The sequence below is a fragment of the Amaranthus tricolor genome, chromosome 8 (genome assembly GCF_026212465.1).
Source record: "Amaranthus tricolor cultivar Red isolate AtriRed21 chromosome 8, ASM2621246v1, whole genome shotgun sequence".
Taxonomy (NCBI): Eukaryota; Viridiplantae; Streptophyta; class Magnoliopsida; order Caryophyllales; family Amaranthaceae; genus Amaranthus; species Amaranthus tricolor.
Window position 1 is genome coordinate 18,939,806 of NC_080054.1, and position 72,089 is coordinate 19,011,894.

General features: G+C 31.4%; 5 protein-coding genes and 1 long non-coding RNA gene across 6 annotated transcripts; 4 read left to right on the forward strand and 2 right to left on the reverse strand.

Moving 5' to 3' along the window:
- The first annotated feature begins 6,061 nt into the window (after positions 1–6,061).
- On the forward strand, positions 6,062–7,924 carry LOC130820383 (uncharacterized). Its single transcript, XR_009045183.1, has 2 exons — positions 6,062–6,736; positions 7,569–7,924. It is a non-coding gene; the product is annotated as an uncharacterized LOC130820383 (long non-coding RNA).
- Positions 7,925–8,171: 247 nt separating this feature from the next.
- LOC130820384 (uncharacterized) lies at positions 8,172–12,672 on the reverse strand. Its single transcript, XM_057685735.1, has 2 exons — positions 10,523–12,672; positions 8,172–8,466 (listed from the first exon to the last, which is right to left on the reverse strand). The coding sequence occupies exons 1-2, from the start codon at positions 10,812–10,814 to the stop codon at positions 8,384–8,386; spliced, it is 375 nt and encodes a 124-aa protein (XP_057541718.1). The 5' UTR covers positions 10,815–12,672; the 3' UTR covers positions 8,172–8,383.
- A 2,516-nt stretch (positions 12,673–15,188) lies between these two features.
- Positions 15,189–22,633, forward strand: LOC130820385 (CDPK-related kinase 5). The gene is made up of 11 exons (XM_057685736.1): positions 15,189–16,192; positions 18,193–18,323; positions 19,073–19,114; positions 19,248–19,356; positions 19,602–19,680; positions 19,798–20,094; positions 20,554–20,666; positions 20,872–20,979; positions 21,070–21,132; positions 21,221–21,388; positions 22,192–22,633. Exons 1-11 carry the CDS (start codon positions 15,632–15,634, stop codon positions 22,330–22,332), a joined length of 1,812 nt encoding a protein of 603 aa, XP_057541719.1. The 5' UTR covers positions 15,189–15,631; the 3' UTR covers positions 22,333–22,633.
- Positions 22,634–25,011: 2,378 nt separating this feature from the next.
- Positions 25,012–28,295, forward strand: LOC130820387 (zinc finger CCCH domain-containing protein 62-like). The gene is made up of 4 exons (XM_057685738.1): positions 25,012–25,239; positions 25,408–25,557; positions 26,925–27,042; positions 27,928–28,295. Exons 1-4 carry the CDS (start codon positions 25,194–25,196, stop codon positions 28,049–28,051), a joined length of 438 nt encoding a protein of 145 aa, XP_057541721.1. The 5' UTR covers positions 25,012–25,193; the 3' UTR covers positions 28,052–28,295.
- Positions 28,296–28,322: 27 nt separating this feature from the next.
- On the forward strand, positions 28,323–29,769 carry LOC130821618 (uncharacterized). The gene is made up of 4 exons (XM_057687406.1): positions 28,323–28,334; positions 28,385–28,483; positions 28,569–28,698; positions 28,771–29,769. The coding sequence occupies exons 1-4, from the start codon at positions 28,323–28,325 to the stop codon at positions 29,385–29,387; spliced, it is 858 nt and encodes a 285-aa protein (XP_057543389.1). The 3' UTR covers positions 29,388–29,769.
- Positions 29,770–32,309: 2,540 nt separating this feature from the next.
- LOC130820386 (uncharacterized) lies at positions 32,310–35,358 on the reverse strand. The gene is made up of 5 exons (XM_057685737.1): positions 34,948–35,358; positions 34,608–34,870; positions 34,424–34,517; positions 34,220–34,331; positions 32,310–32,928 (listed from the first exon to the last, which is right to left on the reverse strand). The coding sequence occupies exons 1-5, from the start codon at positions 35,090–35,092 to the stop codon at positions 32,742–32,744; spliced, it is 801 nt and encodes a 266-aa protein (XP_057541720.1). The 5' UTR covers positions 35,093–35,358; the 3' UTR covers positions 32,310–32,741.
- Between the last annotated feature and the right edge of the window lie 36,731 nt (positions 35,359–72,089).

Consider the following 72,089-nt stretch of genomic DNA (forward strand, 5'->3'; position numbering starts at 1 on the left):
GTTATAGATATAGTCATTCGATTAAACATCCTATTAATATTGAATGTTGTAACACACAACACAGAAATATGACAATTAAGTTAATTTTGTACACATGTAAAGATGAGTATTTCGTCAAATATATATTAACATTTTGGATTTGTCCTATGATATCAAATATATATGTAAAGAGCAACAAATGTCCTCATCGATAATTTAATTTAAATTTGAATTTTCAAGATATGAAATAGAACACTTGTAATTTACAAAGTTATGCTCGATTGTTGAATATATACAATATATATTCAACAAGCGAGTATAACTTTGTAAATTATAAGTGTCCTACTAATTTTGCATTAATTTCTATTTTGGTTAGTTCTACTTAATTTGCATTATTTTATTTTTGGACAATAACCCACTACATTCTTTTAATCTCATCCATACAATTCGTTTTTTCACTTCGTTTATTACTAATTTCTTAAAAACCCTACAATTTCTCTTTACTTCAAATTAATTGAGACAGATGAAATATTTTTCAGCAACTAAAAGTTTGTTATATTTTTTGTATAATTTTTTCTTTCAACCAGTCGCCATTTAGAATTTCGTGAACTTTATTCTTCTTACTTGATATGTAAAATTTAAAAGGGAATTTCATAAGGTAACTCTAAGTTTTTGGCTTATCTACGTAGTGGACAAACGTTTTTTTTTTCGTGTCATGTGCGACCCTAAGTTTTTAACCGTGCACTTTGTAGGTAAAAGGTTATCTAAATGTACGTTATTATCACCCATTATAACGACTTTTTCATAAATTCCGCGATCACCCTTATGGAGCATGTTTTTCAAAATTTTGGTAGAAATAAGTATTTAATTTAACAAAAACTTAACATTTTGACTACCACATGGAAAAGTTGAAAGCTCGAAGTCACAATGCTTTTAAAAAATTGTTTGTCTACCACGTGGAAAAATCACTACTGGAGGTTACCACGTGGAATTTCCCAATTTAAATTGACCAAATATTAAATGCTATTAATTATAAGGAAAAAATTATAAGAAACTACCTAATCTATAGGTCTATTTGCAAAAAAACTACCTTATCTATTTTTTTTTGCAAAAAACTACCTAATGTGATATATTTCTCTACAAATGACTACCAGTTAACGAAAAACATTAATTGACCGTTAAGTTTGAGGGTTTGAACAATTTGAAAGGTTAGATTGTCCATGTGGTATCATCTCATTGGTCATCTATTTTTAAATAATTAAAAATTAAAACACATAAATTAACAAAATAAAAATAAAAGATATTTGACGTCATTTTTATCCATCAAAACGATTTTTTTTCAAAAAACAGATGTCGTAATTATCCTTATGGGGTAACTCTTTTGAAAATCCCTGTCGAAACAAGTACTTATTCGCCTATTTTCCGATACGTAAACCGAAAAGATATTTAACGTCATTTTTACCCATCATAATAGTATTTTTTCAAAAAATGGACGTTGCGATTATCCATATAGAGTAGCTCTTTTGAAAATCTGGTCGAAATAAGTACTTATTCTCTATTTCTCGACACGTAAATAAACCGAAAAAGATTTTAATGTCATTTTTACCCATCAAAACGATAATTTTTCAAAAAAAACGGACGTCACAATTACGCTTATGGGATAACTCTTTCGAAAATTCGGTCGGAACAAGTACTTATTTTCAAAAGAGTTACCCCATAAGAATAACCGCAACGTCCGTTCTTTGAAAATTTTCATCATGATGGATAAAAATAACGTTAAATATTTTTTTCGATTTACGTATCGGAAACTAGGCGAATAAGTACTTGTTTCGATCGGATTTTCGAAAGAGTTACCCCACAAGGATAATGGCGACATCCGTTTTTGAAAAAAAATCATTATGATGAGTAAAAATGACGTCAAATATCTTTTATTTTTATTTTGTTAATTTATGTGTTTTAATTATTAATTATTTAAAAATACGAGGACTAATGAGATACTGTCACATAGACAACTTAACCTCTCAAATTGGTCAAACCCTCAAACTTAACGGTCAAAGAACATTTTCCATTAACTGGTAGTCATTTGCAGAGAAATATATCACATTAGATAATTTTATTGTAAAAAAAGTAATTTTTTGCAAATAGACCTATAAATTAAATAATTTCTTATAATTTCTCCTAATTATAATCTAAATAAGATAACCAATCAACTTGAAGGTTACATAGATGCGCAGAGCGCAGGATGACAAAGGGACATTTTTATCCTATCATCTTCATTATCAACATACCACTATAATATAATTTGTTGACATTTAATTTAAAATGTCCCAATTTCAAATTGCTAATAGTATATATAGAGGATTTAATGACGTTTATTAGACCCTTTAGCAGTATATTAAAAAATCACACTAAAGCTTTTTGTGACACAGGATCTAGGGACATTTCTCACAAATGCCACTATAGACTATAGTAACAATTACATATGCGACTAAAGACCAAATAAAGTGTCACTAAATCACTTTATGGTGAAACTTTGAATAAAAACCAATAATTATTACATCAAAAATATGAATTAGTGACATTTTTTAATGCCACTAAATCCAATGTCGCGAAAAACTAAATTTGTTGTAGTGTACCCAGTGTATCCCGCTCATAGAAAACTATGGTCAGGACTGGGGAGGGAAGAAAGATGACAGCTTATACGCATAGAGGAGAGTGAGGTCAAACAGTCCCTCGGCTCGAGAAAGGTCTTCAAAGAGAGAGAAACCTGCAACTTACACATAAAATAAAATAATACGTACAAATAATTAAAAATAAAGATAAAAGTAAAGGAGGTAAAGAGCGATAATAAAGACAATGAACAATAACAAACGATGGACAAAATGAACGGATTTAGTAATTTAAGACGTGGATAAGACAATGAACATTTTTATCCCATTTCATTATTTTAATGTATTTAATGACTCCTATGGTGAAGTTTGAGGAGCTTCATATACTTAACCTTATTCTTGTTATACCTTCGTTAACGATAATAACAAGGGTTATCTCTGATTGACTTTTGTTCATAAATTTATTGTAGCAACTCACACAAGTAAAAAATACACATGCTTTAATGAGTCATGTGATGTAAATTAAATATAAATTGAATGAAAATAATATGCAAAATGTACAACTTAACGATTGAAGCTATCATATATACTTTTATAAGGAAATTTAGCAATTAATTAATAAGTTACTCCCTTCAAAAACACTAAATACATAAAAAATTTTGTAAAATAATATCAGTTTTTATATGATACCTTTGACTACATTTAAAAAAAAAATATAGTCAAATACAAATTTAAAATATTTGTATAGGATAAACTGAATATTTTTTTGCATTATAGAATTTTTTTCACGAACACTCGAATCACGCTACAACAAATTAAACTTTTCACGACATTGTATTTAGTGACATTACAAAAATGTCACTGATTTATATTTTTAGTGTAATAATTTTTTGTTTTTATTTTAAGTTCCACTATAAAGTGATTCAGTGACACTTATATTGCCTTTAGTGACATATGTAATTGTTATTATAGTCTATAGTGACATTTATGAGAAATGTCTCTAGATCCTATGTCGCGAAAAAGCTTTAGTGTGATTTTTTATTATGCTGCTAAATGGTCTAATAAATGTCACTAAATCCACTATTTATAGTATTATTTAAAATAGTGTCATTTAAATTAAATATTGCTAAATATATGACACTAAAAGCAAATTATGTTATAGTGTGATGACGTAGACCGGTCCGAAACTTAATTCTCGTTAGAACAAAATTGCATATTTGCATACATAGGAACATGGTATGTGTTCATATTTATGGACTTCATGACATGTCTCTACTAATGTAAACAAACAGCACTCGAGAAGAAAGATGTTAATAACAATTGGTGACTGCATTAAGATATAATTAAAATAAAAATAATGAGTTTGAGCAAGTTATAAATACTTCTATAGTCCTCCATGTGCATACACTAAATTGGTATTGTTAGTAGAATGTACTCAACTTTCCAACTAGTTAGTTGACCTCGTAATAATGATGGTATGTTGAAAAACTAGCGTACAAAGTACATTAGTTGGACATGATGGAGAATACACATATGGGAGTTAATTAGGTTTAAAGTTTCATTTAATTTATTATATTTCTAAATTCATATTTAAGGGTATCCACTAGGATTAAAGTTTTTTGGCATAAAAAATTCGTAAAAATAGGAGGTCTCAAATGTAAAATGATACATATCATAATAAAGTATAATCAGATAGAGAAGTTAGTAGAAGGTTTTGTTATCAAATAATGAGCCTTATACATTAAAAGCGCATAGGATTTTAAAAATATTTACCAATTTTTTCTCTTTTTGAACTTGCATTGTCTTTTCTAATCTTATACTCATACATCTCTTTCCCATATTCCTTTTTATTATTATTATTTTTTTTACCGTCCACTATTATATACCAAAAAATTCACACATACTTCTTTGTATGTTGTAGCAATATACATAGGATCAATATGGTCTGCAATAGTAGCTTTAGGAAGCTAGCAATGAATTATGAGAAACTTCATATATTTTTCTTTTAAAACTCGAACAAGGGATAGTTTTCTGACGCTAAGAAGTCCAGGTAATATAGTTTTCGCCTTGAAACACACTCGTATATTCTGCTTTAGCACTTCATGGTATGTAAAACGATGTGTATCAACACAACCAATCAAGAATATAACCTTTAAGGCGTAGCGCGCGTGCGTGTGCACAAAACAATTAACAAACTTAGTCAGAAGGTATTCAAGAATCCTCCTCTGATGCCAAAGTCGGTATATATGGGGATGACAAAGTAGCTCCCTGTTGACCTCCTGCCATAAGTAAGTAGTATAATTTAATTAGCTCAGAGATTATCTAAACTAGAGACTTTAAGCTTTGTTCATGTGGACTAGAGAGAGAGTTGATTCTCAATCATCTTTTATATTTCTGTGAAGGAATCAATGTTGTGCTTTCCATTATTCCTTGTGAACAAAAAATGTATTTATAAGAATACCCTAGAGTTGAGAAATCTTAGAAGGTTAAACTAATTAACTAACTTTTAACGCATTCTTTGAAGGTCTAGAAGCTTTTTCAAGTCCAGTTGTATGATCAGAGAATAGGGTTTTGAATCAGTTGGAGCAAATACTACATTTTCAGGCAAATATCTTAGTCCTTTCTTTGCCTATGCCTACCTTGTAATTAAAAAAAGTCCAGTTGGATATAGTTGAGCCCTAAATGGATTTGCATTAGCTTCGAATTTAATTGATAATTCCTTTGGTTTTTAATAGTTGCTACACTTTTATTTTTTATGTTATTCAATGTACAATTTAATTTTTAATATTTTTAAATTTATATAGTAAAATTTCTAAAAAGTTAATATTGTAAAAATATGCATTAAGACGAATTAACAATATCTCACTTGACTATGTTTTACATTACATATAAAGAAGTATATGTAAATGAGATCAGTTGATAAACAGTAATTGTTGTAGTGACTCTAGCAAGTAGCAACTATTAGAGTTCGAAAGTAGTACGATTATAAATTACTAATTTAGAAGCCTGTGCAATGCACGGAGTTTTGTACGGAGATATATATAAATTAATTGTGTAAATATTTAATTGATATAATCATTAATTATTTTTTAACTTAAGAATTGCAATGTATACATTTTTAATCCAATCAAAAAATGACAAATGACACAACCATCATAAGTCTGCCACTTATTATTACACATCAAAATTGATAGATTTTATGTATGATATTTGTTTTCGTTTTTACTTTGAGATTCAGTATCATAAACAGATATGATTAAATTGTGTAAATATTTAATTGATATAATCATTAATTATTTTCTTAATTATAAAATTACAATATAGATATTTTTAATCTAATAAAGAAATGACAAATAACACAACTATTTTACGTCTGTCAGTTATTATTATACATCAAAATTAATAGATTGTATGATATCTTGCTTCGGTAAAAGCAGAAGCAACAAAACCCGCCCAATTGATAAGATAGGGAGTACTTCCTCCGTTCCTTAATACTTGCTACATATTCCATTTTGGGAAATTTCACAATACTTGCTACATTTCCATTTTTGGTAATAAATCAATCATTTAAAATTCTACCTACCCCTACTTTTATCATACTCTATACCTCTCTAACTTTTTTACCTACCATTATTTAATCTTTATTTATTTCCAATTAAAATTAATTTTCCCTCCATATTTATTATTCTCATTAAAAACTCTACTAATCTCCCATAACCAACCATCCCAATTAATTTTTTCCTCTATTTAAATACACTATCTTAATTAATTATTTTCCCATTTAAACCAACCTTTCCAACTACTTATATTAATGGTGGGATGAATCTTAGCCGTTGGATTTCGTTTGGCAAATCTGACCGTTGATATGCCTTTATATAAGGCACCCGTTTCCTTTCCCAACCCTAATCCCATCTTCCTTTGCCATTTCCGCTCTCCATCTCTCTCATTCTCTCTGCCGTTTTCTCTTCCTAACCCTAAACATCTTTGGGTTTCTTTCATTTCAAATGCGTTTCTGAGTTAATTTCTTTGGTTTTCTTGAGCTATTTCTCACGAAAGGATGGATTAGATCTGGGTTTTTTCTGATCTTTGGTTTTGTATTTGGTTAAAGCTTTACATCTGGGTTTTCCGAAATTTCTCTAGTTCTTCTGGTATATTCTTTATAAACTTTGCTTTAATCGTCATCTGGTATGCTTTGATCCTAAAATCATGATTCTCTTGCATGTTCTTCGTATGTTGATTTTCTTAAAACTTTGATCTGGTATGATTTGATCCGTAAATCATGATCTAGTTTTGGTACTTTATCAGATCTGGTTTGATTTAAGATGTTGTTGCATGTTTTTCTTATATCGTTTTATTTAATGTTGGATCTGATCTCTTTTTTTTTTGTTTTGTCATGTTTATTTTAATTTGATTATGATTCTGATTCTGTAATTTTTTTTTGATTATATCGTTTTATTTTTTTGTTTTATTTTAATTTGATTTATGATTCTGTAATTTGATCTGGGTTTTGTTTGTTTTGTCATGTTTTGTCATGGTTTTGGTTTGTTTTAAATTACGAAAACGATGAGATCTTGTTCTTATTATGTTGTTCTTATTTCGATTTATTTAGTGTTGAATCTTGTTCTAGTAGTTGATGATATCTGTTTTGATTAATGATTCTCTTGCATGTTCTTCGTATGTTGATTTTCTTAAAACTTTGATCTGGTATGATTTGATCCGTAAATCATGATCTAGTTTTGGTACTTTATCAGATCTGGTTTGATTTAAGATGTTGTTGCATGTTGTTCTTATATCGTTTTATTTAATGTTGGATCTGATCTCTTTTTTTTTTTGTTTTGTCATGTTTATTTTAATTTGATTATGATTCTGATTCTGTAATTTTTTTTTGTTTATATCGTTTTATTTTTTTGTTTTATTTTAATTTGATTTATGATTCTGTAATTTGATCTGGGTTTTGATTGCTTGTTGTTGGTTTTGTAGAGTTGATGAAAGAAATTGGTTTGGATCCAAATTCTTATGAACTTTTTAAGAGGAAAGGACAGCAGTTGGAGAAAATTGAAATGAAGAAGTGTTGAAAATTTATGAACAATTTGATCTATTTATAGAAGATGAAATGTGTATGCTGACTTTTGTGTAAAAAATTTTAGTTTTGCTGATAATTTGTAATATTGGAGGGAAAACAAAGAATTTGGGTGGGTAAAAATTTTTGGGGGGGAAATGAAACAATATCTCTCTTAATTATCTGAAATTAAGCTAATTATCAACTATTTTTCCTTTTTCTTTTAAAAATAACAACAATAAAAAATTATTACTTTTACTGATGAACAGTAACCTACAAGCTAGGTTTTCAGAATTCTTAATTCTTGTGCAAAGCCTAGTGTAGCAAGTAAAAAAGAACAGAGGAAGTATTATAATAATAGGAGTAACTTTATTTTCATTTTCTACTTCCTCCGTTCTGATTTAAATGCTACATTAGGTTTGGCACAAATATTAAGAATGCTGAACACCTACTTCATAGGCTACTGTTGAGTTTATAAGATTTGATGTTTTTGTTGTTGTTAATTTTAAAAGAAAAAGGAAAAATAGTTAAGATTAGGTAAATATTTTGCAGATTAATTTACATGTCAGTTTCATTTCCCCCCAAAAAATATTTTCCCACCCAAATAATTCCCTCCAATATTACAAATTATCAGCAAAAGTTAAAATTTTTACACAAAAGTCAGCATTAACACATTTCATCTTCTATAAATAGATCAAATTCTTCTATAGTCAGCATTAAAATTTTCAACACTTCTTCATTTCAATTTCTTCATCTGTTGTCCTCCCCTTTTAAAAAGTTCATAAGAATTTGGATCCAAACCTATTTCTTTCATCAACTCTACAAAACCAACAACAAGCAATCAAAACAACAAATGGCTGAGGTTCAAATTCAAGAAGAGGAATTCATTAATCCTGATATTGAGGTATTTATTTCTTTTTTTGAAAACCTTAATATAGATTGTGAATATGACATTTATAATGAGTACACAAGTGAGAATTATGGAAACATCGATGTCAGTTTGAGTTTGGAGGAACCCATAAGCCATGGTCAAACATTAACACATGAAGAAACAGAAACAGAAACATTAAGACAGCAACCAGTAGGTAGTAAGAGGGAACTACCAGTTGAGACCAGAAAGTTAATTGTACAACAGTTAACTAGTTTGTCCACAGAATCAGATAGACGTTTGCCACGGGGTACAATTAAAACAATTGCAATGCAACATAACACATCTAGGTGGACAATATCAAGGCTGTGGGAATCAGCCAAAACATCAATGCAAAATGGCATTTTAATTGATGTTAATAGTAGAAAAAGGGGAAGAGTTGGTAGGAAACCAAAAGTTTTTGACATGAATTTGCTGAATGCTGTTCCGATTGAAAAGAGAACCACAATTAGAGCAATGGCCTCTGCATTAGGCATTGGTCATTCACAAGTTTATAGAATGATGAAATCCGATATTATTAGAGCACATACGAATTCTATTAAACCAAAACTTTCTCATGACCACAAAATGAGAAGAGTCAACTTCATTTTATCCCAAGTAATACCACCCACTGTAGACAACATACCAAAATTCTCACTTATGTATAATGTTGTGCACATAGATGAAAAATGGTTCTACATGAGTAGGGCAACACAAAGGTATTACTTATTTCCTTGGGAAGAGGAGGAACCATATAGATGTGTGCAAAATAAAAATTTCATAGGCAAAGTGATGTTTATAGCAGCTATTGCAAGACCTCACATTAATGCTACAGGTGAAGTGTTGTGGGATGGGAAAATAGGAATTTTTCCGTTTACAGAAACTCATTATGCAGTGAGGAGGTCAGAAAACAGACCAGCGGGTACAGCAACATTACGAGCAATAACAAGAGTTACACGCGACATTCTACGAGACAAACTAATCACTGAAGTGCTACCAGCTATAAGATCAAAATGGCCAGCAAATGGGGTGAAAGATATATGGATTCAACAAGATAACGCCAAGCCACATATTTTAATAAATGATCATGCATTCAATGAAGAAGCAAAGAAAGACGGATTTAACATAAGACTTGTTTGTCAACCAGCCTCTAGTCCAGATATGAACATCTTGGACTTGGGATTGTTTAGTGCTTTGCAATCAATTCAATTCAAGTCATTCCCCAAAGACCTCAATGATCTGATAAAGGCAGTCAATGATGCATATGACACTTTTGAACCAAAGCTTTTAAACTACACTTGGATACAGTATCAACTGTGCATGATAGAGGTACTAAAAGCTAAAGGCGGTAATAACTATAAGAATCCACACATTGGAAAACAAAGACTGGACAGGCTGGGTATGCTGCCCAGGCAATTAGAAATTCCACAAGAACTAATTGATGCAGCACGACAATTTTTATCTCATGGTATAATTAATCTCAATGATCTTCCGCAAGATGATTGAAATTAATTATCAATATGTAGACATTTTGTAAAGAAAACAGTATGTATGACAACATTTTGTAAGTATACAATTATGCATACCTCTCCATTTAGTCATTGAGGTAGTTATGTCACAAAAAAAAACTAAGCAAGTTAAACATCATTCATCATTCCAATTTTCACTTGTGTACGTTTATTTAACTCTCAGATTTAACGATTAATCATCATTTGAAATTGTGCAAATGTAGGTATCTCAGCCTCATCTTAGTGCTTGAACCGGCAATAAGACAAAACACATTAACCATGTGTTAATATCTACTGCTCATGATTTAACTCTAAGGTGGCAATGAAACACACTACTATCTACACATTTCATCAAGCAAATAACAATCATCATTGAGACATTAACAAAAAAAACATTTTCAATAAATATAAACATCATGAATAATATCAAAAATAAGTTAGAATGCTCATGAGTTAAGACCACAAATTGTCGTCTTGCGTGGCCTCTTTTGCTTAGGTTGCACCTTATCGATTAATGCATAATCCTCCTCATCTGGTAAACCGTAGTACCAAGGTGGGGGTTCTTGATCAGGATCTTCAACACAATTTAATTCCCAACATTTCAAATAATAATGATCGTACCACGAACCAAAGATATTATCGTATTTTTTACATTCTCTTTGGGATTCTAATGAGTCGCACGCTTTTTCCTTTGTGTCCATCTTCTTAATAATCTTAAGTAGCAACAAAAACATAACAGAGGAAGTACACATAATAAAAATCTTATCATTAGTAATAGATCAAAGTTTAAATCAAAGTTTAAAAAAACAAGATCATACAACATCATATTTCAAACCAGATCTGGTGAAGGACTAAAACCAGATCTTGATTTTGGGATTAAAAACAGCTCAAAAACATAATCAAAAAAATAACAAAATCAATATCATAAACGTATTACAAATAAACATTAAATAAAAAAAATAAGAGCAGATCAAAGTTTAAAAATATCAAAAAATGAACATGCAAGAGAATCATTAATCAAAACAGATCTCATCGACTGCTACAACCACATCATCGTTTTCGTAATTTAAAACAAACCAAAACCATAATCAAAAAAAAAAAACAGAATCAAAATCATAATCAAATTAAAATAAACATGAGAAAACAAAAAAAGAGATCAGATCCAACATTAAATAAATCGAAATAAGAACAACATGCAACAATATCATAAATCAAACCAGATCTGATAAAGTACTAAAACTAGATCATGATTTTCGGATCAAATCATACCAGATGAAAGCAAAGAGTAAAAAGAACATGCAAGAGAATCATTAAAGAAACCAGATCTGATGAAGGACTAAAATAAGATCATGAATCTGGGATTAAATACAGCTTAAAGAAATAATCAAGAGAATAACAAAAACAAAATCATAAACGTATAAAAATAAACATGAAATAAAAAAAAACAGAGCAGATCTTAGTTTAAAAATATCAAAATAGACAGAACATGCAAGAGAATCATTAAAGAAACCAGATCTGATGAAGGACTAAAACAAGATCATGAATTTGGGATTAAATACAGCTGAAAGAAATAATCAAGAGAATAACAAAAACAAAATCATAAACGTATAAAAATAAACATGAAATAAAAAAAAACAGAGCAGATCTTAGTTTAAAAATATCAAAATAGACAGAACATGCAAGAGAATCATTAAAGAAACCAGATCTGATGAAGGACTAAAACAAGATCATGAATTTGGGATTAAATACAGCTGAAAGAAATAATCAAGAGAATAACAAAAACAAAATCATAAACGTATAAACATACACATGAAATTAAAAAAAAAAAAAAAGCAGATCAAAGTTTTAAAAAAATCAAAATACGAAGAATATGCAATAAGAATCAAGATTTTAGGATCAAAGCATACCAGATGACGATTAAAGCAAAGTGTATAAAGAATATACCAGAAGAAATAGAGAAATTTCGGAAAACCCAAATGTAAACCTTTAATCAAATACAAAACCAAAGATCAGAAATAAAACCAGATATAATCCATCCTTTCGTAGTCAATAGTGAAAGAAAACCCAAATAATGAAATCAGAGACGGCAAAGAAATGAAAGAAAACCAAAGATCTTTAGGGTTAGAACTTTCCAGAGAGAATGAGAGAGATGGAGAGGGGAAAATGGCAAAGGAAGAGAAATGGGATTAGGGTTAGGAAAGGAACCGGGTTACTTATATAAAGAGCAATCAACGGTCAGATCTGGGCAAACCAAATCCAACGGTTCACATTCATCCCACCATTAATATAAGTAGTTGGAAAGGTTTGTTTAAATGGGAGAAATAATTAATTGAGATAGTGTATTTAAATAGAGGAAATAATTAATTGGGATGGTGGGTTATGGGAGATTAGTTGAGTTTTTAATGAGAATAATAAATATGGAGGGAAAATTAATTTTAATTGGAAATAAATAAAGATTAAATAATTGTAGGTAAAAAAGTTAGAGAGGTATAGAGTAGGATAAAAGTAGGGGTAGGTAGAATTTTAAATGATTGTTTTATTACCAAAAATGGAAATGTAGCAAGTATTATGAAATTTCCAAAAATGGAATATGTAGCAAGTATTATGGAACGGAGGAAGTATTTAGCAATGTTACACATTAACATCATAATGCATTGACTTCATAAAATCTTTAATCATTGCACCCTTACCATTTTGTCAAAGCAGATAATTATTTTTTGGTGAAGAATCCAGCTACTGTTTCATTCAACAGAAGTCACCCATTTCTTTTTTTTATAAAAGTAATTAATTTAATTTAAGATTAATTAAATATTTTTATAAATAAAAAAACTTTGACTAATATGTTTCCATTTGAACGAAAAACAAGCAAGTAAACTACTTAATTCTTGATCTTGATCTTGATCATGATAGGAGTTGAATCTAAATTTCCTACTAGACTTGAAACTTGCTCATAACTGCATACACCATTAAATTTACATAACTTATTGTATTTGATTGAGTCAATATAACTTTAAATGTCCATAAGCAAATTATTTGGGTATTGCATCAAGGGAAAGTACTTGTATCCTCAATAGTAAGAGGTGATATAGAAGAAAACAGAAAAAACAGAATAGATAAGAATAATTGAAAAGATTGAAGTTTTGATGAACAAAGTACACATATAAAGATAAATAATATCTTGAACTATATTTTATTAACAAATTCAACCTTATACGTAGAAGAAATATCACTCACAAACTTAATCATTCACTATCAAGTTTTAAGCTCTTAACTTTAATTCAGTTCACTCATCTAATATAAATGAAACTCTTTATATAAAGTTTCTTAAATGTTTAAAATAATCCTAGTTGAAAAAACCAAATGTACCAAATGTGCCCACCATTACTATGAGGCCAAATAGAAACTTGTCATTTGCCCAGCATTGGCTGCTCAAATAAGCGCTTATGTTGCTCGAACAGAGTTGTCAAGCCCATTACTACCTTGTTGCGCCATGTTGCGCCATGTTGCCTCACTTCGGGGTTTCATTGCCTCAAAGAAGCTGGTTGTTCTTTGTGCACCTCATTGTATTGTGTTAAGGCACTTCTTGCCTTATTTAATACACTCTTTATGGACTCTCATCTTCTTATTCTTTGTTGCTCCATTGCCAAGGCATATCAAATACCCTTCTTCATCGCTTTCTTAAAACTCCCATTTCAATGCACTCAACCCCTTTACATCCACATCATTGCTCACGATAATATGTGACTTGACTTGAGTCATTGAGAGTAACACCCCAGCACTATTAAACCATCGGTGACTACCTATGGAGACTGTAGACTGGCCACGCAAATCAACACAAGTCCGTTCGGTGCAGTTTGACCTCACACGTGCATACCCGAGAAAACTTATCAGGACTCAAGAGGTCACCCATCCTAAAATTGCTCCCCACCTCCCAAAATATATTGTTACCACTGACCACTCGCTTTTTATTTTTAACTCAAGCATCTTTATTTTGTTAGGCCTTAAAAATTTAATAGATTCAATGAATGGAAATCAAATTGAATTAGAAATCCTATAATGAATTGAATTAGAGTTTTGTGACCTTTATTATCAATTTCATATGCATTTGGTTTAGTTTGATTTAGTTTTAAACTAATTTTAGATATTTTGGAGATTTTTAATGGTTAAATAAACTAGTTATTGCATTTGATAAATTTTTTTTTAAAACTTATTGACTCTAGGAATTATTCATGCCACACATTAAACTAGTATTAGCGGTTCTACTTAATCAATCGCGCGCAACACCAACGATACTGTAACCGTAGGTATTGTTTGTTGTTCTTTCGATTCTAACAAGTTTAAGGGACAAGGGAGAGAAAACCGCGTACAAGTATGGTTGTTTATATATAGAGAAATGAAGGAAACAAAAATTATGGTAAAAAACTCACATTTCACAAATTTGAGTAATATGATTAACAAATTGAAGAATTGCTTCATTTCTTTAAGATCATGCTCCTATTAAATTAGTTAATACATCACTTAAATCGTTTAAAATGCTATTATTTCACCTCATCTTTTCCTACCATTTGCGAACATTATTTAAATGATCAAACTATCAAACAATGCAACCTTTCTTATAGGTTCCTTTCTTAAAATCCAAACAACATAATGCTAAAAATCAACAAGCAATTTGGGAATTATACCATATAGAAAAAAAAAAAAGAAAATGGATTGAAGTTTTATTAGATTAAAGGTAATTTAGAAAAGGAAATTTATATCGTTCAAAAAAAAAAGATGGATTAGAGGTTGTTGGGTTAGGTCAAAGGTAATTTACGAAAGTAACAATAATTTTACGCTTAAGTAGATCATCTTCAATAGAATCTGACAACGTGACTATAATGCTTGTGTTTTTTGATTTATAGTAATTATAATACGGAAATAATAAATTTTACACCAATAATTTATAATGATCTAAATATTATGACTGTTTTTATTAAATAATTCTAGTAATAAATTATGCAATCAACTAAAATTAAATTCAATGAAATTCAAATTTTGGAGAATTAATTGAATTGATGTAATAAATAATTTACAACGTATCTATATTTTCTTACAAAGTTAGTAGATAAAATCCATATTCACATATCTTTTATCTAATTAATTATTATAAAGAAAAACTCGGATATTTGCCACGTAGACATAATTATAGTCAGATTGGACCATTTACCGGTCCACATTAAAACCCCAACAGTTAGAGTACTCCTTTATTCTCTATTCCTTCTTTCTTTTTCCGTTTTTCTCCTATTCTCTTTCCCTTTTATTTTTTCCCTTTCTATCCGCCATTACTAAAACCTTACTTTTTCTTCCCCATTTTGTCTCCCCAATATTATTTGATTTCCTCATTCAATCACCATTAGTGAGAGAAATCAAAGAATTCCAAATTCTAGAGAGAGAATTCACTTTTTTCTTTCATTTCTCTCCTGCTGATTCAAAAAATCTCCATTTTTGTGCAGTGTAAGACCCTTTAATGGCGTTTATACTTTGAAACATCAGTAAAAACCCATTTGAAACCTGAATTTTTCTTAAAAAAATGGGTATTTGTACTTCTAAACCACCATTAGAAACGAATATTTCGGATCCGAACCCATCGGAAAATCAAATCCCAAACCCACGAAACTCCGGCGAAAATCCGACGAAAAAATCACCATTTTTTGGGATCTACAGTCCAAGTCCAGCTCACTACTTATTTTCAAAGAAATCACCGTTATGGTCACCCGCAACGACAAATGCGGGTTCAAATTCAAATTCAAATTCAAATTCAAATACAAATACTCCGAAACGTTTCTTTAAGCGCCCGTTTCCTCCACCATCACCAGCTAAACATATAAGAGCAGTACTTGCTAGAAGACAAGGTACAGTAAAGCCTAATAACAATGGAATTGGAGGTTCAATTCCTGAAGGAAGTGAAAATGGTGGTTCCAGTAATGCGGGTCTGGATAAAAGATTCGGGTTTTCTAAACATTTTGGAGATAAATATGAAGTGGGTGAAGAAGTTGGTCGAGGACATTTTGGGTATACTAGGGTTGCTACGGCTAAGAAGGGTGATTTGAAAGGCCAACAAGTCGCTGTCAAGATCATCCCTAAAGCCAAGGTTAGTATTCATCTTTCCTTCTTTTATGATTCTTTTCTTTTAATTTGATTAAAGTTTGAATATTGATTTTTTTTCTAAAAATAAGTTTAAAAAAAAGTGATTTTAGTATGTTTGTGTTGAATGTTGTTCATTTATTTTTGTTTTCTTTCTTATAAATTGATTAAGGTTTGAATTTTGAATGTGGGGTTTTTTTTTTTTTTTTAAAAAAAAAGGTTATTATGATTTATGATTATGTGAAAATTTTGATGTTTGAGTTGAATGTTGTTGGGATTGAAGATATCAGATCTGCTGAAGTACTCACTTAAAAATTGGAGCAGTAATAAATTAAGAGAATATGTAGAATATATAATGTTTAATGAGTACAATCTCCGTTCCATAATACTTGCACTATTTCTACTTGGCATATAAATGATCGGTTGATAACAAAATACCATTACATAAGTGTAAGAGTAAAAAAAAGTGTATAAAGTATTATGGAACGGAGTAAAATATGTGGGTTTTATGATATCAAGATGAGCTAATTTGTGGAAATGGTGAATTTTAGTTTTAAGTGATTGAAATGCTGTACAGTACCTTTTTTTTGTCTTATTTGATGGAATTTGGAGTGTTTATATGGGAGCTTTGCCTCGTGAGTGAAGAAATTTTGTACTAATTCATTGTTTGCACCTTGTTGTCTTTGAGTTTCATTAGATGTGCAATTATAATTTGGTTGCAAACTCAAAGGGAAAGAAAATGGATGTATGTATGTATGTTATTTTATCATTTTATGTGATGGTTTATGCCTTTATGGTGACATATTAGCTTTTAATGATTGGTTATGCCGGTTTGAGATCGTTTGGATGTGTATGTTAATCAGTATAATCACCATTCACCAATCGATCTTGTCCCGTTGATCTTACAAGCGTGGAATGTGTCGGGATATACTTCCTCTGGATTTTATTAGTTGCTACAACTACTGCTTATCAACTAATCTTATTTGGTATATATTTCTCCATGTATAATGTAAAACATAGTCAAGTGAGATCTTGTTTGATTCGTCTTGATGCATATTTTCATAATATTAACTTTTGAGAATTTTTTATCATATGAAATTAACGATATTAAACATTAAAATCTTGCATTGAATAGCGTGAAAAACAAAATTAAATCAACTATTAAAAACCAGATGAAGTATTTATTCTATAGAACACGGTAGAATTATTAAATTGTAGAAAGTTAGAAACTAGACATAGACAAACTTTTGTCATATTTGAGGAGGATGGTTTATAAAAAGAGAATCTCCAGAAACTTGGAGTTCAAGATGTTTATTATAGTGAGATATTTTTAGGATTAGGAATGGAACCGCAGAAGCTGCCTTGATAATCGTATGAAGGATGTGATTTTTTCGGAGTTCTTTCTATTCTGTTACTGATGTACCCGAACTTGAGTAGTGCGTAACTAGGGAGTGACTAGAGATATTCTAAGCTTCCAGTTTGGAATCCTCTAATAGGTGTTTTATGTCAAAACAACACTAATTGCGGTAATTAGAGGCCTTAACGGATACATGTATATGGTTTTTAAATCGTAAATTTGCAATTTGATTAAGTTGTTTCATTCCTTTCTTACATGGTCAAAGAGACAAATACCCAGCTTCCGATGAGACTAAGTGAATATCGTAAATATGGGTATTTGTCGCATTTCTTTCTGGTAGAGCGCAATGTTCATATCTGAATTTGATCCTTTTCTCGTTGTAGAACTAGAATATTGGCGACAATTATGATTTATTGTTACTTTTGAGGATGTTGAATAGTGTAATGGGAATCGTGACAGAATATCTTATATTCTTATTAAGACCGGAGGAACTTGATTTGAGTGTTTAGATTTACCTTTTTAAGTTAATTGTGCTGTTTCAATTTTTAATTGGTGTTATAGAGTAATCAAATCAGTTCATATGGACATTCAGAGATTTCATTGTTGATACATTTGTCTTTTGCACTAACGCTTTCTCATTTTGTTTCTAGATGACCACAGCTATTGCCATTGAGGATGTTAGAAGGGAGGTGAAAATCTTAAAAGGTCTCGCTGGACATGAAAATCTCATTAAGATCTACGATGCATTTGAAGATAATGATAATGTTTACATAGTGATGGAGTAAGTAGCCTTTAGGTTTATTCTTCTGTGTATGTTTATTCTGATTATGCTGGTGAAGTTTTAACACTTTGTCTCTTATTTAAAGCTTTACGACGCCTAATAGTTGACTTGATTGTTTTTATAAGGCTCTACCAAGTAAAAGTCAAACTAAGAGTTGGAATAATAGGTGTTTTTATAAGCTTAAAGAGGGATCCAAATGGGAAAAATGGACATGCAATCTGAATTCAGATTTTAACCGACCACGTATTTAGTCTCATTCCTCTCTTATATGGTCAATGTTTCTGTATAACCGACCGAATGGGAAGCTGGCAAACAGATATTCACTTGGTAATGTTAACTTGCTCCGGGGAAAAAAGTATATTGGATTGACCTGGCTGGGGTCCATCAAGAATACACTGTGACGAGCTATGAACCCTACTCGCTAATGACCCGCAACTTTCTGTATAATAACCAGGTCTACCTTATTAGAATGTAGCTTTTGGTTTTGTTGGCTCGACATAATTAGGTGTTTGTCATTTGTGGATACTGGAAGCATACATTACTCGGTGTAATATTTCTGATGTGAAGAAGTATAAGACATTATTATTTACTTTTACTCCGGTGATGTTGCTTCTAAATTGATTGTGACTTATCGGTTCCGCTTCTTGTTAACCACGAGTGACTTTTTTTGGTGATTTGTTGAAGGAGCAAAGTACTTGAACTGTTTTAACTTCTATTTGCGGAACTAATAGCTTGCCATGCATGTGCAGGTTGTGTCGAGGAGGGGAGTTGTTGGATCGAATACTTTCAAGGTAAATTTGTAGTCTTGTGGGTTTTTGTTGCTCTTATCATCATGAATTTCAAAGCTGACTTTTTGGTTAGACCTGCCAGTTTAACGGTAGCTACGGCTTGGAAATTGAAAAGTTTCAATGTGCATTTTTGTAGGGGTGGTAAATACACAGAAGACGATGCCAAGACCGTTTTGCTACAAATTTTAAATGTTGTCTCGTTCTGCCACCTGCAAGGTGTGGTACATCGGGATCTTAAACCGGAGGTACTGAAGAAAAGTATTTTATTTGTATTATTTGTAGTTATGTTTTCTTGGATTATTTAACTTCATGAAAGTTTCTTGATTATATTTTAAAAACGTCATTAAATAAATTTGACATTAGACCAATTCTTGACCTGCATTTCGGTCTCTGGCTATTTTATACTACTGGGTACCGGCCCTTATGCATGTCATCGTGAATCAAATGTTTCTATCATAGTCATTCTAACTTCGTTTTGCTAATGTCCCAGAATTTCCTTTTTATGTCAAAGGATGAAGATTCGTTATTGAAGGCCATTGACTTTGGCTTGTCCGATTTTGTTAAACCAGGTTTGTCATTTGTTTTGTAATACTATACAGTATATTTTTACGAACGTATTGGTAACTAATATGTATATTGCCGAAGTGTAATCCATCACTGGTTCACTGTGGATATTTTACTTGTAGATGAGAAGTTAAATGATATAGTAGGCAGCGCATATTATGTTGCACCTGAAGTTTTGCATAGATCGTATACCACTGAAGCAGATGTCTGGAGTGTGGGCGTAATTGCTTATATTCTACTTTGCGGAAGCAGACCATTTTGGGCTCGTACTGAATCTGGTATCTTTAGATCTGTCCTAAAAGCTGATCCAAGCTTTACAGAACCACCATGGCCTTCTTTATCCTTGGAAGCAATAGACTTTGTCAAGCGAATGCTAAACAAAGATCCGAGGAAACGAATAACTGCTGCTCAAGCTCTTTGTAAGTATATTAGTCAAATTCCTGTAAAGCTTGTTGGAAAATAACCCACATGTATCCCACATCGAAGAATTAAAGAAAGATTGACTAACATATATATTTGACCAATTGGTTTTTTGATGGAACCTCATCGGGTTTATGTGTAATCAACTCTTCTCTTATGCGGATCTTTTGGTGTATAAGTATGCTGGGTAAAAGCTGACCCGATCTGCTAACTCGATCTGAACCTAATCAGAAATAAGTGGATTTGGGTTGGGATTTTTGACCCAATTAATTAAATGGGTCGACCCGACCTGATCTGTTTATTAAATGGGTTAGGTTTAGGTCAAAATTTTAAACCTGAAACAAACCTGTATAACCCATTTAATTAAATGTAAATCAATAAGTATAAGCCCGATAACAAATTTATTAAAGCTGACTTCCCTTTTTTTCTTTGCTTCTTCTAATCATCTTCATATACAGGTCATCCCTGGATTAGAAACCATGGAGAAGTCAAAATTCCTCTTGATATACTCATCTTCAAACAACTTAAGATTTATATGCGCTCATCTTCCCTTCGCAAAGCTGCTTTGAGGGTAGGTATTGTTAAATATGTTCAAGAAAACTCCATTAACTATAGAGTTTACTGAGAGAAACTAATGGGAGATTATTCTATTATTCTGTGATGTCATTATACACAATTTAGTGATTCCCTGTGATCCAATGTCATCTAAGAAAAGCCGTGTTTGTTTTATCCACCACCTTATTGGTATTCTTTTCTTACACTTGCTACTTCCACAGGCTTTGTCAAAAACTTTGACTATGGATGAACGTTTTTACTTTAAGGAGCAATTCGCCCTTCTGCAACCAAGCAAAAATGGAACTATAAGTTTGGAAAATATAAAAGAGGTACCTTTTTCTACTATTTTTAAAAAATTCTTATGGTTTCTCTTTTCTGATGTGAAAATGATGTACACAATCGTTTCCGTAATCTTTCAGGCCTTGATGAAGAATGCAACAGACGCCATGAAGGAGTCTCGCGCTCATGAAATTTTAACCTCTGTAAGTGCTTTTTGTATTTTGTGGAGGATATCATTTTGAGTTCGCCCATATTCTAATCTGTCCTCTCTTGTATTCCCTTCTATTACAGTTAACTGCACTTCAGTATAGAAGAATGGATTTCGAGGAATTCTGTTCTGCTGCCTTAAGCGTCTATCAACTTGAGGCTCTTGAAAAATGGGGCCAGCATTCTCGCTGTGCCTATGAACTTTTTGAGAAAGATGGTAACCGACCTATCATGATCGAAGAGCTGGCTTCAGTAAGTTATCCATATTTCTCTTCAGTTTAGTGGGTCCCTCTACTAAATAATTATTATCGCTATCTGAGTGATTGCTATATGATGCTAAATTGCTGCCTCACCTATAAATTTTTCATGGTTCTTGTTTACGTTGCCACGCCACAATGCTGTTTACTAAGTTCTTTGGATGATCATATTCTAATCATTGTTATATGCCAAGTTGGTCCATTGTTTCCCTTGATTTTTGTTAGATTTCCCGATATGCTATCATCACGGTTATTTGTATCTTAGTGATATAGGGAAAGGATAGTCTGTACTATGGTGTCGAACTTCTTAATATTATCTAATAGAAATGAATGTTCCGAAGGGGTTTGAAGTTCTTGTTAGAGTATTTAACATGACCTGGGGCCTCAACCACCTGCTTAAGCTTTTTTGGGTTAGTTCCTTGACATGGTATTAGAAACCAACGTCATAAGAGATCACAGGTTCAAATCTCCACCACCCCTCATTTAAAGTGGAATATTTAGCGTCAGCTATGAGGGCCTGTGTCGCATCCACAATTCTAGCCCAATAGGTTCTCGTGTTGGGGGTATGTTAGAATATGTAACATATTCTGGAGCCTCAATCATCAACTTAAGCTTTTGATTGAGTTGGTTCTTTGATAATTCCATTGGTAAGACGACGTCTAGTCCTTGATCTCGAGGGGTTGATAGAAAGTTGTGACCAAATGCTTTAATAATTACCATACTAAAGGGACATTTGTTATCCCAGGTTCATCTGCTATAAGTTTCACCATCCTAAAGACGCGTATGTGTATGTTTCAGGAACTTGGACTAGGACCCAACATACCAGTTCATGCTGTTCTTAATGACTGGATTCGGCATACAGATGGGAAGCTGAGCTTTCTTGGTTTTGTTAAACTGCTACATGGAGTGTCTTCCAGGACTCTCATCAAAGCTCAATAAAAGTGTGCTTAGTGATCATGGTTTTGTGCCTGTTGGAAGTCTCAAGCAAGTATTGTCATGACTCGTGGCTGGCGCTCTCGGTCTTCATACTTATTTCCAGATATCACCAGAAAACGAGTCTTCATCGTGTTGAATGAGAGAAAACTATGAGTGGTGGGAAAACTGTGTCGGTTTTATTGGTTAGTTCCTTACGTAAAATCAGGTTAAATTGTTTCTGACCACAAAGAAATGTATCCATCAGTCGTTTGAACTGAAGGGTAAAAATGTGATTCAATTTTTCTCAATATAGTGTGTAGTTCTTTAGTCTACGGGCGCTCGGGTTGATGCCCTATAACGTCTATAAATGACCCTTGCGAGTTGCCACCCCCCCCCCCCCAATAGTTGAATCAATTCAACTGATGTGGCTATTACCAATTTCGGTAACCACATCCGCCACCTCCAATCCAGTAAAAATTATGAATGGTGAAAGAACTTTCTTTTCATCTTCGTGTTATGATTCTACCTCTACAAATTTTATTTTAATTATAATTGTAAGCTTCTACCAACTTATAATTCTACCTACGATCGAATCAATCGGTTGTGTTTGAATCGTAAAATCGTAGATTAGAATCGTGATTTTAATAACAATGAGTACCACCATTCAAAACAAAATGATGATGAGCAACTAACAAAGCAATACATAAGAAAGAAAACCTAAACACAAACTAGAAAATTTGAAGAAAATAATTTTATTTGGGAAAAAATTTAAAATTAGCTTTGGAAAAACTTATTTCTCAAAATAAGCGCCTCTTAAATCTAATTTTATGATTTAGTTGTATTCTATATATATAGATAGTGAGAGAGAGGGGATCAAATAAGAAGGATTTTAGAATGAGAAGGATGAGAGAGATTTTTGTTTGATTTTGTTTTGTTACTATATATACAAAAAATGATATTATGTTATAAAATAAGAACATTCTAAAAATTATTTCATAGTTATTTTTTTGTATAACATAGTTACTTTTACAATTATGTGTAATTGGTTCAATCGTGACCATAGATTTTTTTTTAGTGAAATCAAGGGTGTAGAGTCCTTCTTACCTTTTTCATTTTCAACTCCTGCTCATTGGATCCCTCCCCTGAAATACAAATGTTTTTCAAAAGCCTTAAGAAAATTAAGTATAGAATTCCTATAACTCAACTTGAGGGGAAGTATAAGAAATAAAACCTTACATATATAAATAAAGAAACAAATAAACAACAGGATGATTAGGCTATAATATAGCAAATAACTATGGTAGTTCTTCAATTATATAATCAAGACATCAAGTACATATGGTTTATTCATTCCGAAAGTAAAAGAATAATACAACAACTAGTTTCTTGAGAGACTGTTTCTTTGAGAGACGTATTTTAAGCTTAATCCATTAAAGATTAATGACTACTTATTGTATTTTTAATGCCTAGTTATATAATTCTTAATGCTTACTTACTAAATATTTAATGTCTACTTATATTATTCTTAATGCCTACTTACAATATTTTTAAAAATATATAATGAGTCGGCCCAATTAAAGATAGTCTCTTAAAGAGACCGTCTCTCACAAAAATTTATAATAATACAAACGCTAATTCTCTACAAAACTCTATTTCAAATAGCTTTCAATTATATATTGAGTTATGTATTAATTTTGGTGGTGTTTCTTCAAATGATGATGGGTCGATAGAATGCTTCGAAAATGAATATATAACATACAATACCTTTAGAAAATGACGATGAATTGTATCTATAAAATGTTGGTAATAATCAGCTACTATTCTTTATTTATAAAATAATTATAAAACATCACAAGATAGAGACATAACATCTTGTTCTTAAACATAGATAAATCTAGATGTTTTAAAATCTACTTCTTTTTATGTGTTCACACAAGCTAATAAAGATTTATGGAGTAATTCGAAGCAAGTCTAAACATGTGATTGGATGAGCATTAAGAAGCACTATGACAAATTGATAAATTAGTGCTTAGTCTTGTGACTGTCGACTGGTAAGGGTAAAATTGACTATCGCTCAGGATCTTAAGTATTTTACTAAGTATTAATATGTGTTATTAATGTTTTTTTTTATAGAGTAGTTCAGAAATCAACAATTAAAAACAAATATAATACTATATTGTTCATTATGATTTTAGTTTTTAGGGGCTTCTCTTATCTTTCGCTCTAGGATTCATAAATAAATGCGATGACCCTGGTTAGTCTATTTCCCATTTTTCTCATTACTTTTTATTTTTTAAATTATAACAATAATATTTTTTTATAAAGAATTATAATGAAGTCCTATTAGCCAACAATAAAAGTGAACAAAATATGCTTAATTCTATCAATTTTTTTTGCCTTGTTTGCTGTTAATGTTACTAATAACAAATAATATCTAATCACAAAGTTACACAAAATACCCATGTTTTTGAAAATAGTTTATGGAAAATCTTATTTCAATTTTTTTATTAAATAGAGCTTAATTCATTTATCTTATTTCAATTTTTTTATTATATTCAACTTGATTCATTTAGCTAATCATATTTCTAAGTAGAGCCATCTTGAAAATTTTAAAAGTTCTGTGCAAAATTTTTATATTACATCTTATTTAAAATAAATATATTTATTTTATTAATAAACTTCAATATTTTTTATATACGGAACAGAAGAATTTGTAACTAAAATGTAACCTACAAAAGTCCGCCAAAACCCGGAAGAGTGAAAAAGTATTCAAGATCCTACATTTCACGATTGAGTTTCTTCTCTGTTCAAAACATCATCTTCAATGGCTTCCAACAAAGGAAAGGACATCCTGATTGACCTCACCTGATCCTCTCCTTCGGACAATGGCGATGAAGACGATAGCTGCGACGATTCATCTTCATTTTCAAGGTCTCTTCTATATTTCTATTTTTTGCATTAATTTCTGCGTGAAATGAATATCAATCATCAATTCGAAGAGTAATTGAAATATTTAGTTGAATTCTATTTAGACTGTTTTGGTATGAATTGTTCCGGAATTATTGAAGAATAACGTGTGAAATTGATTTAGTGGAGAAGAATGTGAGTCAATCCACGATGAAGAAGACGATGTTTATGAGTTGGATGATGACGTATCCGACGAGAATGATTTTTCCGATGATGGCTGCATTGGAGCTGATTATGACGACAATCAGTCTCTCTCTAATCGAGTCATTCACTTTCTTCAAGGTGTAATTTCCGTTATTTTTTGTTTGATTTCTTTCGTTCATAATCTCATCTCTATAATTTTTCTACTTTATTGTATGCCTTCCTTTTGAGGAAATAATTTTCATTTTGTTTTCTGCTTTTGATTTGATGTACTTTTCAGCTTGAAAGGATGATTTGGTTTCAAACAGATGTTTGTTCATTAGAAAACTGAAATGTGAAATGTTATAGTTGAAACGACAAATCAGTTCAACTATATATAGAGATGATTTTGATCGCTAGCCCCTAAGGTGCTAAAGTATAGAAATGAGATTGAGGTTGTTAGGATTATAGGTGGCTTGGTACACCAAAGTAATTTGTACTTAAATAAGGCAATTAATTGAGTGTTATAGTATGGTAAGATAAGAGCCATATGTTAGCTTGGCATTCGTTAGAGGAGGAAGAATCTTAGTACCAATGATGAGAAATCATATGTTGGCGCAGACACTGGAGAGCAAGGCAAGGAATTAGACTAGGACAAATGTAGGATGGCAAGAGGGAGTATAGGACACCATTGGACATATTGATCAAGTAAACTGACCAACCAAAAGCTACTAGGCAGCAAGTACTCGAACAAGTACCATTCTGCTCTAACGAGCACTTCTGTTACGTTGGCTTGTTTTGTGCAGCTTTTTGTATGCCTTTGCCCTATGCTTTCCTATAAATACCACATTCCTAGGTCATTGTTAGTAAGCCAAAAGTCTCATTAGAAACTCTCCTTTCTTGCTTAGTTTATTACTCCCTAACTTAGCCGCTCTTTCCTATTCTAATTTCCTTTGTAATTCCTTTGGGTTTATAGCTTTTGTTATTTAACACATTATAATATAATCCTTGCTAGGTATGGTGGATGTAGCCTTATTTGGTGCACCACCTTGAATTCTTGTGTTGTTTATTGCTTTGTTCATTTTGACATTCATCATACTCTTGAATTTTTGGTTCATGTCTTTGTGTATTACATAGACACTCATTTCAGAGGTCCATTAGATATGGAGTTTTGGTGAAATTGAGGGTCATTTTTTATGTTGCCTTGAACTGCAGAGTAAAGACATCCGAGAGTAGCTAATAATGTTGATCAAGATGTGTTTGCTATTATGTTTAGTTGATTTAATGATGAACTGTTTAAAAGGTCTTACATCTGAAGTATTATGCAAATGAATATGCTGCTAGTTGTAAACGAAACATTTATCATGAAGCTGAAGTCTTCTGCTAGTTGTGGTTACATATGTGTTCAGTGAACATTGCAAGATTCTCCCTGGCATTCATTTTTTTCTAATGCAGAGCATTCTTTAATTGGAAATTTCATTTTGTGGTTCTGTTTGTATTTTTACTGGGCAATCCATTTTTTCAATCAGGAAAACATGATTTGCAAGAGTTAAGCCTTATAGCTTGCAAATCCTATTTGAGAAGACATGACCTTAGAGTGTCGGGGAACAAGGATGAATGTATTCGTAGGGTACAGGAGCACTGGAGGTATGTTATCGTGCAATAATGTAATATCTGTCTGTCACAAGCTATGTTTGAGAGTTAATGTCATAGGCTGAGACTTCTGTAAGTTTTTTTTTTTTTTTTTTTTTAAAAAATTTTTTTTGAAGAATAAAAGATGGGAAAGCTGAAGTCCTCTATACCTGGGCATCTTTTGTCGTCAATTGCATAGGTGCCGTGATTTTTTATCAATGAATTTATTTATTATATGTGGTGGCTTGAAGTTCTAGTCATTTAGCAGGTGATGTTTGCAAAGGAGACATTGTTCTCTTCAAACAAAAGGTCTATGGAATTTATAACTTTGGCTTTTATTTTATTACTAGTCCTCGATCTTAAAAGTGTTTGTCTTTGTATCTGCCTCTTTGGTTGCAATGCTTTTCCTCTTTTCTTTAATTTTTATTATTTGGGGTTGAAGGACAATGAGGGCATATCTTGTTACAACATACAACATTCTATTACCCCAATGCCGTTATGGCTACCACTTAGGATGAGGTTAGGGAGGTTGGTTGTGTCGTATGTACCTTATCCTTGTTAGTAATAACATTAACAAAAAGGTTGTTTCCGATTGACCCTTGGTAGTAAACATCTTGTGCAACTTTACATAAGTAAGTACATATCTTGTTGAATGAACAATTTTTTCATTATGAAAAGGTTTTTTTTTTAAATTGTTTTTTTATTTCAAATATTGTAATTGGAACTTGGAAGAGTTGATGAAGGAAAATATTAAGTGTGACTGTTAGACTTTTGAATTTCTAAGGGCAATTTGCAAGCAATGATTTGAAAGAATCAGGGGATATACTTTTGATCATAAAGTTCTATATCTTCAGTTTGTACTGACATTTTCTTCTAAATTAAAATTGTCACTCAACGAAGTTTTGACAAAGTGACAAGGAAAGGTAAACTTCTTGGGAAAAGAACAATTGCTGGACGAGTCGTAAAAGAAAGCTATGGTGCAGCAAAGCAACAACATACATTCACAATAAGGGCGTATTATTGACATTACTAAGCCTATGTAAGCCTCTAATATTATGTTCATTATTGACTATTACACTAAGATCTTGTTCTCTCCTCCGCCTAGTCAAACAACTAAAAAGTTGGGAACAACAGAGCCTAAATCTTATTGCAAGTTCCTGGAACATGAATGATGCTTTTAGGAATAAATTTATATCATTCATCTCCACTCATCAAACCCTAGGGGAGTGGTAGACTAATCTGTATAAGGAATACTTCTTTGCTAGTGTCAGTACTTGTAGATTAATTTTGTGTAAATGATATATTTTGTATCAGTGTCTTATATAATATGGGAAACTTATTATGTTCCTATCTCTAGATTGAGGTACTCTGGAGCAAGGGGATAAAGAAATTGCTTCCTCTCTTTCCTTTGCTCGTCAAGGGACAAAATCTATATAGATTGAAAACCTACAAACAGGTGAATAATGTATCATTTTTTTACTTCTATATTTGTATAGCTCTAGCAAATTTGTCTAATTGCTGTAAATGTTTAAAATGTTAAGCTCTGGAAGAATGAGGGACAAAGAAGGAATGTTCTTGTTGAAAAGCATAGACGAGGGACATCTGCATGGATTAAAAGAGCAAAGAGGAAGAAAACTTGTTTTAGCAATGAAGGTTCAAAGGCTACGAGCCGTATGTTATTCTTCTAAATATTGTGTCAATTTCTTTTCCATTTGATGCCTTGCTTATATGAATTTTCATTAGGAGGAAAATCTTGGAATGTTTTTCATTGTGAAAGAGCGTCTCATACGAGTTATCCTGAACGAGGCAAACATTTTGGCGCAGAGAAAGGGGACTCATTATCAAGACATTCAACCACTAATTGCAATAATCAAAAGTTTAATTTGAAACATCGAGCTACGGTAAGAAAATCGAAAGATGTACATACTAAATCCTTTCAGAGACCTCAAAAGATAGTCTTCCAGAATGGAAATAACGAGATTCATTCAAATCATGGTTCTTTCCAAAAACGTTTCGAGCCTCCGGTAGGGCCTCATTATAGAAGTGCACCATTATGTTCACATTCTAGTGAATTCCTGGGTGAAATCTCTTATCATGGTCCATTGGTCATGCCTCCATCACAAAATACTGTTTTCAATCACAGATCCTTCCATAATCTGTATGACATGCGAGCACCACAGATGGCTCGTATGAACTCTCGGCAGTTCCTTCCTATAAGAACGGCGCATGGACAATGGACTAATGATCTTTTGAACTGCTCAGTTCATGGATGTAACGAACCTGGATCGAATGCATGTGCCATATTTGCATGTTGGAGATGTTGTCAAAGGGCGGGGGTGGTTTGCAATGTTCATCGATGATAACTACCTACTCTTGATGCTACAATACCAGAACTCCCTTGGTTGGTACCAATTTTTGATATCAAAAAGTTTTGTTATTGCTACTTTATTTTTTCCGCCTCAAGTGTCCTACTCCTTGAAGGTGCAAGCTAGTATATTAATTTTTGTTCTCTCTATCCTTTTGAATCAATCTTTGTCTTCATGTAGGAGCCATTTGACAATTTAGGGACAAACTAAAAGGAATGGTGGAGTAAATTTTGTAGCTTCCTCTATTGTGATGGACATGCACCCTCTATTTTATTAGTTACATTTCTTGTTTATATTTTATCCAATCACTATTTTGACCCTTAAGATCTTTACTTACTCTTAGCCAAAAATTACAAATAGTTGATCTTATACATAAAGAATAAAAAGTAAAACGATATTGATTGATGAATATTAGCAACTATGCAAATGTAGCAACTACTAAGAACAAGCAGTAGTAGGATTCATTCACTAAAGTACATTGTTCATTTTCTGAGCTACCGTTGCATGCATCGATGGTATAGAATTCATGCTGGAAGATCCTGTGATTGATCAGATTGTATAATTTGTCTTAATGTGAATACAAATGTTGGAGGAAAAGGGAAGGAAAAAATGATAGGGAAGGGAAGGATGGGGAGGGGTGGGGTAGGAGGAGTGTGCTTCGGGATACTCCATCAAGTTTTTCAAACTTTTGAACAATTGCCACATCAAAAGGGCTAGGATATGGTCTTTTCTCTTCTCTTAATCGATATCCAAATATAGGATATGAATCCGTCACATTCATCTTGGTTAAAAATTTAATCTCATCCTTGAGGCTTTATTATGCATGCCATTGGATGTGTTTACCCGCAATGTAGAGGTGTAAAACACCGTGATTTTAGGTCATTTCAAGTGATATTTATCGGTTTTGGCCAATATTTGGCGGTACGATAAATGCATCATCCTCGTTACTGTATTACCTTGTTTGTTACCGCAACCGCGACCGTTACTATGATGCATGCATCATATTGATGTTGAACATGAGAGAATTGCGATTGATCTTATGCTTGGGAGTTATAAAAAAGATATGTAAACATCAAATATGTAGAATTGATATCATTTTTTTTTGAGGCTTTAATTCAATAAATATATGTTTTCTGTAAAGGCACTTTTTCTCTTGATGCAATTATTCGCTTATTTCCTGGACTTTCATCCGGTGCAGGTGTGTTCTTATTGATGACCTTTATTATTGTGAAGCATGGGTGTTAGACGTTGCATTACTCCACAGAGCTTGTGTCTGAAGATTAAGTATATATAGCATGGGTGTTAGACGTTGCATTACTCCACAGAGCTTGTGTCTGAAGATTAAGTATATATACCGCGGAACTTTCAGCCAGTTTGCTAAATGCTTTTTATTGTGGATGTGGTATGTCTTTTCAGAGCATATGTTTCTTGCTGTAGCTAAACTTTTTACTATTACTGAAACTTTTGATTCAAACAACGCTAAAACATTAGTAGTCATAGGTTATGGTAGCTAGTGAGTCACCCAAAACATTGTGGAGAAACTAGATGCTCTCTAAAGGAATGACTGGAGCTGTTTGATGTGCTTGACCTTCACACTTCTTTTTTAATTCAATATAATTAAAGGATCCGTTAAATGAAAATCTTTTAAAATAATTTAGCTCTCGCTCGTAGTTTTAAAAACCGGGCCTTGGAGCTTCACCCTTGATGTTGTGTCTTGTAACTTTTTCTAGACGATTAGGGGACGAATTATGAGGAACAAACATGTTAAGAGTTCTGGATTTGGATTGTCTAGAGTTTGGCTTGTTTGCTTTTCTTTTACGCCTACAGTACTATGTGTGTCCTTGACTTTATGAGATCTTTTATATTGGATTTTTGATGTGGAGGTGAGAACATGAACATTGCAGTGTGCACATGATTAGGTGTAAGCCCACAGAAAAATGAATATCTGACACTGTTTTGGACTCCTCTTTTGACTAGACTACATGGTACCTTAACTCCCATCCATTCACTTTCCAATAACAGCAATTTGCCCTTCTGAAAAATACTGGGACTTCTCTTGACAGACAGAAAAGAGAAGATGGGGGAGGGGGGACTAATAATGCTAAATGAATTTGTGTATTCTATTATAACACGAAGTCTCCTTATCTTCCATGCAAACCTTGCCCCCTCATAGGTCGCTCCATTTTTCCTCTCTGGGCCACTATCTGAGCTGGATCCTTACTTCTTTGGGGCTACATCGACTTTTCTAGATTCCCAGTTTCCCACCATAATGATTGTTATAACTGTAACCTTATGACTCACAACACACTTATAGATGCAAATTAGATACTACCAATTATTTACCCCACTATCTAATACTCCTACTTGAGTTTGGCATAGAGATTAAGAATACTAGTTAGGGAAAGAAAATTTGAAAGAATTTATGGGATTTGTTTTGCTTGAAAATGGAAGTATCTAAAGTAATTGGAATGTTGTAAATGAAAAATGTGCAATTAAATATGAGAGGGAGGCATGGACTGACATCACTTCAATCCAAAATAAAATCAAGTAGTATATGTAAATATATCTTAGATAAGTTGGTTAGTGTATTGTATACCACATGAGTGACCAGGGTTGAAACGCATGAAGCAGGTTCTACGTAATTTTTTAGAATTATTGATATAACTTATTTTTTTATGGATCCGCCACTCGGGAAGGGAGTAAAATTTTGTTAACAAAAGGGTGATTGCACCGCAAAATATCGGCCGAAGGCATAGGTATTCCAAAAAAAGGGCCCTAACGTGGTGTTTAGCACCTTTCAACGCGGGAATTATCTTTTTGTTATGTTTGAAAAGATTTACATTTTACAGTGCGACAATGCAATATAATGCGATGCGGCCTTTTTTGCACTATGGTATACAGGCATTAGTTGATTAGTATGAAATTACTCTTTAATCAATAATCAATAATATAAAAGCGTGGAGAACTGTCTAAACTGCAATTATGTGCATGAAGTCGTGAACAGTTCACAAATTTCTCAGAAGAGAGCAACTCATATACACACAATTTGAAAATCAAAATCAATCGCTACAACATCACCCTTCCATTCTCGTCACCATGGTTTCAACTCAAGATTTGGTGTTGTGCAGATCTAAGATCAATACTATTTTTTTTTCTGCTTCCTCCAATCAACACAATGCCAAACTATGCTTTGAATTCCATGGTTACTGAATGGTAAAACCAAAACAAACAGTCATATTCTATTTTTGCTGCTTGATGAATCATCAACCTTTACTCACCAATAAGAATAAGGCTGTAGGATATAAAGAATAGACAATCACACACGCTAGTTGCGGAGTGGATTTGGAACTAGAAAAACCTAAAAGTGGTGGAGGGACGAAGGTCGATCTCTTGCGTCCAAGCTGAGCGATCTTGCAGATGCAAGTGCCAGTAAGTCTGTGCTAGTGAATCAGGGTCCATCAATCCGTCTGCTGCTCTTCCTCCTACTCCACTTGGCTGCTCCCCAGTAGTTGTTCTTTGCAATATACTTGGCATCCTGCAATATCCAGCTTCTATAATATCAGACCACAACTTTGATGTTAGCTCAGTCCCATCACTATGAAAGTCTTTATCCAGCTAGTATTTCTTTTCCCGAATTCTGTTCTCGACTCTCGAGTATCATGCTGTTTGTGCTCAATAGTATACTTAAGTTTCCTATTAATCGGTTTCTACTAATAAGCTATGTTTTCTTGTTCTAACTCCTCTATTTTTCTTCTCTAAGCCATCTTTCAAAAGAGAGTGGTGTAATTTGTTCTATCTCCCCCACATAGTCGATTCTTAGCCGTTCAACATGCATTATCGTTTTTGGAGTTTTGCTATTTGTTTTCGAGTAAGAGTATTGGAGTTGAGGGTTTGTTGATAGTTGTTTTACCTTGTCCTTTGAAGCTATATTGTAAAGCTGCTCGTCTGTCTCGGTTAGTTTGCTACAAATTCCATTATCTACTTAATTAAGGAAAGGAGGGTTAATGGAAGTAGACCAAAAACAAGCGAGTCAAAGAAATGTGTCGATAAGGTTAAGAGAAATTAAGTTTGAGGATGAAAGTAGGATATACTGCATCCAAATTAAAAATGTAGCAAAATGGCAAATGTATCAAATTAAGAGGGATGAAATGACTATTTTCCTAGGTTTTTTATTGAGCTGTGTTTTGTTTCAAGAAAATTATTTGGATTGAATATCATTATTCACGAAAGTATAAAGTAGCTTTTAAATTACTCCATTTTTTCAGGTTCATTGCTAGGAAGTTAATAGGAAAGGAAGAACGGAAGAAAATGGAAGAGGGACTAGATGGACAATGTGGAAATTTATGTCCTTAAACGTTATTTTTGACTCTAAAAATAAAATTTCATCCCTTTATAAATAAAATTAGGGAATTTAAATTTTTTTGGGAGAAATTCTTTCCTTTGGAGCAAATAACCCGAGTGATTAACATATATTTTTTTGATTAAACTTCATTAATATATATTTTCACATAAAATTTACTAATTATGGTGTGATTAGATAAACCTTTGATAATGATAATATATTCATAAACAAAAGAGACCCGATCGAGTGGAATTCTAATATGAGGATCCTATTGACATGGGTGGTTCTGGCCATGTGTAAAATGCCAACATCTTAAATATTAGTTGACCTTAGTTTACACTACATTAGACTCAATCTAATTACTTATTTATAGGCCTTAAAATTATGAAAAATATATAATAAATATGGCCTGGTGTATTTTTGCTTCCCTCTTGCCTATTGAAATAGATAATAAAGAGTGGGAAAGACAACAAAGACAACTTACCTGGGTGCTCCAACCAGACCATCAATAATAACATGAGCAACATGTATTCCCTGTGACTGAAACTCTCTTGCCAGACATTGTGATAGTCCTCTTAACGCAAACTTCCCACAACCTTTTTCAACACAAAGTAAGTATTTATGGATAATTTAACGCACTTCTTCCTACAAATTACGCCTTTAAATATTAATAAGGAATTACACATACACAATTCAGAGAAGCCAGACATGCCACCAAGTGAAGCTGAACAGCCTGTAAACAGTATTGTCCCTCTCCCTCTCTCTACCATACCTGGTAGAACCTAATTCCAGCCATACCGACAATCCATCATTAATTGTTTATTTTTTAACAATTTTATGTCTACATAAGCTTAATTGAGTAAATGTGTTACCTGCTGAGCACAGTGGAAGGCACCAACAGATGAAACAGCGAGTGATTTCTCGAAAGAATTGACCGGAATTTCTGTGAAATTGGTTGGATGCAAAGGAAGGGGTTGATACGCAGCATTATATACCAATACTTCCACAAACCCAAGTGACAGAACTCCTTCAAAAGCTTCTCTTATGCTTCGTGTATCCGAGCAGTCAATTCTTATTGCAAACACTTGAGCTTTTTCTTCCCTTGCTATCTCTTCTGCAATCTTCGATAAACTCCCTGCGTCAAACAGAACCAACACTAATGAATAACCATTAATATTTGTATTTATGTTCAAATATTTGTATCTATCTTGCCTAAATCTCGGGAGAGGATAGCAACTGTGTAGCCTTCATGAGCAAACTTGCGGGCTATGGATTTTCCCAGTTTAAGGCCTACCCCAACAATGGCTGCAATGCCTTTGGAGGGAGTGCTCGAGGAGATGCTACTAGACTTTGGCATCTCCCTTTTTGCTATCTATCCTGTCTCTTTTAAGAGCTGACTCAGGATAAAATTAGGAAAAGCCTTGGGGGAGGGTGAGGGAATTGGGAATGACTTTACTTATGACTTATTATTATGACTAGTACGATAAACTTGCATTAATACTACGTTTAAAAACATGCTTTTTCTTCCCTAATTTTGTTCATAAATGCTTTAAACGCCTGTCATTATGAAAATTCATTTTTTTTTCACACCTTCTTTTGAAAGACGACCTCTTTGAAAAATCATCTTTAATTTGATCAACATGTTATCATCTTTTAATTTAATTAAGTTTTAATGAATTGAGCCACAAGTTGTTTTTTTTTATTTTTTCAAAATCAATAAAAATATTCTATTTCTCCAGTATCATTATGTTGTTTTCAAAAATGTTATATTTTGAAGGTGGGATGATACAATGTCATGCATGTTGTAATATTATAATGCAAAATAAAAATATAACTATAAATTTTTAACTCCATTGAAATCAATAAAAAAGAGTTAATTTCTAAAAGCCGACATATATAAGAGTAAAATAAAAAAATTAAATGAAAAAGATAAAGAGAGTAACGTTTACGGATCAGATGGACAGCACATGTGGAAACCAACTGCTAGATCCCAACGGCCATTGATGTGCAGTCGCTGTTAGTTGTGCCTCCTGATAGACTAGGAAGTAGGAATCATTACATATTATTTTTCCTGTAATTTGGTGATGACGTGTGAACTTAATTTCCTCTCAGTTTAGTTTTATTACTCCTTTTCCTATCTTCCCTATATTTCCATTACCTTCCGTTGTACTGTACTGCTAGTAGTTTTAGTTTTGTTTTTTTATTTATGGGATAAATGTAGAGGTGTTTATTTTTGTATTATCGAGTTGATTTCGAGTCAGGTGTCTCGAATCGCTTTAAAAGGAGATTTTGTGTCCGTATTGATTTTTATGTTATTGTAAATCTATTTTTAAGCTGAGTTAAATTGGGTTCGTTTACAAGGTCGGGTGAGTGTCAAATCATCGGATTTTTTTTAAACACCTCTAGATGAATGTAATTTTAAAATTTGATAACAGTAACAAGCTTGCCCGGTTATTTTGGTTGTGTTTAGTGAATTGCCCATTACGGTAGTTCACTCTTTATCCCTTCTATTTTGCACTAGTTCTAAAATAAATAAAATTTAATTGAAAGAGAAATTGAATTGGAGAATAAGACAGAAAAATATATAACAGATAAAAATGAATGATTAAGATATAAAGAGAGAAAAACAAAAAAAAAAGATATGAAGAGAGTAGGACTGTAGGAGTATAACTTTGAATGAGATTAAAAAGGATAGTGAAACCATTAAAAAAATAAAATTAGCAAAACTTAAAATAAAGAATGATACAAAATAATAGAGACACCAAAAATAATTTTTTAAAATTTTGAAAATACTCCATATGTGATATGGAGTATATTCAAATTTTAAAAATTACTTTTAAGCTTTTACTTGAGGTCAAGAAAGGAAAATGGAAAATACAAATAAAAAGAACAAAACAAAATTCTATTGCTTCGTTTGGTATGGGTGTACATGATGAGTACACGAATATTATTGGTTTGTAGTTTTTACACGTCAGGATCCAAACAAAATATCTTTACGTGTCTAAATGAGACGAAAATTTATAAATTGGATCCATATGGGGCGGTAGAAAAAAATAAATGATGTCGATAATTTAAATAAAAAATAAATTTAGCAACACTTGATTAAGGTGATTTTTTATCTTGAGATTTCATATTTTGAAAGCAGTGAACCACAAATTTTAATAATAAACCAAAATGAAAAGATAAAACAGTAAACTTAGCAAGTTTAACAATTAAAAAAAACAAAAAATAAACTTAGCCGATATACCACATTATTTTTTTTTGAATTGTAGTATTACACTCTATAAAAATATCTAATTCATCATTTCGTAGAACCCAGCTCTAAAAACACAAATAATTATGCTAGATTGACAAAAAAAATGACAAAAAATAACACTATGAATTCAACATTCCACCAAGAAATTAAGTTCAATTATCAAAATTAAAAATGATAGAAGATCTATCAAAAAATGGATAGAAGATCTTTAAAAAAATGGATAAAAAATAACTTATTATCCTCATGAGGAGCAATATTCTTTGAATGATACATAGTTTTCATAGCTTAAAAAATAAAAAAGGGGCAAGGACTCGAAATTGGGTATTTCCTATGAATGTCCTCTACTTTTACCAACGCATGTACGAAATTCAAGTGATGTCAATTGACATCATTGAATACGTATTAGTTTCGCCACTTTACATTTTCAGTGCATTGAGTTAGGAAAATAGATCTTTTCAAGTTAAAAAAAGCAGAAGCGCTCTCATTCTCAGATGGAGCGAGCACTTTTTATGAAGTGCACGCTCCACCTAGTCGGTAACCTGTCGAAGGTTGCCGTTGAGCATTTATTGCTTTGTCATTATAATTCATGGGGTGTTTTAATATCATTACAACGTGTTGATACTCTTTGACTAATTTTAATGGAGCTAAATTAGAGCTATTGGAGTTTGTTTATATATTGAGCTTGTTTCCCCCTTGTTTATCGAGCTAATTCAGAATATCTTCTCTTTATACATTCCTATTCGTTTATGTTAGAATGGATATATTTTGTAGTCTTGACTCATATGGGGTTGGATGATATATTTATGGGACCATAAAATGTTTGGAACGATATTGATAGTATTCAATTGTTATACATATCTTTCTTAGTTGTCCTAATTATTTTTTATTTTTGCTATATTTTTATGTTTATTCTTTCTCTTTTAATCTTATAAGAAAACTCAATATATATTTATTTTGTCCATATATTTCTTTCATCTACATGTATTTGTTTTATACGATCCATCAAATTTTCTAAAAAATTAAACATATATTTCCCCCTTCGTCTTATTTAATTTACGCTCCTTGATAGAGATTTAAATATTAATTTATAATTGATGAACAAGATATTTAATAAGTAGAATGAATAATTATTTGAATGAGATTAGAAGATGAAATGAATTTATGGATGAAATAAAAAGAAAATTTTGATGATTTTTACAAAAAAAATCAGTACAAAGTAAGTGTAATAAATTCTTTAATAAGATTGTAATTAGGGATGAATATAGATCGGATCTGGATAGAGGCTAGCTCTCCAGATCCATATTGTACTTTTTTATTTGACCTAGACCCGAACCCAAATCTATAAGGTGTGAAAATTTTGGATCCAGACTATAACTATTTGTGTTTTATTGGTCCAAAACCATTTTTTGTGTTTTCTTTCTAAAAATATATATAAAAAAAATCTTGTGCAGTTTTTGTCCACTCGTGTAACATTATTTAAATACTTTTTATTAACAAGGATTTTCTAATACTTTACACTAATTGAGGGATCAATATACGAAGAAGTTTTACACCATTTATGTTCTTAAAGAGAAATATTCACCAAGTCTTTCGATTTTCAAGATACAAATAGAATTACCACATTTCAAATTACAAAAATTTACAAACTTTCAAATCATACAAACAAATACACATTTTGTCTCAAAAATATGGCTTCAGACCCAAAATTAGACCTAAAGATCATAAACCCATATCTGAGCCATACCCTAAGTGTTCAAAAATAGGTGAATTCAAACCCTTGAATTAGGGTCAAGTCGAGTCTAAACCCTTAGGATTTAAAACCCATGCCCATTCCTAATTGTAATTAGTTATCTTTTTCAAATGATTTAAATAAATGTATTAGACTCATGATATCAGTATTCAATTATTAAACTTTGAAATTGTTTTTTTTTTTTCTACATTCACATTGAGCATTGATAATTTTCAAATAATTGCTACATAAGTGATTACTAACCACTTTTTATTGATTATTTATAATTTTAAAGTAATCACTTAAAATGTTAAAGTGATACTTGCTCATAGTAATCACATACCTTTATATATAATGTAGAGGCGAAACCAAGATTTTAAATTGGAGGGGGCACAAATTGTTGATATACTAGCAGATTATCGCTATTTACCTTCTTCTTTACTTTGATTTTTTTTAGTTATTTGTACGTATTCTGTTTATTCTATTCGTAAGTTGCAAGTTTTTCTCTCTTTGAAGACCTTCTCGACCAGAGGGACTCTTTGATCGCACTCTCCTCTATAGGTATGAGCAGTCATTGTTCTTCCCTCTCCAAACCCTGATCATAGTTTTCTATGAGCGAAATACACTGGATATGATAATGATGATAAAAATTAATTAAACTATGAATATTTCAAAATCAAGTAGTCTGAAATGAAATTGAATCATAGTAAAATGGAGTTGAATTTTCCTTTTTGATAAAACATCAATTATTTTTAACTCTATATATATTTGTCTAGTAAATCTCCAAAAAAACACTATCAAAATTAAGATAGTAAAAATCTAAACACACACAAAACAGATATTACTATGATAGAGACTACTTCCTTCGTGTCTTTCAATTCTCATTTTTCTATTTTAATTTGTCATACAAATTTTGCCTTTTATAAAATTTTAAGACATGATCCCATCTTTTTACTCAATATTCTCTCTTTTATATTCTAATGGTCTAACAATTTTAATCCATACACACCTTCTGAATTTCTACTGTGTGCTATATTATTATTTTTTTTTTTCTCATTTTGCATAATTTTTTATTTTAATTTATTCAATAAATTTGCACTTTTTTTGGCAATGGTCATACTCTTATTTTTAAATCTCATTTACAAATTTATACTCTCTTTCCATCTTAACCACACATTTATATCTTCCACTTATTTATTTATCACATTCTTTACTTCAATTTCACTTTCTTATAAATTTCAACATTATAGGCTAGGGTTAAAAATAAGGGGTACAATAAGAGTATTTGTTAAGTTTCTCCATACACCTAACCCCTAGGTGCATAGGTGCTCCCATATCTAGCTGGCTTTTTATAAATAAATGATAAATAATTTTATTGGAGTGCTATTTTTGTTCTCAAAAACACTTGCAAAAAGTATTTTTATTGATACCGCACATTATCTGACTTTATTTTATATACTAGGATTAATTTGTAAAAAAATTTAATTTAGAGAGATCTTATTTAACTTGTCTAATTGCGTATTTGATATTTAATTATGTATAAATACTACAACAAATTCAACTTTTTATGACATTAGATTTAGTGGCATTAAAAAAATATCACTGACTTATATTTTTAGTGTAATAATTATTGGTTTTTATTTTAAGTTTCATTATAAAGTGATTTAGCGACACTTTATTCGGTTTTTAGTGGCATATGTAATTGTTACTATAGTCTATAGTGGCATTTGTGAGAAATGTCACTAGATCCTATGTCGCAAAAAGCTTTTGTATGATTTTTTATTATGCTGCTTAAGGGTCTAATAAATGTTACTAAATCCTATACTATTAGAAATTTAAAGTAACGACATTTAATTAAATGTCGCTTAATATATCTCACTAAAAGCAAATTATGTTGTAGTGAAATTAAGATATAAACAATTAAAATAACACATTAGATTGTGTAATAAAGTAAAATATAATAAGTATAGTAGACTTATGAAGAGCAGATTTCATGCTCAATATATTTTCTAAATGTGTATTGAACGTGAAAAATCAAATATACTAATTGTGGATAAGTGGAAGTTCAAAGGTAACTCGAATTTATTTAGGAAAAATTATTTGAAATAGTCCAGCTTTTTTATGATTTTTCTATCTATATATCATTTGAATTAAGGAAAATTTAATGTAAATAATACAAATTTTTGTTGATTTTCTTATGATAATACCAATTTTTGATTAATCATTAATAATACCAACTTTTGATTAATCATGAACAATACCAACTTAGTGTGTTTTTCTAGAATAATAGTAACTTTTGTTTAACCATTAATTTACAAATGTTTTTTTGTCAAATAGCCTACTATAAATAAAAGTTGCTATTATTTTAGGAAAACATCCCCTAAGTTAATATTATTCATAGTTAATCAAAGTCGATATTATTGTAGGGAAATCAGTAAAAATTTGTATTATTCATGATAACTTTACCATGAATTTGTAAGACAAAACTTATTGCAGTAGAAGTTTGAAAACGAAAAATTACATAAGCTGTAATTAGGAGTGATAATATGTCGGAATAGGATCGGATTATGCATTTCTAACTTTGCTTTGAATAAAAGTTAAATTTTTTTTAACCTCCACCTTTGATTCGAACTCGAATTTCATGTACTCCTACTTTTCTCAGAATCAGTGTGACAGACTCGAAATTCTTAATCTTGATCTTCCAATTAATTATTCCGAATTTTCAATTCATATATCTAATCCTTTGGTTATCCATTTCAAACCATCTTTAATTCCTAAACCTTTTCCAATTTTGTAATTTCTTTCGAATGTTAAACTTAAAAAAATATTATTTTGTTTAAAATCTTTTTATAAGCACTAAAATATTATTTTATTATTTTATAGTACGAAAAGTAAAATTTTATTATTGTATTCATGGTTTTGTAAAACGTTACGTTTTAACTTCTTCCTTAAACTAACATTACTACTTATTATTTTAGCCTTATAACTTTAATTTAATTATTTTATACATAAAAATGAGTCGTATTTTTTTATTAATTTTAAGTATAGTTTAAGCAAAATTTTCTAAGTAAACTACATATTTTCATGATTAAATTTACCCATTATTTTAAAGTATATTCACTTGTACATACTTGAACAAAATTTTGATTAACCAAAATCCTTTCTATATTAATCCATGATGTTCATCACTTACACAAGTTATCATCATTTTCTTACACAAGCTAACCTTCTTCTACACTCCAAACTCTTACACATTCGCTTATACACTCCAACTCTTACACATTCACTTACACACTCTAAATCACTTACACAAGTTAACCTTCTTCTATACTCCTAACATTCTTTTTCATACAATCTAATGAACTACAAAGTTGTCCAAACCCATTATAAATACCCCTTAGCCATGAGATTACTTATACCACCATCATTAAATATTTCTAATATTGCTTCTTGTATTTTCACTTCATTAAAATCTTACGAACTTAATACCTTTATTATTAGTTGAAGAAATTCAAGAAGACGGAGGTTAGAACGCTCTTTATTTAGCTTAAATCATTATCATTATGAAGCATTATTGGGTTATTACTTTGGGCAGTTAATGTATTATTATTTTTGGAGTTTGGATTTAATGATTTTGGGAGCTTAGAAGATCATCATTATTTTGGGAGTTTGAATTAATTAACTTTGGATCATTATTATCTATCTTGGAGGGCCTTATTTCTTATTATTTTCCTAATTAGTACTTAGGACTAATCCTTGGTGTTAGTATGGTATAACTTCTTACCATACTCTTTTTGTGGAATTTAACATTATATTTACTTTATAATTTGCAAAGTATGAAATATGTTGATATGTTTTAGTAGGAAGTTAGTTTAATGAAATTATGATCAAGATTATGTTAAGTATGTTTATGCTAAAAGTATTTTTAGTATGTTAATTTAATAATCTTTGAATAAGTTTAGGAAGTTGGGTGCAAAATTATATTCTAGTGATATTAAGTATGATTTATGTTATAAACTAGTGCTAGTATGTTTATGAGTTATGTGTTACATTAGGAATGTTATTATTTTTTTATGTTAGAATTTTTATTAATATGTTTATGTTAGCCTTCAAACTAGTTTATAAGGTAGTAAGTTATTTTATGAATGTATTTTACTAAGTATGATTATATTAAGAATATTGTTATTATACTTTATTCTGAGATTTAAGTTTATACTTAAAGTTATAGTAAATTTCTAAGTTATTGCGTAAAGTTTTTATTTTTTTTAAGTGGTTATATTAATTATTTAAATCTAGGATTTAGTATGATATATTAAATTAAGTCGTTCTTTTTATGTGAAAGAGGCTCCAACCACTCATAGGCCATTCGACCACTATCATATAAAAAAAAGAGTTTGATTTACTATTTTAAATTATTACAACTATTTTTGTGATAATAATAAAATAACAAATTAAAAAGATTTTTTTGAGAAATTTTTATAAGTTATTAAATATTGAAGTGTTTTTCTTGAATATATGAGATTTCATAATAAAAGTAACTTTTAATCACTATTTAGTATAAAATATTTTATTTGCTATCGATTTGACCAAAATTTATGTAAAATGGTGTAAAATTATTTTTAGTACACTTGCCGCTCAAACTATGTGTGAAATATTGATTTTGTGGGATTACAAGTTTTACTTGTTTTATAATTAGAAATATTGACTTTTGTGAAAATTCTAAATTTGACTTGTTTTAAAACTAGAAATATTGATTTTTGTGAGATTATAAGTTTTATTTGTTTTAAAACTAGAATGTTGTTTTTTGCAAATCGAATAAGTTTACTTTTTTTTTCTAAACTTGAAACATTGATTTTTGGTGAACTTGTTGAATTTTGAAAACTTATCCAAATGATGCATTTTAACTTGAATTTAATTAGAATATTTGATTTTTTTTAAGAGAATAAAGTTTTATTTATTGTAAAGTTGGAAATGTTGATTTTGGGAACTTATTTAAAGAGATATAGATTTTAATAGCTACTTGTGAAAAATATTAATTAGGAGATTATTAATAGAATACTAAGTTATTAGTGTGAATTAAGAGAATTATTAAAAATAAAGTTATAAATAAAATTTAATGTGTAAAAATTTAATAATGAATGTATAAAGACATAAAGGTTAAATTTATGGTCTGATTAAGAATTTTATTAAATAAAAGAGGTTATCACTACACTTAAGTTCATCAAAGTCAAAGTCAAAGTCAAGTTTTAGTAATAAAAATGTGATGTACTCGTGTGAATGAATATTGATTGAATGTGTAATACCCTAGATTTAGCTTGAAAAAAAAGGATTGATAGACTACTCATATCAACAAGGTGCATCTTCTTTTCTAGGGAGCCCATTTGCTAAGAACTCCATAGTTAAGCGTGCTTGGTAGGGAGCAATCTTAGGATGGGTGACCTCCTAGGAAGTGTTCTCGGGTGCGCACGAGTGTGACCTAAGTGTGCTGGAAAGACTTGTGTTGGTTTGTGGGGCCAGTCTACAGTCTCCATGAGTAGTCACCAGCGATCCGAGGGGCCGGGGTGTTACAAATGGTATCAGAGCAACCCTGCGACCGTGGCTGATAGTGTTCAGTGCACCTAGCGGGGGAAAGATCCTGAAGTTACGGTCCAACGAGAACGTTTTATTCTTAAGTGGGGGTGAGTGTAATACCCCAGATTTAGCTTGAAAAAGGGTTGATAGACTACTCATATCAACAAGGTGCATCTTCTTTTCATAGGAGCTCATTTGCTAAGAACTCCACAGTTAAGCGTGCTTAGTGTGGAGCAATCTTAGGATGGGTGACCTCTTGGAAAGTGTTCCCGGGTGCGCACGAGTGAGGCCAAAGTGCGCTAGAAAGACTTGTGTTGGTTTGTGGGGCCAGTCTACAGTTTCCATGAGTAGTCACCAGCGGTCCGAGGGGGCGGGGTGTTACAGAATGACCTTAATAGTAAGGTGATGTCAAACAATGGACCAACATATAAAATCCCGGCGCTTGAGTTGGCCGGCACGTAAAATGCGATGTAGTGTTGGTTTGTGGGGCCAGTCTACAGTCTTTATGAGTAGTCACTAGCGGTCCGAGGGGCCGGGGTGTTACAAATGGTATCAGAGCAACGCTGCGACCGTGGCTGATAGTGTTCAGTGCACCTAGCGGGGGAAAAAATCCTGAAGTTACAGTCCAACGAGGACGTTGTATTCTTAAGTGGGGGTGAGTGTAATACCCCAGATTTAGCTTGAAAAAAGATTGATAGATTACTCATATCAACAAGGTGCATCTTTTTTTCATGAGAGCTCATTTGCTAAGAACTCCACAGTTAAGCGTGCTTGGTGTGGAGCAATTTTTTAGGATGGGTGACCTCCTGAGAAGTGTTCCCGGGTGCGCACGAGTGAGGTCAAAGTGCGCTGAAAAGACTTGTGTTGGTTTGTGGGGCCAGTCTACAGTCTCCATGAGTAGTCACCAGCGGTCCGAGGGGCCGGGGTGATACAGAATGACCTTAATAGTAAGGTAATGTCGAACAATGGACCAGCATATAAAATCTCGGCGCTTGTGTTGGCCGGCACATAAAATGCGATGTAAGACAGGGGGTTAGCTATCTATCTTGTAGAGCTCGAGCATAATTTGTATTGGAGGGGTGACAACTCCCACCACAGTTAGGCTTTAGGACAATGGTTCTCACCTAACCAGACCCTTACATATATCAGGTGTCATATTGATGTGCTTGTTGATTAGTGATAAACTTGATTAGCGTTGGTGCTATGATGCATGGTACGTTTATGAGTATTAACCAAATGAACTTACTTAAGTGTTAAGATTACCGAATTTTATAAGTGACAATAACATACTTCTGTCAGGATCCAGAATGGTATCTTAATGACTTAAAAGTATGGAACAGAAAAAGAATATGGTAAGAGTATACGGTGGTGTCAATTAATTATAAGTTCGTACTTAAATTATTATTTTGTAAATGTAGCGTATAATTTCCGTATTTTGAGCTGGATAGGAAGTTATGCTCAAATGACCGATTCAATCGGCTGTCATTTGTATCATAGATGACAGCATTTTTCAGGATTTAGTTTAGGTTTCGATCCAGGCCGCAGCAATTACTATTTATCGAGAACTTGACTGCTTTTTGTATCTTTATTGATGACTTGATGATGATGTATTTTTTTCATTTTGAGTTATCATATGTAATATTTTACTTTTATTTTAAACAGTTTCAGTTTTTACGATTTAAAGTTTTTAACAGTTCAGCATTTTGAGACTTCCGCAATATTTTTGTATTAAACATTATTATTAAATGTTAATTATGTATCGAGATTGCCGCTCCTGTTACACTCAGATTCTCGAATCTTCGACAAAGTTAGACCTGTTTTATGTTGAGATTAAAAACTAAAGAAATTGTTAAAATTTAGACTTCGACGCTTTTTCGAATTTTTCCCATATTATGGCTAAAAAAAAAAGAATTCCCACTTTGCATTATGTGGGAAAGTATTTCCCACAATACCGTCCACATGAAAATTTGTTTTTTTTTTCAGACAAAACCGCCACTTGAGATGGCGGTTTGCCTTAAGCACCAAACCGCCACATGAAGTGGCGGTTTGGTCAAGGCAAACTGCCATCTCAAGTGGCGGTTTGGTCCCTGGTAAACCGCCACTTCATGTGGCAGTTTGCTTGTGGCCTGAATTTTTTTTTCTTTCATTTTAAAATAGTGAACGCATGCATTAAACTAGTTCAATACCATCTATTCCATAATAATCAATTACGAAGCGGCTTGATTTGAAAAAATTAATTATGAAAATAATGCAAAGATACATTACAATTATGGAAAGTCATACAAGAAGTTCAAGTCATATAAGAATATACAAAGTTTGTTAAACTACAAGCCCCGACCCCTTTTGTTTTGCGCACCGGTGGATGATGATGGTGTGAACTCGTCAACCTCCGCAATGACATTAAGAGCAGAAGCTCGTCGTTGACTAGCACGCTGATATGTGATGATCCTTTGCGGAGGCGATGGATGTGGAGGAGGAGTGGTGATGGAAGTTGGAGGAACGAATGGCGACATAGTACCGGATGACGATGGCGATCTGGAAGACCGACCTCGAGTAGATGAACGCTGGCGACCTCGTGTGGACCGAGAACTGGATCCTCCAGAAGAGCTACCTCTATGGGCTGAACTCCTTCGAGAAGGAGTGTGGAATGTGTCATCTACCTCGCCAATGACGGGTGGAGTCGGTATGAGGTACTCATACCCCGCCTGACTCAATGCATCGGTCAATGACGCGTTGATGGAGCCTAGGGTCTGAGAACATAGCCGATACCCCACATCAACTGGCGATGTAGCGGCCCCTTGAATCGTGTCATTGCACTTTTTGAGCACCGATCGGATGCGCTCAGCCTGTATGTTATCATTATGTTGTTAAAAGACTGACATTAAAGTATTACTATATGTTATGAGTGTTGAAAGAAGACGTACCAGTAACGTAGATGTCGGATGGTAATGTGATCCTGGTTGCGCAAATGCGGTGTTCGTTAGGCGTAATATGGAGATACGCCTGTACCAACTCATGTACATGCCAGTGCTATGACTTGTGAAGTTATCTCCTCGAACCAAACGAGATGCTCGATCATTCCACGTATCTACGTGCGATCTATGTCGTAGGACGTAGTTCTTGTCCCCAGTCCTTCGATCGATCGCATGTAGTTAAGGTTGGGTGTCACAGGCATGCGGAATAACCTGCTCCAAACCGAATTGACGCATGACACGATCTGGAAGATGTAGCTCGACAATGTCAAAGCAAATAAGTGGACAACGCGATCTCCAAATCTCGTGGCCCGATGTACATATGTGAGGTAGAGCGTCCATCCTAGCCGCTGTGTAAGGCTTCCATGTCATCTGTAATGGAAATCAATATGCTCAGTAATATATACAATTTATTAATAACTAATACAAATAGTAAATGTTAATAACCTGCTCGTCCCGTTGTCAATCAAGTGCGTCTCTGTAGTAGACGAGAGTATGTGGGGAGTGGGATCTCGAAAGATATACGCGAAGCTAGCTGCAAACAAATGAACATTGTTTAACATTTTGATGTATCATAAAAAAGTGCAATTATGAATTTGATTAGTGAGTTGAGTGTTGCTACCTTACTGCTAAAGGATCCATCCCGCGCCGATGCTGTGACCCTAACACCGGTTCAAAATCATCCGCGTCGTCTTCCTGATCATGTTGCCCATCGGGTCGAATCGTCCGAATAATGGGCCTCCCTATATGAATGTGCTCCCATGACCATATCTGTAACAACATCAAGCAGCCACCAATGTCCTTGGCACCCTTACGAGATGCTCGACATAAGTTACGATACAGATACGCTAGGGTAGCACTTCCCCAAATGTACTTATCTATGCGCTTCAAGTTTCCCAGTAGAGGGAAATAGATTAACTGTACCGAGTCGCCGCTCTTGTCTGGAAACAAGATGCATCCAAACAGGTACAAGATGTAAGCTCGCGCATGTCTATCTACCGTCACATCATCCGCGTCATCCTCCAGCGCGCTAAAATGCTCTCGGAGCCAAGTTAGCTTCAATGACGATCCAACGATGATCTTCGGCTGTGTGGGGTCTTGGGGGTTTTCAGGCTAAACCCCTAGTAGCTCATGAACTAATGCTGGCTAATTTCCCTCTCCATGACCTATCACTGTTTGACCTTCGATGGGCAGTCCCATTATAACTGCCACATCTTGCAACGTGATCGTTGCCTCGCCAACTGTGAGGTAGAAGGTATGAGTCTCCGGCCTCCACCTCTCCACTAATGCAGTGATAAGAGCTCGATCGAGCTCTAAGCCCCCGCCCAACAACCTATGAATGTATCTGAAACCAGCTAGTTCGACTACTTCTAATACCATGTCATCCACCTCCCGCTGTAATGAACTCGCCTGGTAGTGCTGACGAGTAACCAATTGGGCAGTGGAGCCATCCCACGCAACTACGCTCCTGTGTGTCGCCTGAAGCGTAAGCACTGATGGATCAACTGGGCCCGGCATTGCCATGATCGCTGTTACATACATAAGTGTTATAAAAATCATATAAATATCATGACTTCCCTCGCATTATCCAAATTTGCAACCAATTCAACATATTTTTCAACGGAATAATGATCTTTCATGTGATTTCCCCACCAATTTGCTACCAATTTGCAACCAATATCATGACTTCCTCACCCCAATACACTATAACGGGAAGTGTAAATTTGAATACAAGAATTTGTGATACTAAGGTATTAGAACACTTATTATAAGGTTCATTTCAAATATAAAAGCTAAAAATACCATGAATATATACTAAAACCCATTAAACTAACCCTACAAAGCAATAAACTTTCATTGAAGCATTTCATCGAACACTTTATATGCATACAAACCAAATCCTAAAATTTAACTACAAATGTGTAAAATGTAAGCTTAGATCATGAAAACAAGAGAATGTAACAAACAATCAACGCATTTATGACTTCAATTAAAAACAATAATAAAAAAAAACAATTTGCATTTTGAAAAAAAATTAGGGTTTTACTCATACCTTAAATGAGGATGAAAATGAACTAGTACACAAGGAGAAGATGGGAATGTAGTTGATTAGTTTAGTTGAATGAAAGGAATTGTAAATGTGAAGTAAATGAGAGTGAAGAAATTTTTTTTTAAGCTAAAACACCGGCACCAAGAAGCAAGAAGCAAAGAGGATAATGGAATGAAGAACCAGGCTCGACATTCTGTTTTGTACTGCTACAAAACCGCCACTTTAAGTGGCAATTTACTCAACATAATTTTTTAAAAAAAAAAATTAAAAATTAACAAACCGCCATTTCATCTGGCGATTTACTTCAGTTCCCTAAACAAAACCGCTATCTCATGTAGCGGTTATATTAAAAAAAATTCCTCAAAGCTATCCTACGTGGACGGTAATGTGGGAATTAGTTTTTAATTTCAAGCAAAATGGAAATTACTTTATAAAATTGCATTATTCTGGGAAATGATTTCACTTTTTCAATTGGAATAATTTATTTATAATATTCTTCTGTTCCAACAAATTTGTCCTATATACTTTTGACATGAAGACTAAGGTGTTTAGTATAATGGGTTGAAGTAGTGAAATATTTGGAATTAAGAGAGATAACATAAATAAGAAATGATATAATTTATGGGGATAGACTAAAATGAAAAATAAAATAAATAAGAGTATTTTTAACGTGCAAGGGTAACCAGATCACTAATACGGTAAAACGTAATTTATGAAGTGGAGTTATAATAAACTAGTAAAAGTCTTACATAGATTTTGTCACACTATTTTAATTTGCACAAATCTAACTATTTTAATTTGCACAAATCTAATAATAACCAGTATTTTCTAATAAGTGTATTTCTTGTTAAATACATATAATTAATATTTTAACATATATAGAGTATTGTTGTTAACTAGAAAGATTAATAACAGTATTTGGGTGAGTGTATTATTAATACTTCCTCTGTTCCATAATTGTTGCTACATTTGTATGGGCACGGAAATTAAGAAAAGTGATTGACCTACACTGTAGCTGATTGTTTACTTTATAGAGTATAGTATTTTATTATTGTTAATTGAAAAAGAATAAGGAAAAATAGGTTGTTAGGTTACTTTATAGAGTATAGTATATATTTTATTATAGGGTATAGAGTATAGAGTAGGATAAAAATAGGGGTAGATAGAACTTTAAATGATTGTTTTATTACTAAAAACAGAAATGTAGCAAGTAATATGAAATTGCCAAAAATAGAATATGTAGCAAGTATTATGGAACGGAGGAAGTAGTACACTATAGTTGGTAGGAAACACTAAACAGATTCACTGTTCATACCATTAAATGTTGAATTATTATGGGACTTGAATATGCTTTGCATTGCATTGGATTGACCAATGAGAACTACTCATTTTCAGTCGTCTTCCTGTCAAGAAAAGAGGATCATCTTTAGATTTTTGCCTTGCCTTTTTCTTTTTTTTTTGGTCCCATATTTCTCCCCAATCATTAGTAATTGAAGAAGTGAAACATTATCATCTATCAGCCAGCTAAAGATCATATCCCTTCACTCGCACAAAAATGTCCCATCGGAATGTTTGGCAAACTACTAATAGTCGATTACATTAACTAATTTGACCAGCTGATTTTATTAATTGATTTGACTAAATTTTGAACCTGCTGTTATGAGTAGCTTATTTAAAAACAACTTATTCATAACAATTAGCTGTTTCAACTAACTAATTTACTAAACATTATTATTTTATGATTTGACTATCCAACCTTCTATTTGTATCAAAATAAGCTAAAATTTTCTAACAAACTATTTTGTCAAACATTCCATTAGGATTTAATGCAAATTTACTACTCCATCTTCATCTCTTCCTCTCATTTTGCATAAGTTACAAAATAGGCGAAACTTTAAGTTGGAAAATGAGACTAAAAATAAGTTGGTGATAGAAATAAGTGGTTAAGACGAAGTGATAATAATACAAACTTATAGATAAGATTAAAAGAAGAGTAAGACAATTAAAAAAAAAAGGGTAAAATCAGTAGAATAAATTAAAATTAAAATTAAATAAATTTAGAACGACAAAACGTAATTTAATTGGATTTTATCAGAATTAAAAGTGATTTTTTATTTGTGGCAAACCCAGCGGGATTGAGAAAATTTGGCAAAATATAGTTCTAATTTTCTGTATTGTTAGATATAATTTCCATAAATACAGTCCAGCTATGTCCTGCATATGATTTGTGTTGTAATAATGCTTAGTCTAAATTCATTTATAATCTCTAACTTTGAATCCCAGTCGGATCTTAGAAAAAAATTTACAATTCGACTCAACTCTTGTTCTAATAATATCTGATATTCAATTTTAACTCGTTCAAGTATTTGTTTTTCTAATTTATTATATTTAATTTGTTAGTCCTCTCAGCAGAAGAAAATGCTCGGAGACTATTTTTGGCTGGGATAGATGAGTTATAATCATACAATCTATTAATTTTAATGTAAAATAGTACGTTGCAGACTTAGAATGGTAGTGCCATTTATCATTTTTTGATTAGATTAAAAATATTTATATTGAATTTTGAAATCAAAAGAATAATAAATGATTATATCAATAAAATATTTACACAATTTTATTATATTTGTTTATATTACTAAACCTTAAAGTAAAAATAAAAACAAATAAACTGATATTTAAAATTAATCAATCACAAAGTGTCAACTACTATAAGTATGACAGTTCCTTTCACATATACCAATACTAAATCTATTTTGCAATTACAACTCTGCATTTAAGGAAAAAATTAATAATTATTATCATTAATTTGCATATAAGGAAAAAATTGTGTATTATTACAGTTAATTAATTAAATATGAATCTTGAAGAGTACTAAGAAAGGAATTATTTTAAAAAATATATTAATTTAGATTATTAAATGATATTTAAATTAGGTAAAGTCAAAACCAAATAAATTAATTTAAATCGACTGAAAATAAGCTTAATTCATTCATGAATAATTAGTTTATTTTATTTGTTGGAAGAGATCATCAATAATTAATTTGAGTGTAATTTTAGAGTTAAATTAGATTAAGTATTTAAGCAAGTTGTATTATTATCATGAGTAATTATTTATTTAAATATATAGTATTTATATACTTTTCTTGAACAAAAGACTATATTTTCTTTGCATTATTCTTTGAAAATTTTATTTATATGTCTCGATAATAAACTTTGTGCATTACATGGACTTTTAAACTAGTATGTTATATTTTGCAATACAACACATTATATGAAGGAATTGGATTGTATTACTTTAGGTAAAGTCTAGTAATAGTACTTCACACTAACCTTAGAATAGCAGGTATTTCAATGGTCGTATTTAATTGTAATTCTAAAGTGAATAAAATTATCATAATTACATTTTTTAATATTAGTCCATACTGTTTTATTGTAATTAATCCATATAAAATTTATTCTTTATTCTATAACGAAATTTAAATAAAATAATATTCCATCACTAATTTTTCATAGATATTTCTAGAGAGCCTTTAACCACCTCATTTTTAATCACCAATGCTAACTCGTCAACTGTCCCATATTCTAATGCAACCAATCATGTTAGAGCCCGTAAGAATTTGTTCAAGTGTTACGACCTTTCTTTTCTGTTGTAAAAAGTCAGTTTTGGGGAATAAAGCAACAAAGGTTTCTCCATTTTAACCGACTAAGCTGAGGGTCATTCGGGTGATCCGTCGTTTTCAAGTTAACTATTTTGAATCGATTTTAAAATTAAATTTTTTGTGTATGTTGTTTTTAGATAATTATAAATTTATTTTTAAAGTTGGATTAAATTAAATTTGACTATAATATCAGATAATAAATATCGGATCGTTTAGTTTATCTTAAACACCTTTGCAAGTAGAATAATCCTTAGTACTTTATCCATTCCATTATACTTACTATATTTGATTTTTTGCAAAATTCAATGTGTTACTTGATAATTTATATTTTATACTACCTTTGTTCTAAATTACTTACAAGTTGCGACACTAGAGGTTTTACACTATTCATTCATCACTTTTAATATGTAATTATTTTTTAATCTACAAGTTAAAATATAGTCAAGTGAGATTTTGTTTGATTCGTCTGATTATTAATATCAATTTTTTAATAATTTTTATTATATAATTTGATATATTAACGATTGAATTACTGCATTAGACTTCGTGAAGACGTTGCAAATAATTTGAAACGAAGGAAGTATATTGAGTTATGCACATCTAAAAATTATGAAAAATTAATTTTATAAAAGTCTGCAATTATACAATTCAAATAAGATCTCCCATGACTATAATTTTTCGTACACATTATTTGCAATTTATAAAATAAGCTTGAATTATGAATAGTGCTAATAATCATAATGTAGCAAGTATCTCGGAACAGAAGAAATACTTCCTCCGTTCCAAAATACTTACAACATTTGTTTTTTCACGCAGTCCAATGCACTAATTCAATTCTTAATATCTATAATTATGTGTAATGTAAAATTATAGATACTAATAATCTTTGCATTGAGATGAATCAAACAAGATTCAACTTGACTATGTTTTAACTTATATTACAAATTAATTACAAATTAAGAGAGATAAGTGAATAGTGTATATATTTTCAATGTTACGACTATATTGAAACAGAGGAAGTACTATTTAAAAGATTGTTGTCCATAGAGGTGTTCATTCGGGCGATCGTGTCAGTTTCGGACGGGTGTCATTCGGTTCAGTTTTATTTCGGATCGGTTATCTTTCGGATGCGTGTTACGACGGGTCACACTCGGGTCAGGTCGGTTAGTCACGGTTTGGTTGACGATCGGTTATTTGAACTATTGGGTTAGCATCGGTTCGGTGTTGGTTGAAGTTCGTGTCAAGTAGTCAATCGGTCTCGGACTGTTATCGGTAATAATTGGTTCGGTTTTATCGGGTACAAATCGGGTTCGAGTATTATTTTTCAGTAGAATTCGACTACGTATTACTAATTACTATGGATCGAGTCAATATCAGATTAAGTTGTTAGACATTTTTTGATTGATGATAAGATTCCTCTTAATTAAGGTAAAATAGTTAAAATGCAAATCAGTTAGTGATTGTTACTTTGTTACTTTTACTTGTTTGACTGTAAATTAAAATTAAAGTTTTATCATTTTTCATCAAATTTGATTTAAAATAGTTAAATAAACATTGACCATTGATTATTAACTCTAAATATATGAAACCATTTATGTATAAAATTTAATTTATTAAAATTTCTATTACTTTATTAGATTAACTAATAAAATGATTAAATATAAGTCGATCATACCTCTATATTAAAATTGGTTCAGGTTTACAGCATTTCGATTAAAAATTTGTTCGGGTTAAGTCGGTTTTAGCCGGATTAAGTTCGGTTTTGAGCATGATGCGGGTCGGGTATAACTCGGTGTCGATCACTATTAAGTCCGGGTAATCTCGGTTAACTGTTATATGTCGATTATAAAAATCGGTTGCAGTTCGGGTTCGATTTTAAGAATTTCGTTCATAAATTGGATCGGGCGCAACTTCGGTTCGGATAATGTCATTCGATAAACCTAAAAAAGAAACATATTTTCGGGTCGGTTAACTTTCGATCTCGGTTTGAATTTTTGGGTCAGGTCATATTTGAACTAATTGTCCACAACTTGCGTATTTGCCGACGTACTTGATGACTTAAGACTATATATAGAAATAAAATTGTGAGCTATTTATAGCAATTTTACAGCTAGAGTACTACTGTTGAATATTGATGGTATCATCACAATCTGTCATACACTCATACAAGTTGCTCACTAGCTTGTGGTACGAGCTAATGACAAGAAATCTTTTATGTGCCATAACTTTTTTTGTCTTCTCATTTGAACTTTTTAATCAACTTGTTATCCTGCTCAATCTCATGTGGTCCGTTCTTTAATTCACTTGCTACATCTACTTGAGTAATGAGCAATCACTAATAAGCAATGAGTAATGGTTGATGTTGGTATTCTTGGCCATAATGATGCTTCTTGTTTTGTGTGTTCTTTGTTTTTTTATCTATTTTTGTCACCTACAAGTCTAGAACTTGTTTATTTGAGTCATTAAATCGATTTCGGTTTAGATGTTTCAAATTGGTTTGAAATGGGGTCTTGTATTCATACTAATATTCATATAATTGTTATTTTTTTTTTTGAGTCGGGTCAGATTGGGGTCTATTACAAGCTCGAATAAATATCAAATCATCGGTTAGTTTTTAAACATCTATACCTACTGCTATATGTGTGATAATATGTGCTTGGCGTTTTTATTTAGTTTTGGATGTTTAGTTTTCATGTTTAATGGTGGAAGAATAAGATAAAAGAAATGCATGGACGATGAAGAGAAGGATGGAGATTTTGGATTATATTGCAAGAAAAACTATAATTTATACTATAAATAAAAATAGTAGCAAATTAAGTGAGAAGAACAGAAGAGATTTCTATAATTAATTCATCCTTTTAAAAAAGGCATTATTCTTTTCTTCTATTTTTAAAGTTGCAGATATGTTTAAAATTAGAATTGATTTAATAGTTAAATGCATTTCTTTTAATTTTTGTGACATTGAATTTTATTCTCAGCACAAACAAAATATTATTCCCCCTCCCCCACAAGCCTAAAGGGAATTGTTAAGAAAAGAATTGTAGAAGTAGCATTCATGTAATCATTTGCTTTAAGGATGTGTTGTTTAGAATTACTCACATATGAATTGAACTTCGCCACATATTTCCTTGATTCCTTTTTTACTGCCTACTTCTAGATTTTATATTCTACTTGCAAAAACCATAAATAATCTCCCTTGTCACCCAAATGTGAAAAATGGAAAATGTATTGCGTATTATTCTTGCTTTAAACAAAATAAAAGGAAAGATAAAGTTCTATTTCTTTTTGTTAATTCTATTTAAATATATTTCTTTGGTCCCTATGAAATTTAACTACTCTTTTTTAGAGTTGTTCTATAAATTTATAGTTAGAGAATAACGGGGCGAATCTAGAAAAAAAAAAGTGATTTCACTTGAAAGAATAAAAATAGGTGAATGACAAATGGGTTAACTACTGTTTCTTCGATTTTCGTAGAGTAAAAGAAGTGTGAATAAAGGTAGGGAGAAAGAAAAAATAAAGGTAGTGGAGATGATGACTAAAAGATAACTACTCAACCAACTCAATCCTATACACTTTAATACTTCTACTATTTTTATTTCAAATATAAGTGATATCACTTAACTACCGTGACACCACACCCCCTTCTCTTTGCCGTTGCAGAATAAAATATAGAAAATGAGTTGAGATGATGATTGAAGGAAGATAATATGTTTATGAATGAATTTAAAAGAAATACATTGAAACCATTATAAAAAAAGCTACAATTTAGGACAAACTTAAATACTTCTATATCCCTAAAGACATTGCCTTTTGTTGTATTTTTATTGGAAAGGGAAAGTTGGTTGGTTAATAAGAGAGAATATAAATTGATGGTAGACTCATATTTTATCTAGTTAAGATGGAGAGAGAAATGATAAGTTAGTCAATTGTGAATGATATTACAAGAAATGACCTATGAGTCTTAATTAGATTATTACTAAAAATGAAAATAGAAAAAATTAAATATGACGAATTAAAATAAAAAATAATGATAATTTATTTGAACAAAGAGAGTAAGTGAAAATAGAAGTACATCAGGATGGGAAGTGTATGGATTAGGGTATACAAACTTTTCATAAAGTTTATTGAATTAAACACATTTCTTTTGAATTGAAAATGTTGAATTAATTAGCAATATTTTCGGGTGAGTTGAGTTGGATTGGTAGGGATGGGGAGAGGATCGACCCGACCATTGATCAATCATGTCTCCTTTGATATAGATTTCTTGATTAGGGCATTACACACAATATTTTATTTTTTTGTGTTGTCGCCAATCTAAACGCTTGGAATTTGTTCCATTTTTGTGGTGTTTGATTATTAAGAAGTAGTGTTTTTGGTGTGTCTATTTTTGTTTGCCATTTATTTCCTTTTGTAGTATGAGTATCTCATCGTGGAATGAGGTAATTGATGATGTCAATCAGGATTGGTTTTGGGCATGTGTAAGATATTCGTTTATATAGGATTGGTAAGATCGTATGATCCTACTTATCTCCAGAATTTACGAGGTAGGATCATAGTACAATTTTACAATCATATGGTTCAACGTCTGATCCTACAAGCGGTAGATGAAGACAAATAAATTGTGTAAATTTAGGCAAGGTTATTTGAATTCCAATCAGATATATGATTTCACGATCTTACGATCCAAAAATAGGCAACTGATTCGGATTGTAGGTAAATCTTAATGCGGTAGATGTTGTACATGTGACTTAAAAGTATTAATCAAGCATATAAAATAAAGTTACATAAACTTAGTAGGTTACAAAACATATGACAAGTTCAAACCTTTGCTTTACATACACCAAATGTGAATTTCATCATCGGGAACACCATATATCGAACATAGTAACTAAAGATTTTGTATGTGAACTTGATATTAATTCTAGGCGAGATGCTCTTTTTTAAAACATCATTTCCTCCCTACTACGGTGCTTAGGAATATAATTCGGAAATATGTTCTGAGATACAAAGAATTACACTAAATTTCTAGCACAAGGAAATTAAAACGACATGAGAAAAACTTAAATGGAAGGAAAAGTAGAAATTTACAATCGAGGATTGCAAGTTCTCTATGTAAAGCTCTGGAGAGGATAAGAAATTTAGAAATCACATGTATGTTCCATGTATATCTCATGTAAGAAATAACTTACACATGCCTTCTATATATGTAGAAAAGAATACAACCATTTATGAAGTAATATGTCACTTCACGAACCGCAACATCGATTCACGAATCAATGTCGATCATAAATCAATACATCCCAATACATTCAGTTAATATAACGATATTAACCGTAGGTAGTTATAGCATAACTAACAAAAATAAAACGAACATTGCAAAAACCAGCGCGAAAGTCATGAGCCACGACCAGGCCAACTCACAAGCCTCGAGTAATTTCGCGAGCCGCGACCTGTGCTTATACCAAAACAGAGACTTTTTGCAATCTTGGGATATTTCCAATTAATTATTAATTTAATTAATTTATTTGAATAATTAATTTATTATTTTCGATAACCATTATACACTCTAAATGACAACAATCCTCCTCCATTTAGAGTGTATAATCCTTTTCCTCTTTCGCGATCCATAATCTCCAACCCATTTCATGCATCAATGCCAATTATCTTACGAATTGAATTGATTGCTAGTACCACGCATCTTTACAATCGATCATATCCCCTAATGTCCTTACGGATTAAATTAAGCAGATATATCTAACCAATAGAAGGAGTAGTACACATGAGATGTAGCAGGAACGGCACTCTCGATACATAATTAACATTAATAATTATACTTAAGATAAATACTACGGAAGTGTAAAACGCCGAACTGCTAAAAACCATTTAAACTAAAATTGTTCAAAACATAAGTAAAAAAAAATATCTTACAACTGAGAAAATATAAAATAAGGTTTACTTAAATACGATAAAAAAAAAAAACATAAATACAATATAGTCATCAAGTAAAATCATTGAAGCTAAGTCCTCGATAGAATAATTAAAGTTGCGGCCTGGATCGAAACCTGAGCTAAATTTTCCTGCAAAATACCGTCATCCATAATATGGATGACAACCGATTAAATCGGTCAGCGATAAAGCCGAGTACAATTTTCTCAACAAGCTTATGATGCGATAGTTAAATCATGCTTACAGAATAATCATCAAGCACAATATAGAAGATTATTACTCATTATTGACCTTTACTAAGCCATTAAGTTACATTCTCAATACTTGCAGAAGTTCATTACTGCTACTAAATACTTGGTAACCTTAATGCTTATTTAATCAAGTTCAATTAAGCCTCATAGCTTTACCATCATAGCACATCACAAGATCACAACAATAATGACAACTGATATATGTAAGGGTCTGGTTAGGTGAGCACCGTAGTCCTAAACCCTAACTGTGGTGGGAGTCGTCACTCCTCTCAATACTGTTATGCTCGAGACTTCACAGGATGGGTTTTTCTCGGACCCCCTGTCTGACACCGCATTTTACGTGCCGGCTAACACGGACGCCGGGATTTTACATGCCGGTCCATGGTTCGACGTTACCTTACTATCAGAGTCATACAATCAATATCATGCAATATCAAACAAGACTCTAAACTGAAATAGTTTACATTCTTATAAGTCAAACTTCCACTAGTCAAAATTTTGACAATTCTACCCTTTTAATAGAAACAAATTACTAGTATCTAATAAATTAATATAAATTAAATAACAAATTTTCGTAGCTATACTAAGATTCCTGAGGCTAAACTAAGTCATTATTATGTCATAAATAATCATAAAAGTCAAGAGTAATATTAATAACGTATTTTATCAAATAATCAGTTAAATAGTAAAACGGATCTATCATAACTATAAAAAAAACATAATCCGACAAGTTATTAAAGGTCCAAAATCTAAATGAAATGAGTTTACGAGAAAAACAACGCTAAGCATTTTAACAAATTTGTTTGACTATTTTACCAATAAACCGATTAATAATTCTTTATAATTACTTGAGTCCAACAAAAAAAAATTTATCAAAACACCAAGATGATATGGAATCATTTTAAACACATAAGTTTATTTAACCAGTAAAATTCATATATATCTATATTATCATATTAATCAAAAATTTCCATATATATGACATTTTTTTTTTCGAGTGTCCCAAAAGTATTATTGTTTTGACGAAAATATCACTAAACTGGATATAACTTTAATATTACCATGTAAAGTTTAAATGACTAAAATAAAATCATATTGATCATGCTTTTATATTATCGAGTAACCATAAATAAATATCACATAACGAGAGAGTTAAGAAAATGTGTACCATTTTCCTCCGAAGGTGATGCTAAACCAAGTAAGAGAATAATAATAGGAAAATAAGAACTTAAGGAAATAAGCTCCAAAAGAAAGTCTTCAAGGTTCCAAGCTTCAAAGAAGTAGATCTTCAATTACCCAAAAGAAAATGATATCCAAGCTCCAAAAGATAATACTTGACTTTTTAAAAGTTGATGATTATTGGCTTAAGAAGTGACAAGATCAAGCTCCATCTTCATTTGATTCTTCAACAAATAAAAAGGGTATAAAGTTAGTAAGATGTTAATGAAGTGAAGATATAAGAAAGAATGGTAGAAAGATTTAATGATGGGGGTGCAAGTGATCTCATGGCTAAGGAGGGGTATTTATAATGAGTTTTGGGCAACTTTTTAGTTAATAAGATTGTATGAAAAAGAAGGTTAACTTGTGTAAGTGATTTAGAGTGTGTAAGTGAATGTGTAAGAGTTGGAGTGTGTAAGTGGATGTGTAAGAGTTGGAGTGTGTAAGTGGATGTGTAAGAATTTGGAGTGTAGAAGAAGGATAACTTGTGTAAGGAAATGGTGATAGCTTGTGTAAGTGATGAACATTATGGATTGATGTAGAAAGGATTTTGATTCATCAAATTTTTGTTCTAGTTTATGCTAGTGAAATATTTTAGATTAATGGGAAAGTATGATTAAGGTTTGATTATGAAAATATGATAGTTTACTTAGAAAATTTTAGTTAAAACTATACTTAAAGTTAATAAGAAAAATATAGTTAATTTTTAGATATAAAATAATTAAATCAAAGTTGTAAAGTTAAAATGATAAGTAGTAAAGTTAGTTTAAGAAAACGAAATTGAAACGTAACATTTTAATAAAACCTTAAATATAATATTAAAATTTTACTTTTCGTAGTATAAAATAATAAAATAATATTTTAGTGCTTATAAAGAAATTTAAGAATATATATATATTTTTAAGTTTAATATTTGGAAGAAATTACAAAAATCGGAATAAGGTTTAGGAATTAAAGGTGATTTGAATTAGATAACCAAAGGATTAGGAATTCGAAAAGAAATTTCGGAATAATTAATCGGAAGATTAAGATTAAGAAATTTGAGCCTGTTACATGAGATAATTCATTAAACTCACATCTGTGACACCTTAAAGGCCATGTATCCATATCTATTCATAAGTTCAATGAAATCATAAGTATGCCCCTTTATTTCGTTGAGGCGGCCAAACCCCGAACTTATATAGGAGCTTCTCTTGGTTACCATGCTTTCGTGAATAAAGTACTCAATCTAAAGATATTCAAAACTCTAGAAATTGGAGACCTCGAGGAACTACTCTACTACCTCGTTGTTCAACATCACGAATAAAGCAACTAAGGATCACTTAAGTGTTGCTTCCCAACATCTGATGAGAGATCAATCCACATTGAATTTAAGACTAGAAGTTTCTTCTAGCATTGAATTGGGTTTTATTCATAGTGTTGAAGAATGGGCATGTACCAATTTCATTAAACCATGAAATTCCTAGACTTAGTAAGAATACTTTGTCTAACTTTAAACATTGTTCACATAGTCAAGAATTGTGATCCCTTCTTTGATAAGCCCTAATTTTCGGCTTTGCCTCAATTAGATGTCATAGCATTATCAAAGTTACACTCGACTATCAATACTTTATACAAGCCACTTGTCAATCACACTAGATTGTTTTGTGCACAACTTTGGCTTTAAACATCACAAAGATGATTATCTTTAAACTATACCGTTTACATATTTGTCTAAATCATAACAAATAACATTAATATCAAAGTGGAATAACTTAAAACTTTGTTCTTGGGTGATCAAAGCTTGGTACCTCCCCCACAAACACATACTTTTATCAACAAAGAGAATGGCCAATTCACTAAAGATCAAACTCATACTTGAGTACCTCTTCAAGATTGAAGAACTTTCACTATAACATTAACTAATACATGGTACAACATAAATATTTTGGAATATTCAAATAATTTCCCTATAAAGGAACTTTAAGTTGTAAGTAAAACTTTACTTGACAACTATAAAACAATTTGAATAATTTATAAGTCAAAATTACATCCAATTTATGTAATCATTGCAAATATTTAGGAAATAACTTTAACTAGAAGACATGAGGGTAAATTTGGACTTTATCTTAAGTATAATAAAATACTTATTTCTTAGTCCTTACACTTTTAAGTTAAAATTCATTTAACATTTACCTCCCTCATTCCCCTCAACTAGAAAGCTTAAACTTTTATGATACTTAAGTATCAAAATAAATAATCATGGGTAAACCTTCATATTAGTAATATGAATACAATATTAAAAACCTCGTTAAAAACTTTTTTTCTTAATAAAACAAACTTATACTTTTCTCTTTTAGAAATAGAAGCTTTATCAAAAGATTACCTTATCAATTTAAAAAGATCAAAGTGTCATAATCATTTGTACAAACTTGTAGGTATTTAGACCTATCTATCATTGAAAATAAATTTTCAAATAAATATTGCATCACTTGGTATTATATAATCAAATATCATTGAATATAATATCCCTTGTTCCAATATTAATTAGAACTCATAGTAGATGTTATAAATAACATAATCTATATAGATGCATCCTTATTTTGAACCTTGAGATAATTTAAAATAAATTTTCTTTTTACCAAAATAATTAGGACCTTTCTATAAAAACAAACACTTTAAACCAAGTAAAACATATAATAACAAATTTAATTCAAATAGTTAAATTCTTCCTTAATTGTCACACCAAATCTATTTGGTGTTTATCCGATAATAGAAAAAACCATAACATACCCATTAACCGAAATAACTTATTTAGTACATTCCTCCTAAATAAATGTTAGTATAAAACTTTACATATACTCATGCAAATAATGCATATCTTGAAAATCAAAATGATAACATATTATGAAATTTTAATTACCATAACAAAACTTAAAGCATTGACGTATAATCTAGATCAAGAGTAACAAAAGAATTTCAATTAGTACATTAATCAATGTAGTAATAAAAGAATTCATATCTTGCCTTACTTAGCAAACCAACATTTATTCCATATAAGATTAAACCATCATATATATATAAATAAAACTGGAAAAATTTGTCCTTATCATTTATTTGATATATAAAATTACTTATATAATCATTAAACTCATTTTACTTATAACCTCCATAACAAACAACTTTAATAAATAAAATTCCGAGTTTAAAATAACGTTGACAACTTTCAACCTTTATTTAGTGACAATAGATTTTTCAAATTCTTGTTAACATCACATTTACATTAAAACTTACTTTTAATGAATCATTGATGATAAACCTTTAAATTTATTCATGTCATAAACTTTGTACCCTTTTCAATATTAATACATTAATATAACCTTGGGTAAAATAAACATATGACAAAATAATATTACCCATATAAAATTTATATGTTTAAAATTTAAACAACATTGGTAACAAACCAACAAAGAATATATCATAAAAATTAACTTGAATCATGCACAATATCATAGAAATAATTCTACGCATAAAACAAAATAACACAACATAAACTTTTGTTAAGAACAACATTGCAATATTATACTTTATACTTCAATTAACTTTATTGTTAACTAAACATGGATCATGCAACCTTTTAACACAATTCACTCAATTGATGAAACACACATCAATAACAAATTCATTATTGAAATTGGTCAAAAGATAACCAACAATCATAACTAGGGATGGTCATGGGGCGGGTCTGCCCAGACTCGGACCCGGACCCTTTAATTTTTTATAGATCCAGATCCGGATTTGGACCCTAAGGGTCCAAAACTTTCAGACCCAGACCCTCCGGATCTGACGGGTATAGGGTCCTTAATGGGTCTTAAACAAAGTCTCTTTGATTGTCAAAATTGAACCTTTTGCGAGTCTTTTTGTATTTTTGTAAGCAACTTATTATCGTATTATAAACACTTGTTCAAGTCTATGAAATTCAAATACAAAATAATTACTAAAAGTAAAAAAAAATATTTAATTGTATAGGGTCCGAGTCTGGGTATGAGGGGCAGATCTAGGGTCTGGGTCTCGAGGTCGGGTCTGGGTCCGGGTCCGCACCTTGGGACCCGGACCCAGACCCATCAAATATTTTCTGGATCCAAATCCGACCCGGATCCGATGGATCAAAAAAAGACCCAGACCCTTAAAAAGGGGCGGGTCCAACAAGGTCTGGACCCATGACCATCCCATAACTAAGACATAATGCTTAACTTGCATAACAAAATTATCTTGTCATACCAAACATGCAAAGACCCAAATATTTAAGATAGTACCATTAATGAACTATTAATGCAATTATAATCAACTTGATAGTAACACTTATTATCTTTCCATAATAAAACAAAACATGATACAAAATAATACAAGATAAACAAGTTAAAAAAATAACAGAACTTTTATAATCCTATCATGCATCAAAGAATACTTGTTAAAAACAAAATAAAGCATAATCTATCCATCTTTGATGATAAAATTAATCATCATAAAATCATGGTAAGTTACTTATACTTTCAACCATCAAATTTCTTTGATAAATAAAATGAAGTATCATCATGTACACCAAATGATAAACATGACCAAATAACCATGATCACTTACTTTACCAATTTCCATGGATATAAAAACTTACTTAAACATGTAACATATTATACTTCTCTATTATCATAAAATGAATAAACATATGAAATTAACATAAAGAACTTAATAAATTTTACTTAATGTAAATAGTAGTAAACTTTGTCCATAGAAATTAACATAGAGATCTTACTTGACTTGTAGATTTTATCAACACTTATATAATTGAGAAATATCATCTCTACCATGTAACTTTGTCCATCTTTCTTACATAATTTGATCAAAACAAGAAACAACGCAATCCTCCATGAACCAACGCATCATTTCATGAACCAACGTGTCCTTTTATCAAACCAAAGCACCTTTCAAAATTCTCTACAATTATATCTATCACCCGATCATGGTGTAATTTTCATATAAGCAAACTTTAAAAACTTTCCCAATAAATTTGTCAATTTTGACAAAGTTTGTGGTTAAAACTTTGAGACTTGCCATACTTATTTTAGAAAGATGATGTTTTAGATTGTTGTACATGTGATTTTAAAGTATTGATCAAACGTATAAAATAAAGTTACATAAACTTAGTAGGTTACAAAATATATGACAAGTTCAAACCTTTTCTTTACATACACCAAATGTGAACTTCATCATCGGGAACACCATATATCGAACATTGTAACAAAAGATTTTGTATGTGAACTTGATATTAATTCTAGGTGAGATGCTCTTTCCTAAAACATCATGTCCTCCCTACTGCGATGCTTGGGAATATTAACCGGAAATATGTTCTGAGATACAAAGAATTACACTAAATTTCTAGCACAAGGAAACTAAAACGACATGAGAAAAACTTATATGGAAGGAAAAGTAGAAATTTACAATCGAGGATTGCAAGTTCTCTATGTAAAGCGCTGGAGAGGATAAGAAATTTAGAAATCACATGTATGTTCCATGTATATCTCATGTAAGAAATAACTTACACATGCCTTCTATATTTGTAGAAAAGCATACAACCATTCATAAAGTAATATGTCACTTCACGAACTGCAACATCGATTCACGAATTAATGTCGATCATATATCCATACATCCCAATATATATTCAGTTTATATAACCATATCAACCATAGGTAGTTATAGCATAACTAACAAATCGAATAAAGCGAACATTGAAAAAACCAGCGCGATAGTCGCGAGCCGTGACCAGGCCAACTCACGAGCCTCGAGTAATGTCGCGAGCCGCGACTTGTGCTTATACCAAAACAGAAACTTTTTGCAATGTTGGGATATTTCCAATTAATTATTAATTTAATTAATTTATTTGGTTTAATTAATTTATTATTTTCGATAACCATTATACGCTCTAAAAGACAGCAGTATAATCGTACGATCTTACTTATCTTAAGAATTTAAGTGGTAGGATCTTAACACGATTCTAAGATCCTACGATCCAATGATCCGATCTTACATTGGTAGTTTTACTCATGAAATATTTTCATATAATATAGATTCACTTACGTATAAGTATATATTTAAAATAATTATATTAATACTTTTATAAAATTCTATTTTTCTTGATTTGCAGTTTAAAATTGATTATCAAAGTTTTTTTTAAACTTAATAGATGAAGTCAAATAAGTTTTTACTGACACCTTAAAACTTAAAAAGAGAACAAACATAATTCATAATTAGTAATCCAAATCACATTAATGCATATTTGTTGGATTACACGATTCTACCGATTTCGTTCTTACCCCCTCAACGATCCTAGGTAGAATCTCGTTCCTAATAACATTGAATTTAGGAGGTAGGATCATAACACGATTTCACAATCTTATAATCTAGATTTTACTTATTTATAAATATATGTAAATTTTTATAACAATATGACTATAAAATTCAAGTTTTTCCTATTTGCATTTTAAATGATTATTAAAAGTATTATTTTTCATTAATTAATTGGAGGAGATAAAGTCAATAAATTTCAATTTACACCTTAAAACTTTTGCATGTAACAAATATAATTGATAATCAGTTTTCCAGAGCACATTAATGCATATTCATAGGATCATACGATTCTACGCTCCGTATCTATTGATTTTGATCCTAGGTAGAATCCCAATCCTAACAACCTTGGTTGTTCCTGAACGAAGAGGAGTAGATGATGAAAAAGATATCACTAAAGATGAGTAACAGGCAAAGCTAAGAATAAAGGCTACGAGATTTAGTGTTAAGAGTATATAACGTATTTTGGGGCTTCAACCATCAGCTTAAGCTTTTGGTTGAGTTGGTTCCTTGACATGCTATCAAAGCCAGCGTTACACGAGGTAACGAGTTCGAATGTCAATCACCTCTCTTATAAAGTAAAATATTAAGCTCCAAGTACGAGTAGGGCCTGTGTTATATCCATACTTCTAGCCCAAAGGCTCTGCTGTGAGGAGGCGTGTTAGATTATATAATATATCATGAGACCTCAACCATCAACTTAAGCTTTTTGTTAAGTTGGTTCCTTGACATGGTATCAAAAGCCAATGTGACAAAAGGTTACGAATTTGAATCTCAATCATCCCTCATTTAAAAATGGAATATTTGGCGATAGGTATGAGGACATGTATTGCATCCACACTTTGAGCCTAAAAAGCTCTCATCTGTGTGAGGGAGCGTGTTAGAGTATAAAACATATTTTGAGGCTTCAATCATCAGTTTAAATTTTTAGTTGAGTTGGTTCCTTAAATTTAGTTGGGCTTTAAAGATGATGAGTTGACAAGTTGAGTGTTGTAAGATTGAAGGTCAAAAGTTCACTAAAGCCTTCAAAGAATTTAATCTTGAGGAGATAGCCACTTGCTCCCAATAAATTGTTGATCTTTAGACATACACAAAAGTCTAAGAGTGGAAGGACTTAGAAAATTAACTAGTGGCGTTGAAAGAAGAGTCAAATTACCTCACAAAACTCAATCATGGGAGCTTGTAGTCACTAGTGAGACAAAGGGGCAAAAATATCGTTATTTGCAAGCGATTTACAAACACATTGAAGGAATTTCGAGAATTGAGGATGTGAGGTGCAAAAGCTAGACTTATAGCTCACGATTTTAACTAAATTCTAGAATTGACTAAAATAGTGTTTGAAAACATAGAATTTATTTGAAAATAGAGAAATTAAATTTTGGTATTCAAATTCAAGAATTGTAAATGACATTTATATACTTTGAATTTGCAAATTTTGATACTTGACCAAATTTCACATTGTTATTGCAATTCTATGAAATTGACCTAATTTCACATTTTCAAATTCAAGATTTGCCAAACATAGTATTTGACCCTATTCAACATTTGAAAATGAATTCCATGTTGCTAAACATACCATTAAATTTAAATCTTCTGGTCGTGGTTATAGTTATGCTCATCAACCCAATATTCTGCATAAAGTTAAGATTCGAGGGAAAAGAAAACCCAAATAATGAGTCCATTAAATTTAAATCTTCTATTAGATGGAAATACATTTTTTTTCTTTTAGCTCTTTGTTTCTTTATATGGTTTGGAATGGGAGCAACTTAATGCTGAAACGGATATCTTTCATGGAGAGTTAGGAAAGGAAATTTTTATAAGTAATAACCACATGGTTTTGTGTATAACTTGGGAAATACGTTTGATGAGGGAGATGTTGGTGTTAAGAACTTCATATAGTTATTGTGGCAAATAGGGATACAAATTGATCCTAGACCCTAGGGGTTTGGATCCGACTCGATCCTAACTTAAGGGTTTGGTTCCTCCTATTTTTGGATCCTATGGGTTAGGGTTTCATGACCTTAGGGTCCGGGTTCGGGTCTACACGTCTGAGACCCGAATCCGACCCATAAACCCATTTACATCTTTTTTTTTTCTAAATTCTATATTAGCTATTTTGTATATTTAATTATTTGACTTGAAATTTTGTCATATTTTGAAAAAAAAAAAAAAACTTTTGGACTCAAATCCAGACACTAGACCTGCCAGATCTTAAGGGTCTAGGTCTGGTCCAAAATTTTCAGACCCTGTGGATCTTGGTCTATGTCTGGATCCATTAAAAAATAGGGTCTGGATCAGGGTCTAGTTGGACCCGACCCATGCCCATTCTACTAGCAAATATAAGGTCGTATTTAAAGTAGGCAAGCGACAATATTTAAAATTTTAGATGAATTCTAGCAAGCCATTTTTTCTTTAATTCAAAAGCCATTATTTTAACATATCCCATTGAATGAAAATAGTCCTAACCCAAGATACCTACGGCCTGTGATGTGCAAATTTTAAATTAACCGTAAGCGCACGGTGTACGTGTAGCTATACGGGTCGAGATACAAACAAACAATATAATCGGTTTTAGAATCTAACACTACTATGAACAAAAATCAAAATGATGCAAATGAAACTAATAAATAAAGGTAAGACAATAATTAATATGAAGACGATGATAATAAAGCAAAACAAGGATATCGGAAATTATCGAATTCTAACATGGGAGTTAATTACTTTCATAATTGTATAAAAAATTGAGTCTTTAGCATAATAAAACTTGATCTAATTAATCTCAAACTTTCGCTCTATTGATCAATATCGGTTTAAGACCTTACTAGTATTGATCCTCAAACTTTCGTTTTATTGGTTAAACTAATAGGAATTTAACTTAAATATACCTCAATCCTAAATTAATCCTAATCTCAAACTTTCGTTTTATTGAAAATGTTAACAAAGATATTTAAATTAAGGTTAATTAAGCATGAGTTTAATCATAGACCCAAATTTTACACAATTAATCGATCATTCCATGCTTCAAATTAGGGTCAATCCCTTAATCCTAAAAGAGAAATCTACTCACTAAACATAATAACTAACATGAAATTAATAATCAGCAAAACCCTAATTTAGATGATGAACATCATGAAAATAATGAATTAAAGACAATTTAATGAATAATTAAAGGACAAAATAGAGAAACTTACAAATTGGAACATAAACAAACCATAGGTTGCAAAAATAATTGTAAGTTGCAATGAAAAACATAAAAAAACTAAGCTTAATAAACTAAAAACTGAAAACTAGAGTAGTAGGGCATCTAGGGCACTAAAAGCACAAAAAAATGAAATGTACTAATGCCTATCTATATTCTAAAGTTACTTGAGGAACAATCTCCCCAAAAATTTCGTATAGTAGAATAAAGCTAAAATAAATAAAACCACTAAAATAGTAAAAGAAACCTGTCAGATGTGCATATCAGCAGTTGGAGACGAGTCGTAGCCTTCAGGTGACGACTCGTCGCTTTGCTTCTGTAACGGCTCGATTTAAGTGACTCGGAAATTCATATGAAAATACAAATTTTGGTTCACTCTTCGGACTCTAGAGAAAAGTCTCCTCTAGGATCGTCAACGTTCCGTCAATAAAGAAATTTAATTAAAGCAGACAACAGTGCCAAAGCGAAAGAAACATAACTTAATCCTTTTAACAAATTAAAATTTATTAAAGGATTATTAGAGAAAATTACATATATATATATATATATATATATATATATATATATATATATATATAAATACTCAATCCTCCTAAAAGTCATTGGATATCATCATACATAAAATATAATTCATCTTAGAAATCTTGTATATAAAATCTATAATTAACAATTCAACTTAACTTACCTCTTTGATCAAAAGATTGGATGGAACAACAACTTTTTTTTCTTTGAGGTGAGCCGAAACAAGAAAGAAAAAGGGAGAATTTTTCTGAATTTTTGTGTTCACTTTGAAAGGTTAGAATGAAGAGGAATTCAAATGATGCTTAGGGATTAATAGGCAATTAAAAACAATGAACTTAATGTGCCATAATACACACTAATGAGAGGAGTTACAAGACTCCTCCCCTACTCCATGACAACCGGCCACCCCTTCACCTCCCACAACACTATTTTTTTAATTAATTAATTAAGTAATTGTCTTTTTTGTTTTTTGTTAAAACAGAAAAGAAACGCTACGCGATAAAACGCGTTACCGTTAAAATTTAACTTACTTTATTTCTTATAATTATCTAAGTAAATAATATAATTTAACTTACTTATTTATTTTATTTTATTATATTTTCTTTTTAAACCCGATAAATTACGGGGTGTTACAGCTTCTGATTGACGAACTTTAAACAACCTCCATTTCTTGCTCGTTGTCGGAATTGTACATATAATATATCGTTGGAAAGCTCTTGATGTCTACTTATCAATGCCACAAACCTTGCTTCAATGCATTCTTTCTATCAAAAGTTATGCTAAAAAGAGTGAGCATGTAATTAACTTCACCTCAAACTTTAGTAATTTAAGCATTTTTCTACTCTTTTGCCCATCTTCATTGTAAAAGATCTTCATACGAGCAATAATCTTCTTAGTAAACTCCATCATCATTAAAACCATAAGAATTATGCTTAAAACGATCAAAACCGTTCAAAATCAACATGAATAACTAAAATGGGTAAAGTAGCGTAAATCTTCAAAATTAGCACGAGATTACTAACAATAATCAACATTAAGGAGTATAAAATGATATAAATAAGTACAAATAATTGTATTTATAAGCCCGTTTCGTAATTAGTATTTAATGGTGGGATTGGATATGAAAAATTAGTATAATTTTCGTAATGATATCTCTTGGCAAGTTTAGTGGTCAAGATTAAACTCCTTTAACAATCTCATTTTCTTCATAAAATTCATTCCAATATATTACCATTGAACATGTGGTATTAAATGGTAATGGAAAATTTTGAAGAAAATTTTTTTTTATGATCAAAGCTTCATTATCATGGGAATAACGTGATACATATCATAAAATTTACATTTAAATCATTCTTATTTCCACCATTTAGTACCGATTACCAAATAAGCCGTTATTACCATAGTCTACGCCCAACACCAATTTAATTAACTATTCTTTATTTTATACTTAAATATAGTTGTTTAATTCTTTACTAGAGTTGTTAATTAGGCAAATCGACGTTGACAAGTCAAAATTTAATGAGTTGGGTTGGGGTGGAGTGGGTCAAAATTAAATGGATTGGACTGGGTTAAAGCCCATTAAGACTACATCCGCCTCCGC

What these genes read in the sequence shown, in the direction of transcription:
- LOC130820384 (XM_057685735.1), bottom strand. Translation starts at nt 10,814, where the DNA reads ATGTGTACTTCCTCTGTTATGTTTTTGTTGCTACTTAAGATTATTAAG. An exon ending in ACGCAAGACGACAATTTGTG is followed by an intron (nt 8,467 to 10,522) that starts GTCTTAACTCAT and finishes TTGGTTTTGTAG; the next exon opens with AGTTGATGAAAGAAATAGGT.
- LOC130820385 (XM_057685736.1), top strand. Translation starts at nt 15,632, where the DNA reads ATGGGTATTTGTACTTCTAAACCACCATTAGAAACGAATATTTCGGAT. An exon ending in ATCGGGATCTTAAACCGGAG is followed by an intron (nt 19,357 to 19,601) that starts GTACTGAAGAAA and finishes CTAATGTCCCAG; the next exon opens with AATTTCCTTTTTATGTCAAA. An exon ending in TTCGCAAAGCTGCTTTGAGG is followed by an intron (nt 20,667 to 20,871) that starts GTAGGTATTGTT and finishes CTACTTCCACAG; the next exon opens with GCTTTGTCAAAAACTTTGAC.
- LOC130820387 (XM_057685738.1), top strand. Translation starts at nt 25,194, where the DNA reads ATGGCGATGAAGACGATAGCTGCGACGATTCATCTTCATTTTCAAG. An exon ending in AGTCATTCACTTTCTTCAAG is followed by an intron (nt 25,558 to 26,924) that starts GTGTAATTTCCG and finishes TTTTTCAATCAG; the next exon opens with GAAAACATGATTTGCAAGAG. An exon ending in AGGGTACAGGAGCACTGGAG is followed by an intron (nt 27,043 to 27,927) that starts GTATGTTATCGT and finishes CACTCAACGAAG; the next exon opens with TTTTGACAAAGTGACAAGGA.
- LOC130821618 (XM_057687406.1), top strand. An exon ending in GATTGAAAACCTACAAACAG is followed by an intron (nt 28,484 to 28,568) that starts GTGAATAATGTA and finishes TAAAATGTTAAG; the next exon opens with CTCTGGAAGAATGAGGGACA. An exon ending in AGGTTCAAAGGCTACGAGCC is followed by an intron (nt 28,699 to 28,770) that starts GTATGTTATTCT and finishes AATTTTCATTAG; the next exon opens with GAGGAAAATCTTGGAATGTT.
- LOC130820386 (XM_057685737.1), bottom strand. Translation starts at nt 35,092, where the DNA reads ATGCCAAAGTCTAGTAGCATCTCCTCGAGCACTCCCTCCAAAGGCATT. An exon ending in TATCCTCTCCCGAGATTTAG is followed by an intron (nt 34,871 to 34,947) that starts GCAAGATAGATA and finishes TGTTTGACGCAG; the next exon opens with GGAGTTTATCGAAGATTGCA. An exon ending in CCTTCCACTGTGCTCAGCAG is followed by an intron (nt 34,518 to 34,607) that starts GTAACACATTTA and finishes GGCTGGAATTAG; the next exon opens with GTTCTACCAGGTATGGTAGA.